Source organism: Raphanus sativus, chromosome 6 (assembly GCF_000801105.2).
Source record: "Raphanus sativus cultivar WK10039 chromosome 6, ASM80110v3, whole genome shotgun sequence".
In the NCBI taxonomy this organism is placed as follows: Eukaryota; Viridiplantae; Streptophyta; class Magnoliopsida; order Brassicales; family Brassicaceae; genus Raphanus; species Raphanus sativus.
In genome coordinates this window covers 25,339,565-25,400,512 of record NC_079516.1, presented here as the reverse complement: position 1 = coordinate 25,400,512, position 60,948 = coordinate 25,339,565, and the positions used below count along the sequence as shown (strand labels likewise).

General features: G+C 33.6%; 6 protein-coding genes and 1 long non-coding RNA gene across 13 annotated transcripts; 4 read left to right on the top strand and 3 right to left on the bottom strand.

Moving 5' to 3' along the window:
• The first annotated feature begins 3,657 nt into the window (after positions 1 to 3,657).
• On the top strand, positions 3,658 to 4,560 carry LOC108810340 (WEB family protein At2g17940). Its single transcript, XM_018582459.2, has 2 exons — positions 3,658 to 3,876; positions 3,950 to 4,560. Exons 1-2 carry the CDS (start codon positions 3,694 to 3,696, stop codon positions 4,433 to 4,435), a joined length of 669 nt encoding a protein of 222 aa, XP_018437961.2. The 5' UTR covers positions 3,658 to 3,693; the 3' UTR covers positions 4,436 to 4,560.
• Positions 4,561 to 13,034: 8,474 nt separating this feature from the next.
• Positions 13,035 to 15,268, top strand: LOC108826545 (uncharacterized). 2 transcript variants are annotated; one of them, XR_008935756.1, is made up of 6 exons: positions 13,035 to 13,467; positions 13,564 to 13,641; positions 13,728 to 13,857; positions 13,946 to 14,020; positions 14,107 to 14,202; positions 14,780 to 15,268. It is a non-coding gene; the product is annotated as an uncharacterized LOC108826545 (long non-coding RNA). The 2 variants fall into 2 exon arrangements; XR_008935755.1 differs by having other exon boundaries at positions 13,564 to 13,857.
• An 8,301-nt stretch (positions 15,269 to 23,569) lies between these two features.
• On the bottom strand, positions 23,570 to 25,602 carry LOC108810506 (protein WUSCHEL-like). The gene is made up of 3 exons (XM_018582615.2): positions 25,005 to 25,602; positions 24,273 to 24,340; positions 23,570 to 24,162 (listed from the first exon to the last, which is right to left on the bottom strand). The coding sequence occupies exons 1-3, from the start codon at positions 25,504 to 25,506 to the stop codon at positions 23,821 to 23,823; spliced, it is 912 nt and encodes a 303-aa protein (XP_018438117.1). The 5' UTR covers positions 25,507 to 25,602; the 3' UTR covers positions 23,570 to 23,820.
• Positions 25,603 to 44,511: 18,909 nt separating this feature from the next.
• On the bottom strand, positions 44,512 to 46,668 carry LOC108805716 (RNA demethylase ALKBH9B). Of its 2 annotated transcripts, XM_018577650.2 has the most exons (6): positions 46,437 to 46,667; positions 45,805 to 46,278; positions 45,647 to 45,732; positions 45,268 to 45,578; positions 45,122 to 45,193; positions 44,512 to 45,049 (listed from the first exon to the last, which is right to left on the bottom strand). In XM_018577650.2, the coding sequence occupies exons 1-6, from the start codon at positions 46,585 to 46,587 to the stop codon at positions 44,734 to 44,736; spliced, it is 1,410 nt and encodes a 469-aa protein (XP_018433152.1). In that variant the 5' UTR covers positions 46,588 to 46,667; the 3' UTR covers positions 44,512 to 44,733. The 2 variants fall into 2 exon arrangements, with proteins under 2 accessions (XP_018433152.1, XP_018433151.1); XM_018577649.2 differs by having other exon boundaries at positions 44,512 to 45,193; positions 46,437 to 46,668.
• Positions 46,669 to 48,121: 1,453 nt separating this feature from the next.
• On the top strand, positions 48,122 to 49,321 carry LOC108808194 (protein REVEILLE 5-like; the record flags this gene model as incomplete). The annotated part of the gene is made up of 6 exons (XM_056987116.1): positions 48,122 to 48,266; positions 48,361 to 48,531; positions 48,602 to 48,748; positions 48,846 to 48,955; positions 49,062 to 49,208; positions 49,313 to 49,321. Coding segments are annotated over 6 exons (729 nt in total), but the record flags the coding sequence as incomplete, so codon positions are not given.
• Positions 49,322 to 49,590: 269 nt separating this feature from the next.
• LOC108808193 (uncharacterized) lies at positions 49,591 to 50,013 on the bottom strand. Its single transcript, XM_018580376.1, has one exon. It carries the CDS (start codon positions 50,011 to 50,013, stop codon positions 49,591 to 49,593), a length of 423 nt encoding a protein of 140 aa, XP_018435878.1.
• Positions 50,014 to 54,111: 4,098 nt separating this feature from the next.
• LOC108806735 (uncharacterized) lies at positions 54,112 to 56,049 on the top strand. 5 transcript variants are annotated; one of them, XR_008936136.1, is made up of 8 exons: positions 54,115 to 54,395; positions 54,487 to 54,589; positions 54,676 to 54,840; positions 54,961 to 55,025; positions 55,176 to 55,242; positions 55,332 to 55,503; positions 55,582 to 55,708; positions 55,817 to 56,049. XR_008936136.1 is itself a non-coding variant. In XM_018578922.2 (6 exons), the coding sequence occupies exons 2-6, from the start codon at positions 54,572 to 54,574 to the stop codon at positions 55,363 to 55,365; spliced, it is 333 nt and encodes a 110-aa protein (XP_018434424.1). In that variant the 5' UTR covers positions 54,112 to 54,395; positions 54,487 to 54,571; the 3' UTR covers positions 55,366 to 55,624. The 5 variants fall into 5 exon arrangements, 1 of the variants encoding a protein (XP_018434424.1); XR_001942586.2 differs by having other exon boundaries at positions 55,792 to 56,049; XR_001942585.2 differs by having other exon boundaries at positions 54,116 to 54,395; positions 55,811 to 56,049.
• Positions 56,050 to 60,948: the final 4,899 nt, after the last annotated feature.

Here is a 60,948-nt window from a genome sequence, read left to right as displayed (position 1 = left end):
TGATATAGCTTAACTAGAAAATATAACATATTTATATTTAATATGATTGATTTCTTTATCAGTGGACGGTGAAACACCACTTAAACTAATTCAAAAACATTAATAATAAATACTCCCTCTGTTTCATTATGTAGTATTTTTAGTCGAAAGGCCGGTCACCACCGACCTTTTGTTTTCTTTTGTTTTTTGATGTAAAAAATATTCGATCCTTGGATCGATCTCACCTTTCGCTAAGCGATTCTCTGTTTTGCATAGATGCTTTTGAAGTGCGTTCAACTCCATAACAGAGCTTTTCTCCAGACTCGTCTTTTATCTCTAGTTAGGAGTTGATTCAATCAAGTCCAATCTTGTTTTGATTGGAATCTCTGTTTTTTTTTCCATCCTATGCTGGGGCTTATAATTTCGTCTTGTTTAAAGAAAAAGTTTGGAATCTTTGGGGTTTTGGATCTTCACTTTATGCTTAATCTTTGTTTATAAGGGAGTATGTCTTCACTTTTCAGATTAAATTTTGGTTTCCTAAAGGCCAAAGATCAAGGTGTTTATTTGAATGGTGGTGCATAGAAGCAACAAAAGCATACTTGAGGTCTGAGAAGGCGTCTCGACACATTCCTTGCTCTCTATATCTGTCTACGAACCATGCTTAATATACCGGTGATTAGTTCAAGATCTCAAAGTTTATTCCGACGACAATTTACAAAAGGAATCAGTTATGATATTGACGATTCACAATCCTGTACGAGCAAAGTGATGATTTGCTTTACTCCAGAGAGGCTGAGTATTGGATAAGAGGAGTCATAGAAGCGACGATGGTGATTCAGCGGTGGGTGGCCGAGATTTCCATACTTCACATGAAAGACATGTGGCTTTAGATGATGAAACTCTACAGCAGTGAAGGACGCGTAGCAATAACGCATTTACTGAAGCTCGTAAACCAAAACATGAAGTTGAACCTTCTGGACTACTTTTAATTGGGCGAATATTAAAACTATTTGGGCCTCCATTTGTAATCGTTTGATATCATATGTATCAATGCCCATTGGGATAAAATGAATGAAATTTGTGCTGACAAAAAGGGTAGTTTAAAATTTGTTTCACAAGTTCAGATAATCCAAAGCAACTTTTGTATTAATTAGATACTAGATTTTGATCCGCGTTTTGCAAGAACAAATTTCTTATGATGAAAAAATTCATTAATAACTTGACAATTATTTGTTATTTGTAAGAATTTTGTATATGTAAATTTTTTTTCATTTAAATTAGTGATTTAAATCCTACCCGAACTCACGGTCAAACTGGTTAATCCGATGATTCAGTTTAGGTTCTTAAAAAAATCCATATTTTAAAAAATAACAAAACCCCGAGACTACTTGATTGAACCGATGGATGACCAATATGCAATCCAATTTTATTTAAATTTTGGTTTCATAATTTGTCACCGTTTAATCCAAATTTTAAATTTTATTGTTTTGCAATTTTGTGAAATTATGACGTTTTTACAAACTTTTGATAGAGAAAATGATAGATATAAAATAATTAAGAAATATATATGTCTTGACCATATTACTCCTTTGTATATAGCTTAATTAATTTTATTATAACTATTTTGTGTAATTTATATTTTTAATAATTTGTTTAAATTATAATCGGTTTAAATTTGTTGTTAACAGTTAGTGTTAAGCATTTTTCTTTGGATAACATATATTTCGAACATTTTGCATAATTATTTTTGTTATTATATTTATTGTACAATGTATAAATTATATATATATATATATTATGTAATAGCTATTATTAAATTATTATTTTACTTAATTAAATAAATGATATAACCATTATTTAGGAAACATAAATAAATTAATCTGTTAATTTAATTGATTTATTATTGATTGAAATGCTTTTGTAGTATTTCAATCTGTAAAAATAAGTTCTATTTATTTATTTACTTATAAATTATTTCAATTTTTCAATTGTTTAGTTTTCTAAATAATTTGAAAGAAATTTTTTAGAATTTTATTAAAAATGATGAGATCTAATATTATATATTGTTTGGACACAAAATTAATTATAGTGTTGTTTGAAAACATGGATAATAGTATAAAGAGGAGTATATTGTTTGGAAATATGAATAGTAGTATAAAGAAAAGAATATTAGTGATTTAAAGTAGATTTAACAATAAAGTAAAAATGTGTATTTAATTTAAAAACTTACAAAATAAAAGTTAGATCTAACACAATGTTTTTGTTTTAGTAAGATAGATTGTTTGACCAATGCAATAACACATATTTTATTATTAGTTGAATTTATATATTAAATGCTATTTTCAAAAATAATAAACTTTCTTGATACTAACACTTTTAACTCAAACTACTCATATATAAAAATGGAGGGAGTATAATTTAAGTATGGACATTGGAATCCTCAGATCGAGTTTTTGTTGGTTCATATTGAGTCCGGATACTTTTTGTCTAACAAATTTGGATCTAATAGGTACTTTAGTTTTTCCGGTTCGGATCAGAATCAGTTCTTTGGGTCCGGATGGTCCAGGTGCTGATTTTGAAAACCTATTAAAAACCTATAATTTTCGAATACTTTCAGGTTCGATCAATTCGGGTATTTAAAATCGGAACTGGATCTAAAGTACCCGAATTAGAGCAAAAAAAATCAAAAATACTCAAAAACTCAAAATAACAGAAAACCAAAAATATTCAAAAATATTTAAATACCAAAATAGGCGAAAATTTACCTAAAATCTGACCAAATACTAAAAATACTCAAGACTTTACACAAACACCCATATTTTATTTCCGAAAATCTAAAATAGTACTAGAAACCCAAAACTATAATCGAATACCTGAAACATAAAACTTTTAAAAAAATCTACTATACCAAGAATAAGTCAAAATACCCATATACATAATATATACAATTATTTTTGAAATTTCGAGTACCAATCGGCTTTCGAGTAGGACCCGTACCTGCAGGGCTGGCTTAGATAGTAGTGCGGAGAGTGCAACCGCCTTGGGCTCAAGGGTCCAGTTTTTTTTTCTTTTTTTACAATTTATTTGATTTTTTTTGTTAAAAATAGATATAAATATATTTTGACTAAAATTTAGTTTTATATTTTTTTCTATATTTGAAAACCATGTTTTTAAATTTTCATACAAAATAATAAAAGCTTAAGTCATTATTTTAAATTTGAATTTTAATTATTGTTTTTTAAATTGCCTAATTTTTCTTTTGAGTCAGCAATCGGGCGGGGGTTCGAGTAGTACCCGTAAACGGGCGGGGTTCGTTTAGGACCGGACCCGATCCTGTTACAAACCAAGGACGATGGTGATGATGATTCTCAGTTCAGTTTGACTCCTTTGAACAATATGAGTACGAGAACTCCGACACATTTCATTCGATCGCCTACGTGTTTGTTCCGACCAACATAGTATCAATCATTTTTATTTAGGGGGCTTAAAACTAAACCCAGTGTATTTCTGAAGACCCAAATACATTTAAAATTATTGGTTAGGAGCGAGAGGAGAAGTGTTGTTATCAAGACTGTCACATTTAGCTAACGACTATTAGACCTAACCAAAGAAAAATCACATCATTTCAATTCCGATTAACCTAAATTCAAGTGTAGTGAACGCCAAGAATCTAACACCCTCTAAATTACTATATAAACCCAAAAATTAAAAGAAATGTTTTCACTAATTGTGTGTTATTCTCGTGAAATAATGGAGAGGGAAAATGGTTGTAGAAGCGTCTTAGGTGGTCGTGCAGAGATAGACACGAGACCACCGTTTGGATCGGTGAAAGAAGCGGTGGCTTTATTCGGAGAGAAGGTTTTAGCTGGAGAGGTCTATGCAACTAGGTTTAGAGAGGTAACTAATATATGTCCAAATAATCATTTATTTTGATTTTCTGGTTAGTAAAACATGTATTTATTGATTACAGATTCGGACAAAGGAAATAAATTCAACGCTGTGTCCTCAACCCAGATTTCGATCCCTAACACTCGAGCTGGAGCAGACAAAACATACTCTTACAAGAATCCTACAACAAAACAACATCCTCTCCAACCGGATTCAAACCCTAACACAAGAACTCGAACATGAGAGGAAAGAGATTCAACGACTCAACATGATAAGGTCAAGTCTCCTAGAGAATCCAGAGATCGAGGAACTCAAGTTCGTGGAACATCACCAAACAACGTCCAAATATGTTGAAGAAGAGACTGTAACGATGGAGGAGTTCGAGAAGAGGAGACTCGTTACGTTCGCGAGCTCTCCTCTGCTTACACGTGTGATGTCAAGCGTTGAGGAGGAGAGGAAGGAGAAAGAGAAGGTTTTGGAAAGGGTTTCTTCGGTAAAGAAGATGAAACCAAAGAGGGGGTTCGCTATGTTCAGGGGATGGTTTAGAGCAACCCATGGAGGAGACTGATCAGTCTCCAATTCTGCATACTGTTTTATGATATAGTTATATTTGATGATGAACTGATGTGTATCAATCTCGCTTTAAGATTTTGAGGAATAAAACTTCTATGGTATAAGCATTACTTCATCTTGTGCCGATCCATCATTGATTATTTACTACTTGTTTTATTAGATTGAACGTTGTTTCTTTTACGACGATTAGATTGAACGTTTATACACATTTTCTCGTCAACATTAGAATGTGTATTGTATATTATATAGACTAGGTAGATGGCCCATGTCATATATAAATATGATCCTTTCGTGGTTATTTTTTTTAATTAGTTTAGTCTAAACACTTTAGTTCAAAATGGCAAGAAACAATATTTGATTAGAGTGGATCATATTCTGAGTTGAGATCTGTAATTCAAAATTATTGGTTTTAGTGTACGAATTAAGTTTTTTTTTTTTTCAATGTGGAAGTTATCTGCATTGCCAACATTAAATCAGTTGATCGCCTGTTTTTCCTAATTGACTTCACCATCCGGAATAGAATAGCAAGTTCTTGGTGAAAAAGTTAAGTTCGAGCTTCTCAAACATCACAGTTTTGGATATCATCTCAAATTGCTCCACTCTTCTCAAATTGGTGTTTATTTGCCTCTTCTTTTGATTTGTCGGTTAACTTTCTTGGGCATATTCTTTGGATTTTCTTCAACTTTGAGTTTAATAGATGCTTGTTGTGTCTTCTTAAGAGCATCATCAACGCTCATCGCTTAAAGAGCTCGCTTAAATGAAGGTGCTTAGGAAACTTTTTTATTTTTTTTTCTCTGTTTAAGAAAAAAAAATTAAAAAAATGAGTCAATGGACCACTATGTGTCAGTGGGACCCGCGAATAGTTGAAACAACATCAGTTGGTCGATGTTTAACTAGGCGCTGTTTCATCTTCCTCTTCTTCCTTTTCTCTTTTTTTTTTTTGATTAAAAAAAATCAACAAACACCCCTCTTAACCACATGGATTAATGGTGCTCTAAGATGCTTCATGTTATTCCTCTCCCTTCAAATCATGTAGATTGTTTTTTTTTGGTATATTTGATCTAGATTATTTTTATTAATTAATGAATAATAACTTTTTGATAAAAAATCACAACAAATAAAAAACAAAATGTTTTTTTTTTAATGGCAGATTCTGCTCCCTTTGAATCCAATCCTCATAAAAAACAAAATATTAACCACATTTAATTGTAAATATGCAAAACTCTTAGCAGTAAAGAAATTATTTATGAAATTTATGTATTGTCGACCCAAATTTTTTTCTTTAATCACACATGGATGGTCTATGGCAGGCAAACTTTGGGAAGTTAAATTATATAAGTTCGAATCAACTCCATAACACTAAAAATGTGTGGTCACGCTGACATTAAACCATATTTTGGACGTCATTTAAATATCCGAAAATAGGGTTCATCTCTGAGTTTCACATCTCCTTATAAGTTTGGTCTGGGTCTTTCATAAGCTCAGATACTTATAAGTTAATAAAACATTTAAAATATTTTCTTAATCATTTAACAGAACTCGATTCCATCTAACAGACATAATCATATGAAATATGAAATATTTATGCTTGTGGAGTATATGCTATATGAAATATTTAATTTTTTATATTTATATTACCTACCACTTTTATGTTTCCGAAATTGCTTTCTTGGAAACGTCAGATGGGAATTTCACAAATTCTATTTCGAACACATAACAAGCAGTACATAACAACCTTTGCTTTATTTAACATGTTCACCAAAAAAAAAAAAAACAACCTTTGCTTTTTTTTGGTCAAAGCAGGACGAGTCTGAAGATTTGAGTGTTATAGATAATTTAATAAGAATTTTAACAAATTATTGGCCTTTAACTATTTAGGGGACTATAGTTACGTATATTAAAAATTCGGGGCTTTAGACAACGTTTCAGTTGCGTATGTTTAGAACAAGTTCTGGGTCAAAGACAACGTTTCTAAAAGCAAAATGGCAAACGAGAAATCTGTGAAGTAGTTTTATATTGATTGATCTTTCATATTGTATAGAATTCAACGATATTCACATAACGGATATAAAAGTTTATATTTTGGAGCATAATAAAATTTCAGCTAACAGAAAAGGGAAATGGACCTAACTGATCCATACAAGTCTTTTATGGAGAATTTCACAAAAAGGGAATCACAGTCCATGATGTTACACAAGCCTCACATTTTTGCTTCTTATAGAAATAACGTACTTTGAATCCCTAAAAAGCATTTAAAGATCTTCTCGGATCCGCAGAAAAAAATCCATTTGTATATAGACAAGCAATATATACATCACAGATAAGCAACTCTTCAGACACACATAACTGCATAAGTCAGTGCCTATGCCATATGAATGGAACATGTATGTTCAAATAATATGTAAAAAAAATATCAAAAAATATATTTGGTACTGTCAACTTGGTTCATTCTTCTTTTCTCTCTCTCTCCGGATTCAAAGAGAAAATGGTCAGTTTGGTCAAGATGATAGATGTGTGCAATTGATATTATATTTGAAGAATTTAAAAGCCTATTGGATTTGATATCTCAGTGATGTAGACTTCGTTTTTCCTTCTTACGGGTTCGGTTTTATGGTATGTATAAAGAGGGATTGCTCACGTAAGCTTATACAAAGCAAAAGTTCAATTAAATGTTTGATATCACCATGATACACTATGAATTTGTTAGACACCGATTCTCGTCCAGTTGGATCTCCAAACTCAGTATTTGCAAAACGAAAAAAGCGGAATAAATCATGAGCTTAGGCGTAAGTAAATTCAGGGACGGCTCTGATATTTATAGAATTTAAAACAATTATAGATTTGAAGTTGGATCATTTATAGTAATGATTTTTAATTAATTTACTGGTATTTTAATCACTGGTAGTATTTCCTTTGAGACAAAACACCTCTCACTGAAAATAGAAAACGGCTATTTTCTCTCTCTTGCTCGACGAAAAAGGAGATCTACTGCTACAGTGACGCTTCACTCCGCCGCCCACCGCCGGCTCATCAGGCGACGGAATCTCAGCATATGCTCCGACTCTCCGCCTGCCACGATGAAGAAGAAGAAACCGAAAAAATCCCCCAGGAAATCTCCGACGAAATCGCCGGCGAAGATGGCCCAACAAACCTCTTCTAAGGCGCAATCGACTGCTACTGTTCCGGATCTGCCAGGTGATAACTCTGAGGATGCTTTTGAAGCCCAAATCGACTCTCCAGCCGACAAGGATGCTCAGCAAACTCGATCTACTCCTGTTCCAATCTTGGACCTTCAAGCTGACCCTATGGTTGTGATCGACGCGTCGTCGTCGGATCCTCCATCAACAAAAGTTATTGCCTCGACTGATGCATGGAAGCAGAGCACTGGTGGCCCACCACAGAGCTCCTCGATGTTAGCCAAGGACAACGAAATCAACATGGAGACCGTTGTCTCCCTGTCGCCAGCAAATGTTGACGCCAAGGCTGCGGCTTTGAGCTCACAATCTGCTCTGGAGATTCCTGTCAGCCAGATTACAGGAGCTCAAACTGGTACTGCGCCGACTAATGCTCAGCAGGCCAATGGCACCACTCAAGAACAAGTCTCAGAGAAATCTCCGGTAGCGCCCGTCGCGCCGGCCCAAACTCCAGCGGTTGACAATGCTTCAGTGGATGGGAAGCAGTCTACCGTTCAAACCACTTCTCCAGTGAACGACTGGTGTAATCACGCAAAGGGACTAGGTAAGAGGTTGTCTAAGAAGGGAGAAGCTTTCACCCTTCCGTCAGGCGAAGCTTGTATCAAAATCCCGAATGCAGTTATCGAGAAGAACAGGAAGTCCTGGGAACCTTTCGTCCTTGGTCAGTTCTACTCAGATCCCCCCTCCCAAGGGACCCTGCATAACATCGTGAATGGGATATGGAGCAAAAGCTATCGCGACATTTCTGTTTCAAAGATGGAGGGCTTCGCGTTTCTATTCAGAATACCCAACGCAGCTACTAGAGCGAGAGTTATCAACCAGAGGTTATGGCAGATTGAAGGGCAAACTATGTTTGTGGATAGGTGGGAGCCCGGGGTTGTACCGGTGAAGCCAGAACTTACATCTGCGCCTATCTGGCTGGAACTCAGGAAGGTCCCCTTCCAATTCTTCAATGAAGATGGCTTGGAGCGTATAGCAGGCCTCGTTGGTGACCCACGATACCTCCATCCCATGACGAAAAATAAAACTAACTTGGAAGTGGCTAAGGTGTGGACTATCATTGACCCTCGGGTTCCTCTTCCGGAGGCGGTGAACGTTCAATTTGAATCAGGAGAGATATGCAGAGTCTTAGTATCAAGCCCCTGGATGCCTCCTATCTGTGAGACGTGCAAAGAGGTTGGCCACACTGCAAAGCGTTGTCCATCTACACAGAAAGCATCTATGTTCTGCTCTCTTTGCAAGTCTAAAAACCACTTGCTGCACTCCTGCCCTCAGAATAGCAAAAATGAACCTAAGGGGAAGAAGACTAGACGGAGCAAGTCTAAGGATAAGCAGCAATGGCGAGTGGTAGAACAGAAGATGGTCCCGGAAATTCAGAGCTCTGCGCCTGTTGCTTCCGATCGGCCTCAGGATCAGTCTCATACTGAGATCATTCAGCACTCGAAGCTAGGCACAGAGAAAGATCAAGCTACCGGCGAAACTAGCGGTACTCCCTCTTACCTTCAGTTTTCACGTCCTCGTAGTGGCTCTGGGGGCTCAAAGACATCAAACTCTGACATTCAGCCTGACTCTTCCGACGTTGAAACTTCTGACTCGGAGCTAGAGGAGGGTGAATTCAGTAAGTTCGAGCCGGATTTCGAGCTGGTCAAGAACAAAAAGGGATTCTCAGGTCGTAAGGGTAACAGGGGCAGGAGCCCCAAACGAGATTTTTAATTAATTTAAAAGCTAAAAATATGTACGTATTAATCTTAAATTCTTATCATAGTGAATATGTAGTTCCGATAGACCAACAGCCGGTCCTGCATGCGCTACGTACGGAAAGAAGATTCATTACTATGATTTCTAGACTCTAGTCAAAATACTACAAAGCTTAAGCTTGGTATTGGTTATAATAGAAGAAGAACGAATTATTCTGTCTAAGTAATTAGAAGTCTAAAATCAAAAGAAAGAAACCGTGTATGTTTTCATTTCGTCGAACTATAGTTAACTTATAGTCTACTCCTGTGATCATTGCAAATTACTAGTACTATGACTTTTTAGTTAACTCGCGAATATAAGAGAAGGAACTTATAACAAGACATCCGAACAAAAGAAAAACACGCAATGAATATAAATAATTTTTCCTATGTAATAGTAATAATTTGTAAGCATAATTTGTGTAGCTTAAGATGTCGAAAGTTTTTTTTTTTTTTTTTGATTAACCAGGATGGGTTCGAGCCTTCGGCCTTAATCCCCTAGACCCGGAACCAGCCTTTGTCTGTACCTGTTAGGATCCTGTACATTTCTCCCCGCCCGAGACTCGAACTCGTGACTTCTCAGACAATGCCTGAAATGTTACCAGTTGAGTTAGCTCGTCCTGGTAAGAAAACAAAATGATGTCGAAGGGTTCAAACTACAAAAACATACTCATCATTTCCTTCACATAGGTTGTAATATATATATTTTTTTTTTGAAAAAAAAAAATCTGGTTGTAATATATTTAGACATTTTAGTTCGTTCACAGGTTGTATTTTTTAGTTTTCAATCTGGTTCTGGTTCGATTATAGGCTTTGGTTTTTGGTTTAGAAAATATGGAAACCATCATGTTATTTATGATATTGGATTTGGTTCGAAATTAATTATTTTAGTTTTTGATTGAGTTTAAATAACAATGCAAGGGACCTGATAACATGTCTTAATTGATATCACTATGATTTGAATTTTCTTGTATTTATGCAATACGAAAGTGTCATTTCGTTAAATTATGTTATTATGATCTATTATATTTTTTTAACACATGAAACTACTTTTTAAACAAACTGATTTAACTTACAAACTTATCAGCCTCTACAACTGAATAAAGTCAAGATGGTGCAACATAATATAACTTAGGACAGTAGACATATACGTAGAAGTCTCCTTTGTTATCCTGTCTGCAACCTTGTTTCTTTCGCGAAGGTAAAAAGTAACTACGAAGTCTGGATTCTGTGTACAAGAGAAAGGGTAATGCATTATAGGATTAGCTGAAGTCTCGGCCATTTTTCCTCCTCCTCATTAATCATTTTAACTAATATAGAGGAATCAGATTCAAATATTACATTCTTATAGCCAAAATTTGTTGTCTCTACCACCCACCACAACGCCTATAACTGAGGCCAATCTCTGTATCTGTTTAACTCCTGCCCACACCAAATTCCCCAACACTATCTCTGCTAATCCAAACCATTTCTACACTTGGCTTCCTTCGTTTTCCATGAACCATCAGTGTTATACTTCAGCCAGTGTTCCGGAGGGGCCTTCCAGTGATGATTCTTGTTGGTTTTGATGTGTTTTCTAACCTCTGTTCTTTCTACCTCCACTTTCTCAGCCTCTTTTTTGTCCCCCATTTTCTCGCATCCTTCCTTGCTTTATTAATATTGTACTGCAGCATCATAATCTTTGGCATTATAGATAAAATCATTTATGTTCTTCCACAGTATGCACAATATCCAAGGAACTAAATCAGCTTGTACATCTTCATTAGGATACTCGTTCTCAGATTAAAGACATGATAAATGTTGGAGTAAAGGGAGTTTCCACTGATACCTTCGGGGTATTGGTGATAGGGCCCAGACTAACCTTGCGTATGGACAATTGAAATATAATGTAATTTACTGATTCTGAATGTTGAGAGGATCTGTCGCAGCCAGCTTCCCTAGAGATATGACGATGAGCCATATTTGCTGCTACCGGTAGGGTGTTACTCAAGCAGCGCCATAAAAAGTGGTGGATTAAAAAGTGGTGGATTTTGGGGCTTGTCTCCGCTTTCCAAATGAATTTTTATAGACTGTCTAGACTAGGTTGTGAGTGCTCCAATCTGCTTGGGTCTGTGTTAACAACGTTCATCTATACCCAGTAATCGGATTTAACAATATAGCGACCCGTTTTTGTGTAGTCCCAGATGTAAGTGTCTTCACTTCTCAGTCCCCATGGAGAGATCTTCTTAATCTTCCTCTGAATCTCATATGGAAATGTCCTTGCTAAAGTTGTGCTGTTCTAATGTTGTCCTCAGTCCGTTAGTAGCTCAGAGACTCATATCTGATCTCATTTGATGATCACTGTCATCTCTGCTCCATCTCATAGCCAGAGCCTTGCTTGAAGGTTTCTGTCCAATCCACTGATCCTGCCAGACCTTAGCCTTGTCACCATTTCCAATGATCATCCTAGCTCCTTGTTTTACCAGCTTCTGAGCTGCATGAATGTTTCTCCACGCAAATAAGGCCATGAGCCAAGTCCAGCAGTTAAAGGATCCGACTTCAAGAAATATCTGCTTTTGAAAATTCTTGCAAGGAGTGAGTCTGGAAATCACAACATTCTCCATAGTTGTTTCTCTAGGAGGTCCAGGTTGAATTCTTCAATGTCTTGAAAACCAAGTCCTCTGATAGCTTTAGCTTTGCTTAGCTGAGTCTAACTTCTCGAGTGATTGCCTTTTGAATCTTTCTTGTTCCTCCACCAAAAATCAGACATTATGGATATTATCTTTCGACATACTATTTTGGGCAGAAGAAAGCATGACATAGTGTATGTCGGTAGAACCATTGCCACTGCTTTTAACAACACTTCCTTTCCTGTTGGAGATAGAAATTTAGTCTGCCATCTTTGAACTCTTTCACTCATTCTCTCTTTCAGAAAACTGAGTAGTGAAACCTTGGATCCTCCAAAAGATTCCGGTAAACACAGATAGATTCCTTCTCTTCTTTGCTTATTTATACCTAGACTAGTTTTGATTTCTTCTCTTCGTTTTGTTGGGATGTTCTTGCCAAAGTAGATGCTTGATTTCTGATAATCTATTCTTTGGCCTGAGGTAAGGCTGTACAATTCTAGAACATGTTTCAGGTGTTTTAATTCAGCATCGTTACCTTTGCAACAAAACATACTGTCGTCGTAAGCATATAAGAGATGAGATACTGGTGGAGCATTCATTGCAACTTTTAACCCTGTAATTATGATCTATTGTAAACAGATTTCGTTTAGTTTGATTAAATTAATTTTGGTTTAGTTTTAGGAATTTGCCGACCATATAACATAAATATGACGTGATGATAAGTAGATCTAAAAATTAATGAGAATAGTAGATAAAAATATATTTCTTCATTAATAGATTAGATATACATAGTTTTAGTTTTAAAATTAATTAAAATACCATCATAAATAATTCTTAATTCTAACTTCCCTTCCATAATTATTCTAAATTCTATATAGAGAGTATATTATTTTATTTCTTTTATTTATAAGTATATTCTTTATACATCAACCTTGTATAATAAATATATAGTAATGCATATATCTTATTAGTATTACATATATGTAGAGAGAAAATTAGCATAAGAAACTTATTTGTGAATCTTTTAAACTGTATTGTGTACCACGTATAGGAATGTCAAACGAAGGCTTGGACCGCGGGATAGGCCCGTTAAAACCTGTGGCGGGGCGGTATTGGGCCTAGGATTTGAGATCCCGCAATGTTGCGGGCCTAGCGGGAAGGGACTGTGCGGGAGTGGGTTCTCAGGCGGGACGGCCCAAACGAAACCGCGGTTGACCCTAATGTCCCGCACCTTCTTCTCTTGTCCTCCACCTGAAAACAAAGGAGAGAGAGAGTGAGAGGAAGACGAGTCGCCGCCACAAGAAATGGAGCTCCGGCGACGGCGATAAGCTCCGGTACTTCTATCTCGGCGTTAAGCTTCGGTACTTCTCGGCGATATGTATTATCGTTGAATACAAGGTGGTTTCCATGACAAACGGTACTTTTCCGGCAAGGACAAACGGTTTTGTTTTCGTTAGAATACAAGGTTGTTTCCATGAGATTAGAAACTCGGTAAGAACATGAAGATTCTTATCATCTTGATTCTTGACATTTCAATCAATTGTGACACTTCTCATGGCTTTTTTACTTTTTGGTCATGTTCTGTAGATTCCTGACGTTGTAGCTGTTTCACGGCTTCTTAATGCTACTCTAGTTATCCCTGAGATCCAGGAGCAAAGGGATTAGGTTCGGACTTAAATTATTTGATGATGGTGATTTGGTTCTTTTCTCTAGTTTCATTGACACGTTGTTGTTTCACGAGCAACTCACAGTTTAAGAGCTTTGCATGTCTGTACTACTTGTTGAGCTTTATGAGCTTTTGGATTTTTCGATGTTAAAGTACAGAGGGCTGCTGCAGGGGCCTTGCGTACTTTTCCATTTAGAAATGATAACAAGAACCAAGTATGTTTTGCTTTGATGATGATGGTTTGTTTTTGTTTTAGCTTAATATTAGAGAGGCATGTTTCTTACGTAGAAAGCATATTTGTAGATTGTTGAGTTGAATGCTTTGCCCACGCTTGTATTGATGCTTCAGTCAGAAGATCCATCTGTGCATGGCGAAGCGGTTGGTTCTTTATCTTGCTTTTGTTTTTTTTTTTTGGAATTGGTTTGCTTTGTATATTTCCTTCTAATATACTATTGAAATATCAGATTGAGGCAATTGAAAATCTTGTCCACTCGTCTCCTTGACATCAAGAAAGAGGTTATCCGCGCTGGTGCCTTACAACCAGTCATCAGTCTACTTAGGTATTCTTATTTATTCTGCTTTTCTACTTTTTGTTGAAGTAGATGTTTACTACACATCTTTTGTAACTCTTTCCTATAGTATTAGCAGCTTTGATTTGGTGTTTGGTTTTATTTGATATCCTCTGACTTGCTGTTTGATATTCTATGATGGTTTTGTGTTTCAATTCAAGTACTCGTTTATTATAACAAGTTGCTGGTTCTTATTCTACATGTTACTTGTTTTATTATGGTTCTTATTTTACAGTTTGGTATTGCTCTCGTGAAATGAGTTTGTTATTATGGTTCTTATTTTACAGTTTGTTATTTTAAAAAGACTTGTGTGAGACTGAGAGTTTAAGAAACTTGCTTTGACGCTATTTTGTATATGTGTCTTTCTCTCATTTTTCTTTATCAAGTAACTAAAACATGGATAATTAATCAATTGATAGTCTTAGTCTAACGTTATACAATTCATATTTTGTTCACCAAAACATTGCAACTTAAGAATGTCGTAGTGGAAACTCTATAAAGATGGCTCCACATTGCTCCAAATTTTTTTTTAAGTCTACTCATATTTTGTTCACCATAATGCACTTAGGTATGTTACTGGAGCAGGCTGGAGTGGCCTGCAGTGTCAAGAAGCGTACTGAGCGGCCTACAGCATCGAGAAGCGTCCTGCAGCACTACATTAATGTTTGTCCCGCGGGCTGGCCCATAAAGGATTGTGCATTTGGCGGGACGGGATTGGGACAGAGCTTTCAGGGACCGCAGCCCGCGCGGGCCGGGCCCGCTTTGAACCGCTCGACGACGATCCCGCTGCAGGACGGGACGGAATGGGACGGGACGACCTGTTTGACATTCCTAACCACGTAGCGTTTTAAACACGGTTTATAACAAAAACAAAACAAAAAGTGACTAAGCCAATTCATTGCCCTTGCTATGATATCTTTTAGGAGTATTGAATTCACATTCACACGCATTCAGAATGTGTGAGTCACCTTCCATGAAGTGGAACACTAATCATGTATATAAGCTTGATGAACTGAACTAAACGAAACAAATGGTGAATAAATGATTAATCACTGATTCAATATTTATAATCATTAACTTGCCATTTTACGATGGAGACAAAAAAATAAAGAAAAAATTTAAGTGCGAGAATAAACCTGAACATTTTACTCGATCTCTGAGACCAAATCCGAATCTCATCCAAAAAAACTGAACTTGAACCCGATCTAATATATAAAAATATCCGAACGAGTATTAAACTAAAAAGACTGGAACTGAAAAAAATTTCACTAAACATAATTATTTCTTTTCAAAATTTATAATTTACCACTATCACCTAAACTATTTTCTATAATAATAAAGTAGAAGAGAAATGCTCCACAATGCGCCACCTCACCCCTCATATCTCCATTTTGCGACACGTGTCGATTAAAGAGATGACTTCTTTTCATTTTGCTTTTAACTTGCAGCTTCTTTTTTTCTTTTTGTTTCTAACTTGCGGAATGCTGGATTTTTTGTATATTAATAACACACAATAATATTTGTTTTCATTATTTATACGATTATGTTTATACTATTATAAACAATACTATTATAAACAATAATATTTCGGCCGATCTAAAAAAACAAAACTGGACTACATGATTCTTTAAAATATATTTGACACTTATCCTTAGTCCCCAGTATATGACTATAACAACTAAAATCTAGAAGTTGTATTATTCCGGCTGGAGACAGCCGTCTAAAAATCCACCTTAAAATCCCATTTCTCTTCTATATAATAATAAAGTAGAAGAGAAATGCTCCACAATGCGCCACCTCACCCCTCATATCTCCATTTTGCGACACGTGTCGATTAAAGAGATGACTTCTTTTCATTTTGCTTTTAACTTGCAGCTTCTTCTTCTCTTTTTGTTTCTAACTTGCGGAATGCTGGATTTTTTGTATATTTATAACACACAATAATATTTGTTTTCATTATTTATACGATTATGTTTATACTATTATAAACAATAATATTTTGGCCCATTTAAAAAAAAAAAACTGGACTACATGATTCTTTAAAATATATTCGACACTTATCCTTAGTCCCCAGTATATGACTATAACAACTAAAATCTAGAAGTTGTATTATTCCGGCTGGAGACAGCCGTCTATACACAGAGATGGCGGCGAGAATTACCAAAAATCTTTTAAGTGTCTAGTCGTGAGAGTTTTTGTCTTCGCGTGGGATCGAAGTTATCTTATTTTGTTCAATAAAATAATGGAAAGTTAATTCAAAACCAGTCACTCCTGTACTGTAACCGATCTCGGTCAAATCCCATTTTAATTCACGAGATTAAGCTTATAAGGAATGTTTCAAAGTCAAGCCACTTTAAAATCCATCTAAATTGTCACTACAATAAGAATTTAGGAATGTTTTAATATTAAAAACTCATTATAAGAATCATGCAAAAGAATACTTAATAAATCAAAGTTAAAGTTATATTATTATTAAGCTTCAATGCAATATATAGACCTTACATTACGAACATCTCATTAAATACACACTGCATATAATAGATCCCACAGAAAGACTAAATATAATAATACATAGTCTTCATGAGAAGTAACAGCTCAACCTAAACAAAAAAAGTAAATTCATAACAAACTATTAACTCTAAATATTTAATACCCCTGAATAAATGGTCCTTAGAACCGAACATAACATGCAGTCAATTCGATTAAATAACCCCAAATACTCACCATCTATAAAACATATCTATAACATCTTATGCTCCCACAAAGAACACAAACGTGAATAACGAACCTGTTTTTCTCATCACTTCTCACACCAAAACAAAAACCAGGAGAAAATCAACGGCAAACATTCCAAATCTACATCCACAGGCCCAACACACAACAATCCGTCATAGATTTCCAGCTACCATATATTATTGACAATCAAGGTAATTTTAAACGTATACATTTCAAACGTAAAATAATTAAATGTCTAAATTTAAATTTCAAATGCTGAGGCTATAATATACAATTCACCGTTTTAGTCCAATAAATCTTCACTACTACACCTAATAGACATTATAGCATTGATAATAAAATATGCTTAGCGATTCCACGTATAACTAAAACTTTTTACCGACCATCCATCACACAAAAATGTCAACATCAACTAAACACACACTACAACAATACAAAAATATAGTCCATTCCACACTGAAAATCAAGACACATATCTATCTTCATTTTACTCACTAATCATTCCGTTCGACCCTGAATCTCGTATACATTAAAATTAAAACAATATACATACAACATAATTATAAAATAAAAATCGCACAATTAAAACAATATATTTAGAATGAACTCATCATCAGCATGGATAGCAAAATGTTGGCTTCAGATTTCATGAAGAATTAAGCATAAATACTAATTTCCATAGTAAAAATGTACAAAAAAACAAATATATATAAACAAAATAAACAACCGCTCCGCGCGTAGCGCGGACAAACCACTAGTAAGAAGTACAATGAAAATGTAAAAATATCTTTTTAGAAAAACATGGATCTTTTTAAAATAAATATAATATTATATTTTAGTTGTATATACATTATTTTAAGTGATTAAATATTTTCACATATTTAAGCAAATAATATTTTATTAAATTTAACACATTTTAAAAATTTACAGTATACCATTATTACCTAAAAATACATAGAAAACATGAAAACGTATAATTTCATAATAATTTTTAGAACATTTTTTAGAAAATAAAATGAATTCAATAAATTTAATTAATTTCGCGACTATCATAAATATATTATAATTTTTGAACTATTATATAGTCTATTGTCTATTAATATATTCGGAGACACACTACTTTGATCAAATTAAAATACTTTTATTATTTTATATCTATAATCAACATTTGTTTGGATTATTTATTTTTTACTTGGTTAAAATATTTATGATTGTTATTAAAATTGTTCTAAAAATATAGTGTAATCAAAACTAGATTAACTTGATAAAAAACATTCAAATTTGAACATCTAACTAGACTATATAATTTTATGTTTATATATAGCATGTTTTGGGTAGCTATTCATATCAACTGACAGTTCCATGTGTTAATAATTTATGTTTGTTTATAATTTTTAACTAGAACCAGAGCTTGATCTGCGCATCCATGCATATATTAATTTTTACGCTTTATACATTTTAGATATGTTGTTATATAAATAATTATATTCAAAAGAACCAGAGTGAATTAGATAATATGGTTATTTTGGTACAAAATATCCAAACATGTTTAGATACATTGATTATTTGGATAATTTTAGGTTACATCAGAACCGAACTCATCGAGATCCGGGAAAATCGACTCGAAAAACAACCTATAAATTTATAATATCCGAGTAGGCCTAATTTCAAAACCCAAAAATATGATTCCGAAAGAAAAGATCCATAACTAAATGGATACTCAAAATGTCATGCCTAATGATCTTGTAAATAAATAAATAAACTCTTTGTTAACTGTTCTGAATTTTTCTCGTGAACAAATTCATTTCAACATGTCGAATTATTATAGTTAACATGTAAAATATATGTTGTCGAATTATTATGGTCAAGATAATTAATGAATAATTTAGAAAGACTGAAAAGGGAACATAAAAAGTGTAACTAAACACTTTAGAGTAAATCATTTATGTTTTTACTTCTATAATAAATGATGTGTAATAAATGATGTTGAGTTATTTGAAAAATACAATAAATAAAGTGATTAGGTTAAGTTATAAAAGAAAAAAAAAGATTATACAAACATTTAACTTTACGAAATTATTATTTTGTACTTCGTTTTAATAGAATAAATATATGCAAAATCTGTATGTTCTTATACATAATAGATCATGTGATGATTCACTTTACAAACATGTAAATTTAAAATGAAATAAGAATATTATGATGATAAATAATTTATATATGGAATAAGAAATTGAAAATGAGAACATAATCGGTTATGATGCTCAATAGAATTATAATAGATTTTCGACTACTTAGTATTTTAGAGTTTTTATATATTTGTCAGAGGTTTTTTGGTATTCACACAGCAGCATAGTATAAGTGTATATAGCATGCTGACAAAAAAGTGTATATTATAACATTTCATGCGTTACAAAAAAAGTATATAACATTTCATGTAAACTCTAACTTTAAAAATGAAGTTCAAATATAAGAGATATACAATTAAATACAAAACTTGACACAAATGTACACCATTTCATTTTGAAAAGGATTATAAATCTATCAATTTATTTATCAATTTTTCTTTTGTTTTATGGTAATAGTACATTTGTTACAATATATAGCGTAAGTTTTAATGATTAAGAAAAATAACTAATGTAATCAAGTCAATATATGTAATTTTTCTATCAAACTATTGTTAGAAAACTTCCACTGGTAGATAATATATCTCATCATTATTAAAATTAAAATAGAAAATAAAAAGAGAGAAGTTTTCAAACAATTTTTTAAGCTAAAGGAGAAAAAGAGATCAGTATCTCATCAATTTGAGACAGAATAACAAAAAACGCGCTACATGCGAAAACCTGACTTAACAAAGCATCCCATATATATTAAAGAGAGATTTACATGGCAAATCACTTTATGAGTTCTAATATCATTTTAAGTCACTTTATACTCCTAACACACTTTCTTTAACTTTTTCCATTACTTTCTAACCAAAACAAAACTAAATCAAAATTAATAGACCCACTTTTATTTTTTTAATTCTAGTTGTTTCTCTCTCTTTTTTGGATAAGTATTTTTATAAATCTGAGTTTTATTCCTAATATTTCTAATTCTTTTCTTCTCTTTCTTTATCTTTCTCTGTTTTCTTTTGCAACCACCACCTTCAATACAACCTTTTGTTTCTGAAAATTATGTTCCTTTTGTCTTACTTCCTTGTTCTCTTCCATGACTGGTGGAAACTTCAACCAAACTCAGTTGCCAAGCCATCGTAGTTTGTCTCCTTCTTCGTCGCGAAATCAACATGACAGCTTCCTCCTCCACGTCATGCTCTGCAACTCATCTTCCTCACGTTGTGACAGTAGCTTGGGGTGGTAGTGATGCTCGGATTCCACTGTGGTGGCCGCCAATTCAGTTTGCCCTTATCGTGAGCGGCTCGTCTCCCGGCATCATGACCTGCAGTGTACCTTAGATCGAAGCTGTTGTCGTTCCGAGTTCTAGATCGCCATTTTTGAACCTTGAGATCAAGTTTCTTTAATTTGCACCTTTGGTCCTTTTATTTTCAATTGTTTTCACTTTTGTCTTAAAACTTCTAAAGTTGCATATAAGTCCTCTTGAGCTAACCCCTAAACTTTTTAATTTTACAGAACTGAATCCTATAATAGCACAAACGATTCTTGAACTTCTGGTTGTTTTCAGTTCAGCCCTTAACTTTATAATTTGACAGTGTTTGAAGAGTTGTATGAGAAATCCAGAAGGAGAAAAATGTGATAATTGAGAAGAGTTATAGCGGACAAAATATCACATGTGTACACTAACAAGTTCAAATTTAGGATTTTGGTGTTTTAGAAAGTTTTGGTGTGTACACTAACATGTGTGATGTGTACACAAAACTAGTTGAATGTTTTGACACGTACATGTTGTGTTTGTTGATGTAAATTTGACGTGTACATGTTGTGTGTTCGATTTTGACCAGTATTGATAGCAAATTCGGTATCCACATGTACATATATATTTTTAAATGACTTTGACGATATCCACATGTACACCTCTACATATGTACACTTTCTATTTAAAGGAAAAAAACATAGTTAGATAAGTTACATCTCATTGTACTATGTTTATTTGTATCCTGTTGAGTGACATATGTATAGTTGTACATGAGATATGTATACTTGTTTTTATTTGTGTACTACAAGGAAAAGGTGACATATGTATAGTCGTACATGAGATCGGATGTACACATGGATGTGTATGATTTTGTTGTACACATGGATGTGTTCGATTTTGTTATACACATGATCTGGTGTACATATGTACTTGGTGCTATATTACACAATATCTCAATTCCCACATAGCAAAACATCATGCTTCTTGATTCAAGATCGAAACTTTACAAGATAATTGATGTTTTGGATAATTTTGAGTATTTTGTTTTAGTTAATTTGGATAGTACATCTTGATATCGTATGATTTTAATTTACTTTTATCATCTTTATTTATTTAATTTGTATACACTATATTCATTATATTTAATATCTTATGATCTTATGATATGGATCTTGATTTTTTATGATATTAATTTATTTTACCATTTTAATTTAGTTAATTTAGCCTTCCTCATTGTACTATGCTCACTGTTTTACCAAACCTTAAGTTTTATGTGTGTATTGATTCCTTGCTATTTTAGTATTTTTTACCATTTGTTTTAAATTCATATGAAACACTTTAGAATGTATTTAGAGGTTTTGAATGCATCTATGTTCATTTGCATTTAGCAGGGTATAGAGTGTAAAAGTGAAAATATAGGATCAAAATAAAGGTTTTTTCTGTACAATTGAAAGTTAATGCTCTAAAGTGAGGACAATTTTAATTCAGAGGACCAGTTGTGCAAAAGGACCAGAATTGGCCATTGGTGTCCCCAAGTTCTCGATCTGAAAAAGTAATTGTCGATTTCGGCGGCGGACGAACTCTGGACGATGGTAAATATTTCCACCGGACATGAGACACCATGGAAGAGAAGATATGTAGAAAAAAAAGAATCCATCGGTGGATAGAGCTCGATGTGGCTGAAGATTCCGGTGGAGAGCTCGTCGAGTTGGAACAGTTCCGACGTAAATGGTACGTGATGGTGAATCATGATCGTTAGCTGACCTCGCCTTTGGAATAGTCCCGACATTTTCAGTTCATTTTTAAAAATATGATGAAGAAGAAGACAAGTCTGATAAAAAAAGAAGAAGAAGAGAAATAGATAAGAGATGGGGACCATCATGTTTTAGTTCGAAACATAACTAAAACTGAGCAAATAGTTAGAAGAAGTGTCTGAGTATAAGAAAGTGACCTATAGTGTTATTATAAAGTGTAAATGTGACCCACAATGTAATTTTTTCTATATTAAAAGAGAAGCATAGTAAATGTGTTCACATTACGTTTGCTACGTGGTAATCTCACAACAATTTGAAACGAATACGCTGACATGTCACATGCAGAGAATTTCTCAGTCAAATTCTACATAAATTTGTTCACACTATATACTATATTAAGTTTTTTCAATATAAAACTCATATGCACGTTTCTACGGGTTAACATTAAGATCTTTTTACAAAAGAAAATTTATTATTGTCTAGGTTTATTTTATTTTTACTTAATTTATTTTAATAAAATATTATCTTTCATGTGTTATTTTGAACAAAAAGATCTTTTAATGTTAATTATGGTATCGTTATATATTTATTAATCATCTGTGTATATATTTTTTACATACACATACATGTAAGAGTGGACACGAATCGGATATCCGATATTTTGGAGGTATTTTTGATCCAATCCGTTTCGTCCGAATAACAAATTATCCGATTCGATTTGATTTGTAGCCATCCGGATATACGGTTTCCCGGATATCCGGAAAAATTATTTTTAACCGGTTTTGATCCGTAAAAATAAACAAACTAATTAAAAATAAAGAAAATCTAATTATTACAAAAATAAAAAAAAACTTATTTTTTTAATACTAATACCTTTTTGAGCAACGTTTTAATACTAATACCTAATTTAATAAATTTAGTAAAAATAAAATTATTGTAAAACTTATATAGGATTTATTATTTATATAACTTATATATATAATTCATAAACATATGAATATGTATAAGCATATAAAGGATCATACCAAATATCCGATTTTAAAAATATTAATTGTATGATTTGATTCATTTTTTACGGATATTGCATATTATTATTTTCTTTTCTTCGTAGAGTTACGGATATCCGGACTTTTTTCGAATCGGAAAAGATAACGAATCAAATCAAAATTTACAGATATTTTGTCCAGCCTTTCATACATGTGCACATTGACGTGAGAACCTATATAACTAAATATTCACTACAGTTGAAGATTCTAATTCTCTTGAAAGCTGAAATATTCTCCGCTATGAAGGCGCTGGTGGATTATTACCTTGTAAGATTGTAATTTTTTTTTTTGTAAGATTGTATTTTGTTTACAATAATAAAGTCATATATATGATGCATGATCTCCATGAGCTACATCTCTGCCATTCGTTTTATGCCTCCGGATCTTTTTGATTTTAATTTTTTTTTTGATAAAAATCTTTTTGAATTTCCTTGTGTATATCGTACTGAAATAGACTCAAATTTCATAGTGATATAAATTCAACGTTATACATTATAAAAGAAAGTAGAAAACCACGGTCAATTAAAGTTCAACCTAGACGATAGTAATAACTACAATTGTTTAAACTACGTACGTACGGTAGATACTACTATTATAACTGCATAATACGATCCAAACATACGATTAAGAGATAGCTAAAGAAAGCTTCAATACAGTGCGACGCCGGCTTAGGAGTTGAGACGTAGCTCAAGAAAGCATTAGTCCTGTGTGACGCTGGTGTAGGAGTTCAGACATAGCTTAAGAGAAGCACAATGTCCTCTACCATAATGGTCACGACCGTCCGCTTGTCCGTGCTTCCAAACGGCACCACCAACAGCGTTAATGTGATCCTCGCCGTGCATAGGGAAGAGAGGAAGTGTACGTCTGTGTTCCAGATAAGCATCGCCACCATATTCTCCTTCTTCTTGATGACCTTCTACTTCAAATATAGGCTTTGGTCTATGGAAGAAGTTGTATGCTGGAGCAGCGTAGTGATGATTATGATCCATGTTTGTCCACTCTCCACCTACGTTGTTGTAGCTCATTGAAAAATCTTGTTCCTTCACCCAAAAATCCAGTTTCATTAAATGTCAATGGAATTTTGTTCAAACGCACGATATTGTTTAATATAAAGGGATCTCTAATATAAATGACGTAGTTTCAAACGTACCATAGATCCATAGAGATGGCTATTCATGTAGCCATAAGATGACGCGTTAAGAGCGCCACATTCAGTGCCTGCAAAATTTAAATTCCCTTCAAACAGATATATTAAGTTTTTTTTTTTAACTGAACACAGATATATAAGTTCTACGGTTTTGTTAGCATATATATGCATATGTTTTCACACCATCAAATAATATTTAGAGAACGAAAAAGAAGCATAAAATAACATATTTTCAACTAACCAAAATCCCTAATATTGTTATAAATCCCAACATGTGAGGCCAGTTTGCATTACACAACAAAGAAACCGTTCTTCTGATGCAAATTTGGTTTGCCCCAATGAAGATCCATGGCTTCACATATACTTCATTACATATAACTATCAAAATCATTTTTTATATCAATATCATATATATACATGAAAATCTTCTTGTTTTCTTTTTTTTGTTTTTTGCAACATATAGTTAGTGGTGTAAATTGTTCCTAGTAACAGAAAACTAACTTTAAAAATCATCTGAGTAAATTCATTGAAAACAATATTTAAGAAAATATTTTGAATGTTTGATAAGCTATTACATATACTATATTTATCACTCATATATACATATGTAGATGTGAAACTTCTTTGATTTTTTTTTTTTTGCTTTATGTAATAGTTAGTGGTGTAAATGGTTCCTAACGTCCTATAGTAATGCAAAACAAAACATTTTAACAATATAAGAAATAAGTTAGTAACCGTTATTGAAGCTAGGATATGATATGTTCTGATGAAGCAAGTGATTTTCTTGGTCAAGCTTAGCGTTTACTGAAGCAGGTCTCTGCATGGTAACACCATTATGAGGATGGTGAAGAAGAGGATGATGATTCTGATGATTGTTATAATAATGATCACTAGCCATCATAACCGAGTTGGGAGATGAAGACGTAGGCGTGGTCATTACTGTGCCGTTGAATCTCTTCTTCTGTCGCTCACGAGCCTTATGGTTCTGGAACCAGTAAAAGACGTTTTTACCCTCGATTTTTCCATACTGTCTCAGCCTTGCAGAGATCTTCTGGATCTGGTCGGCCGTTGGTGATCGGACTCCGTTGTTGTAGTAAAGATCTTTGAGGATTCTGATTTGCTCAGTTGTTGGTGTCCATCTTGTGCTCGTTTGACGACACGTGTACCCACCAGAGCCGGACTTGTTGTTGTTGCCGTTTTCTTGGTCGGCTTGATGATGATGTTGCGGTGGCTCCATCTTCAAAATCAAGATGACGATGAAGACAATGTTCTCGAGAGAGAAAGAAAATTTACTTTACCAAGAAAAAAAGTTTAAGCAAAAGAGATTGTAGGTTTTGTGTGTGGGAGATATAGAGAGAGAGTGTAAGGTGTGACTTATATATACATAAATGGGGACCCAAAAAAGTTTACGATATCCTGAAAATTCAGTTATTCAATTTGAGTCTTTAATGCATGTAGATTTGATCTCACACACACAAATTAAAATCTATTATATATTTTTATATATAAGGAAATGAATTATAGAATGTTTACTACGTGTTACTATATGACAATGAAAAGGTCGTGGCAATATTTAAGAAAATTAATCACTATATATGACCTAGAAAAATGAGATATACAAGATGACATTAAAATTTCTTTTGGATCAATATTCGAGTAAAATGGAAGTAAATTCTTCTGTAAAAATTGTTTTTCTTTGTTTAAAACACAAAATACTGAAATGGAGAAACAAGATTCTTTTTAAAAAAAATTCAAAAAAAGATTCTTATTTTTTTTGACTGAAATTTATTTAGATAAACATTAACTAGTATAAGTTATATTATCTAAGCCTTCTAAACTTAATGTGTGTTTATAGTGTATGTTCTTTTTGTTATGAATTACTTTTTATATAAGAAACTGGAACTACTCTTGGTGAATTTTATTGATTTTGTGTAAATAATATTTCTTTCTCTGAAATATTGTGGGGGATCAAATCAGAGGATATCTGTTGGAGAAGGATTGAAAGGGACAGAGAAGTTAGAAATAAACATGAAAAAGGAAAGGGACAAATGAGGGGATAAGAAAGGCGAGGAGGGTATCATCGATATTTACTTAGAAGAAAAACAAACTCCATTTTTTCCTTCAAATTCTCTGCCTCTTCTAATTATTACTTCCCCAACTTTTAACTGGTATGTATCTTTCTACGTATGAAGATATTCACCCATACACACCACCATTAAAAAGAGACAAAAGAATCGATTTGGAGTGAATTTTTTATATATAATGTGATATTAAAAACGATAATTCGTTAAGGCAGTTCCTTTTCCACTGTTTAAAATTGATCGTCTCTCAACAAATTATAATTATTCCACTTCATATAAGTATATTATTTGACCATATATAGTATACATAGTCATAATACACTACGTAAAATAAACTTAAGATATCAATAGGCAATAGTTGCCTATAATATAGTTGTGCATATGTGATTCTGACCTTTTTAATACTAGATTACTAGGTGATTTTTTCGTGCTTATGCATGGGTATAAATACTTATAAAGTAAATATATTATAATAATTTATTTACATTATTATAATTAATTAATTTTAAAATTTTTAACTATTTTGTTATTTATATTATAATCAATATGCAGGGTTTATTTTATGTAACTTTATGTTATTTTAATTAGATGTATAATTTTGGATATATATAATCTCGATTGTTTGGTTATTATTTGGATATATCATATAACATTTACAGTAATTCAACTAAGATATTTTTGTAATACAAATTAAAATTTGATTAATTTTTTTTTTAATTTTCATGTAGTTTGATTCTTATCTTAGATATATATATATGTATAATTTAATGTATATGTTGTTTTGATAATTAAATAGTAAAAATAAACTGAAAGTGTCGATCAATTCAAAGTTACATAAATAAATATAACAATGATACTTAATTGCAATAGTTGGTCAATATATTTATAAAATTATTTGAGAATTTCATATTTATTTAGTAATATGTTGAGTCGTTCTATAATTTATATATATAAAAATATCACTATAAGTGAAAATATATTATTTTTTGTTTACTGTTTGACTTTTTGTAAAAAAATTGGATTGGTTTAATTACTCATTTATTGGTATTTCAAGTTACATATGAATCAAATTCAAGTATAATTATTTCTAATCTATTTCAACCAAATCATATTAATTGTATTCATTGCATTTGTTTGGTTTTCATCTTAGATGTGTATATATATTTATAATTTTCTAGTTGTAAATAGCTCTAAGAAAATGTTAATTTTATAGGACTTCGTAATTTAATATATGTTAATTTTCAAAAATAAAATTAACAAAATAAAGTAATTATATGTACAAAATTTCATAAAAACATAAATGATATATTCTAAAATGAATTACACTATATATTTTTTGTTTTTATAATTTAAATTTTTTTTTTATATAAGTTATTTGAAAAAAAAGTAAAAGGAAACCCTAAATAAAAAAGGAAAAATAAGATAAAATAAATATTTAATAATAATTAGATATATTTGATTCATTAAGGGTATCATTGTAATCAACCACCGTGAGAGTTAACGTGAGCGCGACACATAAGAAACTGACTTCTCAAATAATATTATAGAGATTATCTATATCAAGTACTGATTTTTCTAATTCCTCACATCAAGCATTCCAAAACATTCTGTTCAACCATTTGTTTCTAGTTTACAAAAAATAATAATAATAAACCATTTGTTTCTTTTCTAGATACAAAAGTTTAAAGTACTTTGTTTTTGTATAGGTTGTTGGTTAATGAACATGACTTTCAGTTGAAAAGGAACAATACCAACTTTCATACGATATTATTGTTCTAATAGCCACTTGTAAAATTACATAGAGGTTTGTAATCATAAGAACTTGAAGAACTTTTCGATATTCATTGGAGCTAAAAGTTTTATGGGAAACGGGTCCAAGTCTATAAATATGTCAATTATAATTTGTTCGGATAAAATTGAAATTTTGAAATCGATCACAAAGTTGCTAGGTAATCACATTGTATAGTTGTTTATTCAGACAGTCTCCCATGAGTTCTCGGATTCCTGAGCAATAATAATACATAACGTGCAAATAATATCATTATCAATCAAATATTACAAACCAGTTATTATAACTATTATTTGAAATCAAAATCAGATATTATTTTAAAGTCTTGTAATATTTTAGGGATTTGCTCTAACAGACTAAAGGGGGTGTATTCAACTGAGAGTTTCAGGTGATTTATATTAAAATGACAAATCCACTGTTATTCAAACATGAATTTTAAAAACTCATTTAAAATCCACTGTTATTGAACTTGACATTTCGTCAAGTACTCTGAAATCCACTGTTATTGAAAATATTTTAAGTTGTGAGATTTTAAAGTTTTGAGGTGATTTAAGGGTGTTTGGGTGGAGTTTCTTAGTTAAAAAAAATAAAACTCAAATCCCATTGTTTTAGGTGATATTCTAGAGTAGTTTAACAAAAATCAACTAAATCTCTGCAACTTATTAAAATCATCTAAAACTCCATTAAAAATCAAATCACATCAAATGCTAAATTGAATACATCCCCCTAATAGATCATACATAAACCTGGTTTTCTCCAAAATTCGTCTCTCTTTTCTTTGTTTATGTAATTATATTTATTATTTGAACTAATACATCATATTTGCTAGTTAAATACAATCAAAAACTATCAGATTTGCTAATACCTAAAACTGGTATATATCTCTATAATATTATTTTAAAATCAGTTTCTTATGTCTCGCTCACGTTAATTCTTATCTTGGTTAATTACATAGGAACTATTAATAAAATTTAAATATTATAGGAAGGAACTATTTTCCTTTTTAGTATAATTTATGTTTTATATTTTTTAAATAACATATATTACAAAAAGGAAATATTTATAAATTTTGGAAACGAATTTATAAAAAAAAAGGGAAATATATTTATATATGATGTGGTTTCACAAAAAGTAATGTTAACATAAATAATACTGATATAAAGAAAAAACAATATGCCATTTAAACATAAAATTAACTCTTAAAGAACATAAAATATATTTTCAAAATAATAAACTGAGATACCTTTGGTTGACTAAAAATGTTTTACAATTAGTATTATTGAGATGATTTATTCATTTTTGCTTACTCTTTAATTGATAAAAAATTATCTATAAATATATTTTACTGATATAAATCTTTATTGCACTAAATAGTTAATTTCCTTTTTTAATTTATTATTTTCTTTATATTATTATAATCTAATAACATAATAAAAGTACCTAAGAAAATCTGAATTATTTTGTTTAAGATGATTTAAATTTTTCAGTTTACCTTTTATAAATCTAAGGAATATAATTTAAAATATTTTAACTATGGTAAATATTCATATTTGTTCACAAACTTTGAAAAATTTGCTGGTTATTTTTCTTTATGCAATTTTCTATTGATCGTCATTTTCTAATATTTTGTAGGAATCAACATATTTCAAATGATTAAAAGTATTACAAAAAGATACTTACACATGTAAGATGAAAAACTGGACAAAGACGATAAATAAACCAAATCTGTTTTGGCTTAATAAGAATCAAACATAGCTATATTTTAATTTGAGGGAGTATATGTAACTTTAATATACCCACAAAATGATTAAGTATAATAATTCAATTTATTATATCTAGAATTAAATGGTTAATTAAAATATAAAATATTATTTATTATAGTAATAGTTTATTATTTTTCTACATTTAAATTATGGGATGTCTCAAAGCATATTAATAAATAAAAATAAAACATTGACTAATTGTCATTGTTTAGTTCTTTTGTAAAGTATATATGCATATTATTTCAAAATATTATGTTTATATTCATTTAGAAATTTTTTATTTTTGGTCCTCCTGGTAGCTCAGGCATCCGAGCTCCGAATATTGGCGTCGGAAAACGTTTTTCCCTCTTCTCTTCTTACTTTTCTCCCTACCTCACCTTTCCTTTCACTATGAATATGTCTGACTTTCTGGTTGGGAGCTTGCCGACATAGCCCTAGATCTGCTCCTGAACGTATAGGTCCGACAGTTGAAATCCTTTTCTGAATCTTCAAAGAGGTGGCGGGGGTTGTTAGGAGATAGGAGTTGGATTTTTAGGGTGGGGTGGTGTCGCATGGGATTCCAGCACCGGCTCGCTCTTCCGATCGTATTCTTGTTGTATTACTGCAAAGGTTTTTCTTCAGTGTGGTGTGGAGCGCTTAGCTCTCTTGTAGTTGAGGCTTCAAATCTTGTCTCGATTAAGCGTCTAGATAGTCCTCAGGGGAGGCAGTGATTGTGGCTGTCAGAGCGTGCCTTGGGGATCTGGTGGTCATGTGGCTGCTGAATCTTGGTGTGTTAGTGATGTTTACGTGTTTTATCACACACCAATTAACCTGATGTGCACAATACCATAATTGAATGGTATGTCGATGTAGCACTTTAGGATCAAATCCACAAAGACCAGTGGTTACACAACGAGTATATGAGACAAGAGTAGGGTTAAGACTAAAAAGGGAAATGGTTTTGGTTCTAAAACTAAGCAGAAATGAGACAATGCCAAATGATGGAAATATGCAGAAATACAATGTAAGAAAAACATTAGGCAAAAGGGAAATCACAGGGACTCGAGCAAGCAGACACTGATAAAATCAAACTACTTTCATAGAGCTAATCATTTATGCTTGTAAGGGAAATTATTAAGAAAAATATTTAACTCAAACACAAAATAAAATTAAGTTACTGCCATAGCGCTAATTCTCTAAGTTATAAAATCTTCCATACTAACTGTCGTTGAGTTTCAGATTCTAAACTAACAATAAGGTCAGATTTGATATGTTCACAAAGTACAATAACATCAACTGTCGTTGGCTAATGACACTTTGCTCATCTAAAGTTCTTTCAAGCATATTTCATCGAACACTTGTCAGGCGTAAATTCAGAAACTATGTAGATAATCAAGTTTCAGAATTAAGAACACCGATAGATGAAGAACCATAAGATAAACCCTAGATCTAACAATCCTAAGTCAACAAACCATGAGATTCCTTTGAAACCCTAAAACCCAACTGCGCAGCTACTTAGGCATTGAAGAAAATAAAGAGAAATAACACATGAATATATATAAAACAAGAACAAAGTTCAAGAGATTTTTCTCAAAGAAAAACTCTCTCTCTAAAGTCTCCTAAGATGAAGAATAAATATAACATATTTTTAGAGTTTTCCCTTTACGCATGCATATAGTCTTAGGAAAATATATCAAAAGTCAAAAGCTAAATGCCAAACGCAAACACTATTTTATGTGATTAAAGGTTACAACTGCGTTTAGAAACGCAGCAATCTGCACAAAATCTTGTTTGCTTCATCTTTCCATTTTCTCTCCTCTGCGCCCGGAGCACATGTTGACCGTTAACCGCTGCAACTGCACTATGCATCGCTCTCGCCGTCGAGCCATCTAGCCACTGTAGCTCCGTCAAAGTCGTCATTCGTGCCGAGAAGGTGGGATCCAGGGCACCAGTCCGCGGTTTGGATCGAGAGCGCCACATCGAGCAGATCGGTTCGTATCAAGCGCTCGATTCACGCTGGTTGGGTTGAAGAGTAGGCTGAGCCGAGATCACCGACCGAGTGTTGGTTGTTAAGGAAGGGTCTAGAGAGTTCTTGGACCGACATACGATATATATTATACGGAATATGCTGTATAGATAGAGTTAGATATATTCTGTTGAGATTCGGTGATATCACCTCACTTGTATTACGTTGTGCATATAAGTCACCATTGTGACGTGAATAAGATTAAGATCTCTTTAACCTATCTCTCGACTTACATGGTATCAGAGCCACTGTGAGGCAAGATCTGTGAAACGTGTTTAGTTCGAGAGAGATTACCAAAAACATGAGTGGAGAGAAAACAGAAATTGTGAGCTTGGGGAAGACTTCAGTTGAAGCTTCCATGTCTCCTTATTACCTTGCTCCGGCAGATAATCCCGGAACGTGTATATCATTGGTGGTGTTGAGTGGAGAGAATTACGCGGAGTGGGCTTCAGAGCTTGAGAATGCTCTCAGGGCCAAGCGTAAGATCAGCTTTATCAATGGGACTTTGACGCTTCCGGACGAGAAAGAGAAGCCGATAGAGGCTGAGATGTGGAGGACGGTGAATTCGATGATTGTTGGTTGGATAAGGGCATCGATCTCACCAGCCCTGCGATCGACTATACCGTTCTCTCCTGATGCTTGCAAGATGTGGAAAGAGCTCAAGAAACGCTTCTCGGTGGGAAGTGCGGTGAGGGTTCATCAACTTAAAGCCGAGTTGGCTTCGTGTAAACAAGATGGTGCTAGTGTTATGGAGTATTTTGGGAAGTTGTCGCAGAAGTGGGAAGAGTTGTTACACTGCAAACCGCTTCCATTATGCACCTGCAATGCATCTGAAGTGTACTCCAAGGAATATGAAGAGGAGAAAGTGCATCAGTTTCTCATGGGACTGGATGAGGTGAGATATGGCAATGTTTGCACGAACATAATTGGGATGGAGCCTCTTCCAGACCTCAACTCTGTATATCAAAGAGTTGTACGTGAAGAGAAGAGAATAGGCGCAGGAAGAACAGAATCCAAAGATGCTCCGGTTGGGTTTAACGCGAGAGTGGAGAATCGTGGAGGTGATGAGTCGTTGATCGGAGGTGCTGTTGCAGCTGTTGCTCGGGGTCGAAGCTCTATTGTGTGTAGCCATTGTGGGAGGAATGGTCATGAGAAGAAGGAGTGTTGGCAACTCATTGGCTTCCCCGAGTGGTTCACTGATCGCAGCCAAACAGGAGGCAGAGGTGGCAGAGGTAGAGGACGTGGTTCCAGGCCACTCAACAACGGTTCCAGAGTGAATGCACAGGCAGCTACAGCCACCACGACGGCGAACCAGAATGTGACCATCCCTCCGTTGAGTGCAGAGCAATGGGCATCGTTGACATCCTTCTTGGAGAGACAGAAACCTGCGCCAATACCAGACAAGTTGAACGGTACGGTACAGACCGGTGAGGTTATTATTGACACTGGTGCCTCGCACCATATGACAGGGGATAGAATGTTACTTACAGATGTGAAAAGTATCATCCCGTGTCGAGTTAGTTTCGCAGATGGCAGTTATGTCATGGCGACGAAGAGTGGTAGCTTGCAGTTGTCTAAGAAGTTGACGTTGCTGGATGTTCTTTATGTTCAGAATTTGAATTGTACCTTGTTATCAGTCGCAAAGTTGCTCAAGCAGACTGGTTGTCTTGCGATGTTTACTGATACACTTTGTGTTTTGCAGGACCGTTTTACGAGGACTCTGATTGGAGCCGGTGAAGTTAGAGATGGTTTTTATGTTTATCGGGATGTGACAGTGGCGAGAGGACATCGAGTTAAGGGTTCAGAGGATCAGACTTTGTGGCATCGTCGACTGGGGCATCCTGCTTTTGGTGTTTTGAGTTATTTGCCTTTTGTTTCTGGTGTTAAAAATGTCTCAACCAAGTTTGGTGGATGTGATATTTGTTTTCAGTCTAAGCAAACTAAAGAAATGTTTTCGGAAAGTTCTAATAAAAGTTTGAGTTCATTTGACTTGATACATACTGACTTATGGGGTCCATATCGTGTACCATCCTCTTGTGGTGCTGTCTACTTTCTCACCATAGTAGATGACTATTCAAGGGCGGTTTGGATACATCTACTGCTCGAGAAAAGTGAAGTAAGAACTATCCTTCCGAACTTCATTGCTTTGGCTGATCGTCAATTTGGAAAGAAAGTCAAGACTGTGAGAAGTGATAATGGCACAGAATTTATGTGCTTAGCGAAGTACTTTGGCGAGAGAGGAATCTTACACCAGACCTCATGTGTGGGTACGCCGCAACAAAATGGCAGAGTAGAGAGGAAGCATCGCCATATACTTAATGTTGCACGGTCGCTACTGTTTCAAGCGAGTCTTCCGGTGAGTTTTTGGGGAGAAAGTGTACTGGCGGCTGCTCATCTTATTAACATGACTCCTACGAAGCTTCTCCAAGGAAAATCACCGTATGAATGTCTCTATGGAAGCAAACCTTTGTATGATAACATCTGAACTTTTGGCTGCTTGGCTTTTGCGCATCAAGCAAGGAGAGATAAAGATAAGTTCGGAGTGAGAAGCAAGAAATGTGTGTTTGTTGGTTATCCATACGGGAAGAAGGGTTGGAAGCTGTATGATTTAGAGAAAAAAGAGTTCTTTGTCTCTAGAGATGTAGTATTTGATGAGATGGATTTTCCATTTGCACAAGAGGAGGTGAGAAAAGCTTCTCCTGTACCTGTCGTAATGGAGACTGGTTCGAATGTAGAGTTCCCTCAGTTTGAGATTGTAGTGGAAAGGGGGAGTGATGAATATGTGGGTAACTCAAGTACAGATGATCATGTCGTGGTAGATGCCGGAAACGAAGAAGTTGTGCCTGCTGTGGAGGTTTCTCGTGAGACTATACCGACGGAAGAGCCACTAGGGCGTGGTCACAGGCATCCAACTCAGTCAGTTAAGCTACGTGACTATGTTCTGTATAATGTGCAGAGTTCCCCTGATAAACATAACATCGTCTCGAATACTGGTCTCCGAAACGAGTCGTCATCTAATGGTTCAGGTAAGACACTTTACCCAATTTCTGAATATGTGAGTGATGCTCTGTTTTCTGATGCTCATCAGGCTTTCCTTGCTGCGGTGAGTGCTGGTTTAATACCTAAAAATTACAAGGAAGCATTTAAAGACAAGAGATGGCGAAAGGCAGTGAAGGTTGAAGTTGATGCACTTGAGCTGAGCAGAACTTGGGATGTTGTAGACTTACCTGCTGGGAAGAAGGCTATTGGTAGCAAATGGGTGTTCACAATCAAGTATAATGGGTCAATAGAAAGATATAAAGCTCGTCTGGTTTGTTGTGGGAATCATCAAGTAGAAGGAGAAGATTATGAAGAGACATTTGCGCCGGTAGCCAAGATGGACACAGTGCGGACATTGTTGGAGGTTGCTGCAGCAAAGAAGTGGGAAGTGCACCAGATGGATGTGCATAATGCATTTTTACATGGAGATCTTGAGGAAGAAGTATACATGAGACTTCCTCCAGGTTTTCAATCTGATAATCCCAACAAAGTTTGTAGACTGCGGAAGTCTTTGTATGGATTGAAACAGGCTCCTAGGTGCTGGTTTGAGAAGTTGACAAAGGCTCTCACAGGATTTGGTTTTGTGCAATCATATGAGGACTACTCATTTTTCATCTACGTTAAGGGGGACAAGTGTGTGCGAGTTCTAGTGTATGTTGATGATTTGATTATTGCGGGAAATGATATTGAGATGATGGTGAAGTTCAAGAAGTATTTGAGTGATTGTTTTCATATGAAAGATCTTGGGAAAGCTAAGTATTTTCTGGGTATCGAGATCGCAAGGGGACCTCAGGGAATGTTTCTCTCCCAGCGTAAGTATGCGCTTGACATAGTAAGTGAGGCTGGACTACTTGGTTGTAAACCGGTGGCTACACCAATGGAGTTGAATCATCAGCTGCTAGGCGATAAGAGTCCTCCGTGTGTTGATCCAGTGCGGTTCAGGAGAGTTGTAGGTCGTCTTGTTTACCTCACTATAACATGCCCAGACCTGTCATATGCAGTTCACGTGTTATCTCAGGTGATGCACGAGCCAAGGGAAGCTCACTGGGATGCTGTCATGAGAGTTTTACGGTACATAAAGGGGAGTCCAGGACAGGGAGTTATGTTGAGATCAGACAGTGACTTGAAGATAAGGGCCTATTGCGACTCTGATTACAACTCGTGTCCATTGACGAGGAGATCGTTATCAGCGTATATGGTGCTACTTGGTAATTCTCCTGTTGCCTGGAAGACTAAGAAACCAGATACAGTATCTCACTCATCTGCAGAAGCCGAGTACAGGGCGATGTCAGACGCATTAAAAGAGTTGAAGTGGATGAAGAGACTCTTGGCTGATCTTGGAGTTGAGCATGAGATGCCTATGGAGTTGTTTTGTGACAGCAAGGCTGCTATCTATATTGCAGCAAACCCAGTTTTCCACGAGCGGACTAAGCATATTGAGAAAGACTGTCACAGTGTGAGAGATGCAGTCAAAGCAAAGCTCATTAGTACGATACATGTTCGAACAAATGAGCAACTCGCCGATATCCTGACGAAAGCATTGGGAGCTTCAGCATTTCGGTATTTGTTATCCAAGTATGGAGTCTGTGATTTGCACGCTCCAACTTGAGGGGGAGTGTTAAGGAAGGGTCTAGAGAGTTCTTGGACCGATATACGATATATATTATACGGAATATGCTGTATAGATAGAGTTAGATATATTCTGTTGAGATTCGGTGATATCACCTCACTTGTATTACGTTGTGTATATAAGTCACCATTGTGACGTGAATAAGATTAAGATCTCTTTAACCTATCTCTCGACTTACATTGGTCTTCTTGAAGTGGACGATTCAACTGGTTCGGGTCGGGAGGTTGAAGCTCAGGCCGAAAACGCTGGATCGAGCAAGCCAGAGTTCAGAGACCGACCATTTCGTCTTCTTTCGTTGCTCAAAATTCAGTTATTACGATTTTCACATTTATTCTCTGTCTTCTCTAAAACTTTGTCTTTGACCCCTCAAAGACTGATGATTATTTAGTGTTCGATTTTTTTTTTTGCAAGTTCTTTGCGTTATTGGTTATTCTATTCCAATGTGATTATTTAGACATTTCAAGTTTGAATATTATAATGACTTTTAGCAAAAAAAAATAAACAAGCATATGCAGTATATATATATTTATATATATATATACACACACGTAAGCAACTACACAAATGAGGTATACTCTCTCTGTAGGCCCTTTGATTTCTAATCTCCTATGAGTGCGTACCGTAATGAACATGCATTGAGAAACAGAGGATCCTAAATTACGCATCACGATGTCTGTCATTGTCGTTAAGTTCTGTTGAAGAGGCTAAAGACTCGGAGATCTTTTGTAACTAATGTCTACGTGCCCCCTAAGAACCACTTGCAGGGATTTTTTTTTTTTTTTTTTTGACAAAATCACTTGCAGGGATTTCATTTTCATCAAGGCATCATTAGTTTTTGTGTGTACTTTAGCCCTAATTTCATGAAAAGTTTATAATATTTTTTGTTACAAAAATTATTTTTTATCCCGGAAATTATTGGGAAGAAAGATAGGGTTTGGAACATGCATGGTCCCCTCTTACGATCCGACCTTTATATTCAGTACGTCGTATGTTATTCGCTATTTACACCTTACACTGTATATATAGTGCATCTATTGAATTTTTAATTAATTCGAAGTACCACAGTTAGAAATATTTTACTGTTACCTGTACCATTATGTATTGATTTTCTTTTTTTTGAGAAAACCATTATGTATTGATTTTCAATATTTTATTACTTGCTTAGAACCCATTTTAAATGTACAGCATGAGATAAGAAAATAATCTTGTTTAGAACCCATTTTAAATTTACAGCATGAGATAAGAAAATAATAATAATAGATATTTTAACTAATAATAATAATAATAGATGTAAACTATTACCAGTTTGTATGATTTTATATAATATTTTATATAAATAAAATAATTAAAATGACATACTATATGAACTTCTTTGTGAACATAATTTCCGTGAAAATAGATGATATTTCCATTAGATACTAACTAAGTGGACTTTATTACCTTATATTTTATAAATAGTTTAAAATATACTCATTATGTTCCTAAAAGATGGATGTTCTAGGATTTTCACAGATTTTAAGAATTACTTTATATTTAATATATGTTTAAACATGAATTAGTTTAATATATGTTATGTTTTATGTGTACAATAAACATGATCCGTTATAGAATTTGTGATTGGGCATATATAAGATCATTTCAATTGTATTCTTCAATTTTATATTTTATAACATAAGAATTTTAAAATATATGTGCTATTTTTTGAATTTTTTCTTTGATTCACTTCCTATGATGAATTTATAGGTTTATCACTAAATTGATAACCACTGAAAAACTGTCAAATCATATTCTATTTATAAAAACAAATAAAAATAATCAGAAAACAATATTAATTTCCAAACAAACAAAAAACTTTGATATTGGAAAATTCTAAATCCTAACCTTTAAATTCAAAATGCTAAATTCTAAACCTCAAAACTCTACACCTTAGGATTTAGGATTTTGAGGTTTATGGTTTAGTGTTTAAGTTTTAAACTCAAGGATTTAGGATTTAGAGTTCTACTAGTGTAATAAATAATTAGAAAATAGTATTAATCAGAAAATAGTATTAATTGTTGGAAAATATTTTTTGACCTTGTTAACGTAACAAAATCCTAAACATCATTAGCAAAACTCCAGGCCTTAAATTATAGAGTTTATACTTTAAACACTAAACCATAATCCTAAAATCCTAAACTCTAGGGTTTTAGAGTTTTGGGGTTAAGGTTTTAATGTCTTGAATTTAAGGTTTGGTATCTATGGTTTAGAATTTTATAACGTCATTTTTTTTTCTATTTGGCAATTTATACTGTTTTTATTATATTGTATATTTCTATAAATAGAATATTATAACTTGATAATTTTTTATTGGTGAATATATAGGGAATGAACCTAAGAAAAAATCATATTTTCATTGCTTCAAAAACTAAATGAATGTTGTTTATTATTTTTAATATAATATATGTTATTTAGTCTTCTAAATATACATAAAATAACAATTCCTATTTTAGATAAGAAATAAAGGTTGGTTAGAAAATATATATGTAGGCACTCTTTAATAGTATTTAAAGTTAAACATATATAGATGTTAATAAGCCCTTTCTCAAAAGACAAAAAAAAGGATGTTTGATAAAAGATGCATTCTTAAGACTATCTCTAATGTATTCTCCTATTTTTACTTCTAAAATAGAGGAACTATATAACAGAGATGTGTTTTGTTCTAATGTATTTATTTAAATAGAGATCTCCAAATATAGAACAAAATATAGAAGATTCTTCTATTTCTTCCTCTATAAATAGAGGAGAAAATAGTAATCTCTATTTTAGAGATAGAAATAGAGATGAATTGGAGTGATTTTATCTCTAAATGCTATTATAGAAAAAAAAATAGGCAAAAATTAGAGATGCTCTAAGAACCAGAACAACTACATATATTAGACAGAATGAATGTTTAAAATTAATATAAATATGAAAAGAGTGAGTGAGAGATGCGTAAAGGAATTTCACTGTCGAAGAAAGAGCACGCTCTTCAGTAACATAAATGATATGTAATAAATGAAGTGAATTCATGAGAATTAGTTCATCATCAACACCCACCTCTTCATCATCATCTATCTTTATTCAAGCCCACACACCGTACTCCATATGGATGAATCAATGATGATATGCTTTTACATGCATTAAAAGTTTTACATATGGTTTAAGAGATGGAATATTACCTCATCCAGACAAGGTATGTCTCTTATAATCTAATTAATATTGGATTCACCCTCAACTGCACCATTTACATTGGTGGTTGAAACTATTTATTATAGCTCTCTCACTGTCTCTCTTACCGCTTTACTGGCTATGTGGATGAGAAATTGCAGATAATATTTGATGCACATGACGCTGAGACATTCGCTACCTCGTGATGCATTATGTAATTTGCAAAATATAGTAGAATTATGAGGTTCCTTATCAAGTTTACACAATTGTTTAACAGAAAACCCTTTTTGTTAAAGTTATATATATATATATCCAACAATAACAATGTAACACTAGTAATTTGTATGAATCTAATCCACACAAAACTAAATGGTTTAACACTGGCCAATAAAAAAAATTAATACTAAAAAAATCATAAGAAATATTAAAATTTGGAAAATCAATAACAATTGACAGTCGGATTTTATTTTACAAATTGTGGAAAAGAGTTATAACTTATAATGACTATATATGATTTATAATCTAGTAGTGCATGCACATTTTTCTAAGAGGGAATATAAGGAAAAAGCAAAGTGTTAGTTTCCTAGAAAGTTAGATAAAAGTGATCATTGTTTTAGACTCTGAGGTAAAGATGTAAAATGTGAGGAGAGAGACTTATTTTCATTTCATTAATGATTAGTTTTATTGGTATGGGTTTTCTAATCAGGAAGAATCAATAAAATAGTCCAAAAAAGCCATACGTTTGCGCTTCTTCGTCATGCAGACCATTTTTCCCTCGTAAACCTTATTTCTTTTTTTTTGTAACTGCGTAAACCTTATTTCTTGTATTCTTGTATCTATACACCCTCTCTTGTTTTTTTTTTTTGGTGTAATCCACCCTCTTTTGTTAGAGAAAAGTTGCACATAACTGAATGATAAATGATACACACTTATAAAAAACGGGGGTCATTATTTGGAATGGTAAATGGTCAAGATCAATTCAACAGAAGACGGATCAACTTTGTGATGGGATACTATTGAAAGGTGTTTTGTACGTATATTCCATGCACATACACACAATGACACAAATACACATCCCTTTTATCCAAATCAACAACAACACATCAAAAGCTGCTTCTTTTACTTTCCATTTCTTACGGGTAATCATTTTCTCATTCTCTCTCTCCCCTATCAAACCCAACATATATAAGAATAATAATAAATTTCGTTCTAACTTTTTGATATTAATAAAAAACGAGGTCAAGTTTTTTTTCTAAAAAGGGAGACAAGGAAATTATGCACGTAAGGGTATGTATTAAGTTCAAAAGCAGGCTGATTTTGTCTAAGTTGCCATGTCATAAGATGAGTTATGATACTGATTCTGAGAGTTCTAATAGTAAGAGTGTTAACTACTTTTATATATACATATAATCGATTTATAAGTATAGCTGATATTATCTTTAAAAAAAAGTATATATTAAGAGAAGAATTTGTTAGAAGATAGGAAACTGTTCTGATGACGATGCATGGTGTTTTAAAAGAAGGAATATTGATTTGATATTAGAGAAGATCATTCCACATCTCATATTTAATACATCGGCCGCTTTTCATTGATACAAACTGTCATACTCGACAGAGTCCAAAGCTTTTTTCTTCTTTCTTTCTATTGATTTTAAGAAAAAGATTCTTAGATCCCTAAACACACGTGTTATTTCATTATATCTCTATGTTTTCATCATTCTAATTGTTCAACTTATTAGTAGCTTAAGGACATCTCGAACCCTATTTTATTTTCTATTCCAAACATTATTTTGGAGTAAAATCCTCTCCGACTCTACTCCATTTTCAATTCCAAAATGGAATAATGGCTAGAGTTATTCCATTTATGGAATAATCTTACACATTATTCCATTTGGGAGTTCAATTTTTTTTATTTATGAAATAGTCTTTTAAATCTTTAATGTTCTTATTTTTTTCTTAAATGATATTTTAAATAATAACATGAAAAACAAGATATTTCATTATTTAATAATTTGACATTGGCGCTTTGCTATTGTGAAAAGACATGTTCGTTTTTGGAAAAAAAAATATGTTACATGACATCATGACTACATGTATAATTTTACACAACATGATTATTGAGGATGAGCGTGACCAATTGAAGTTGCAAGAGAAGCTCCACCTCTAGAGATCGAAACTGCAGAAGATGAAAATCTCTGATTTCAAAATTTTCTTATTCGATTTAGGAATATCAAAGATAAAGAAGCTCATTTTTCATTACGAAATGATTAGTTGATCATTTGTGAAAAAAATATTCTAATGCTCATTATTGAACTAACTTATATATTATGTTTTATTCTATTTTTATGATTTTTGTACTTTTTAATAATACATGTTTAATTTAAATAAATTATATTTTAAGACACTTTTGCAAATATAAAATAGTTGGGGTCAATTGGTAAATTTTTATAAGTATCAGGGCCGGCTCATAAACATTTTAGGCCCCTGGGCAAAAATAAATTATATAGCTTTTTGGCAATTTTTCTTTTGAAAATTAGTTAATATCTAAAATTTAATGTAATTATTTAAGCAATTATATTATTTTGTATAAAAATTTTCAAGATAAATTTAGTTTTTAAAATATACATAACTAAATTTAGTTAAAATATATTTATATTTACATTTTTATTTATTAAAAATTTCAAAAACAATTGTAAAAAAAAAACTGGACCCTTGGGCCTTGGGGCGGTCGCACTCCCCGCCCACCCATCTAAGCCGCCCCTGATAAGTATAGGATATTATTAATAATTATTAACTATTTTTGGAATAAAAAATAAAGTAATACATTGGAGTAAAACATTTTTCTATTTTGGAGTTCTACTATTTTGGAGTAAAATTTGGAGTAATATATCGGAGATACTCTAAGTTACAAGAATTATTCAACTTATAAGTCTTTTGCTGTTATAGTGCGAAACTTTTTTCTTGGATAAGCTCGTGTCCAAAGGACCAATGATCAACTGACTAATTCATGAGAATCTGTCCACAAACGCTAGAAAAATTTGGTTGCTCGCAATAAAAATTAAATATATATGCTGTCTGACCGCATAAATGAGTAAAACTAAGTTTCCTAGTTTTCCAATCTGGATTACTTATGCAGAGCCGTGCCTGAAGATTGATGGGCCCCAAGCCAAAAATATTAGAGGCCAAAAATTGATACGTTAAGAAACATTGAAAAGATGGCTAGGAGGAAAGTTCGAAACTATGGCACTGATATGGTAAGAGCATATAAAGACCACTAGACTGTAGTGCAGTATTTAAGAAATCTTAATTAATTATATAGTGTGCAAGTTCTCAGTTGTATAGGTGATTCGTTGCATGAACATGGACGTTTTAAAACAATTAAAAGTTTGAACATGCGGTTGTCATCAGGATATTTGATCTTTTGTGCTTATATAATCTTATGACTGATATATTACAGAATATTACGATTAGGAAAGTTTTAGTAGCTTTGTATTAATTTACTTTGTATAGGCTGTGTTACTTTTTGTAAGCTTTGGTCTTTTGACAAACTTTTGAAGTTGTGGGATTAATATCTTTATTAAAAAAATAAAAAGAAAAGTAACTGCTTTTATGAATCTGTTAATTTTAAGGGGATCCCAATTTTAAGTGAAACAATATTCACAAAAACATATACCTCGATGAATGATCAAATCAATTATCGATTACCATACATCAGAATGAAATTCTTTAGTCACATCAAGGAAGGTAAAGTTTATAGCGATACAAACCACAAACCAATTCTTTTTTTTTTTCCATCTAAATTTTATTAAAGGAAACGGGCCAAGCCCAACAACATACAAAGTTTGAAACCCACAACATAAACCGGGCCAAACAAACCCAAACACGCCCAAAGGCCCACGGATCCACGGCCCAAACACAGGAAACCCTAAAGTCTAAAAGATGCTGCCGCCGCATGCATCTCACCACCGGGATCCTGACCGCACCGCCATACCTCACCGGAGACCGGCCACTCCACCACTTCCTCACCGCAAACGCCTTGACTCCAGTGTGTTCTCCAAAGGAAAGACTCCATCGCTTCAGCGAGGTCTCCTTCTTCACTACCTTTTGCTAACACCGAGAACACCGAGAAAAGGAAATCGAGTGAGAAACAACTTCAAATCACCGTCGGAGATCTTCATAACTCTCCCGACTACCAAACCGACTCTCACACTAAAAACCCTTGCTCTCTGCGCCTCTCACCCCGACGGAACCAAACCGTTCACGGCTAAAACGCAGAACAAGCTAACGAAATAAAACCTAAAAAGGAAAATAAACAAGATCCGCCGTCAACCGAAAGGAATGGTGACGCGGTAGCTCTAAGCCGACCGTCCTCCTTTGTAGAAACAGAAGCGACGGCGGAGACAAAAGCCGACCGGCCACCGAGAAGGCGGTGCACCGACGGAAACAGGAAAAAAAACCAGAAAAAGCTCTCAACAAAACTCGAAAACTCCCGGCCGACGACATGACTGAGAAAGCCCATCGTCATCGGCCAGAACACACCACCGATCTACTTTCTCTCTCCTCTCCAACTTCTCTCTTATCAGAAGTCTCTTTTGATTAGATTAACATTGAACCACAAACCAATTCACACTTTTTTTTTGCCGTCTAACTTTTTATTAACTAAAGGATTTTTTTGATTACAAACATAAAGCCCAAAACACAAGAGCAAAACAAAAGGCATAAAAGCCCAACACAAAAAGACCCAAACAATGGTCCACAAACCAATTCACACTTAAACCACAAAATAAATTTGTAATATATATTACAATTTCATAAGCTAACTAACACGATCAAAAATATTGAAAAAAAAACAATTATAAATGCGGAAAAATGTTTGAATGGGACTTAAAATTAGGACATATGTTGTACATATTCGTTGGTAATGTAGAATAAATTTCATCTTCGGAAATGGAAGTATATAATAATATAACCTTAGGAGGTTCTACTAGGTCGTGGCCTACCTCTTCTCTGGCCTGATGACCATTCTCTAGAGTCATACTGTTCACTGCTTCTCTCAGCATTATAGTAACCTCTCGTCTCGTAATTGTTTCCTCCTCCACCTCCTCTACGTCCATACCCTCCTCTTCTGTTACTACCGTTGTGGCTGTTGCTTGATCCTGAGGACCTTGCAGCAGAATCAGACCGGTTCAGGTCCAACGGCAGTGGCTCGATCCCTTGCAAATCAGGTTCTGGAGTGAACCAAACCGGGCGTTTCGACTCATCCATTTTCCTAAACGTGATTGATATCCTGTAGACCAAAAAAAAAAAACTCAAATGAGAAGCTCTAGTGGTTACTATGTGTAATATAAATGGATGCAACCTTTTTGTGGGAACTGCAGGTACACAGTGTTTAGCTACATCAGCTCCATTTCCATTTAAGACCAGAACTGATCTGAAAAAAATGTCAAAAATTATATTATTTGACAAGTTTTGATATTGGTCAATTCTCAAAAGAGCTTTACTTACCCTACAGGAAGCGGTATTGAGAATGAACCGGAGAATTCACCAGGACCTTCTATTTTAAGGTTCGAACCAAAGAGGATGTTGCATTCACTGAGGAAAGAGATGGTGCAGAAGGGACGTAGAAAGTCGTGGTTGTCGATGTGTGGAGGTATACAGTCACCTTCATCGTAGATGTTGACAATGCAGCTATCAGGCACACAAGTTGGAGGCAGGACATGCCATCTAATCAACCTTCTGATGATCACTTTGAAAAGAGAAGGTAACGGATCCACTTCTTCACGTTGAAGGATACCCGGTGGGTTTCCAGCTCTATCCTATAAGGCAACAAACTCTTCGTTAGAATGGAATTACATAGAAAAATGGCAGAGAGTGAGTTACTTACTGTAGCGTAGTTGTAACAACAGCCGAATTGAATAGTCACACGTCCTTTGCCTCGCATCCACTTCTGTGGAGCAGTAAACGTACGCTCTACAAAGAGACACAAGAATCAGACTCAAATTGAGTAAAGACAAGTATTTCAGATTTGAAACAAGAAGCTACCTCTAAGTTCTCCTCTGCGTCCTTTCTCTTCGAGTTCATACACTTTATCAACAATCCTTTTCTGCTCAACAGCGCTGAAAACACCAGTGTGCAACTCAAGCCCATCGACTACGTTAACGAGCTTTCCTTTGAACCTCTCCAAGCAAATGAAATCTTTCTTTCTCTTCACATTCTTCAGCCTGAGATCCTCTCTCTGCTCTCTTGATAACTTTGGCTTCTCTGGAGTCTTCTTCATCGGACTTGCATCAATAGCTTCGTCCTCCTCCTCGTCAAACTCATCTTCTTGATCTTGACTCATATCAGCCCAAGACATTCTAGGGCTTGCAGTTTCAGCAGCTTGTCGAGATGGCAGTACACTACCAAGAACTTCAGACAAGGTTCCAAATGAAATTTCAATCTCTTTCTTACTACTTCCTTCTGATTCCAAACCAGCTTTGCTATTATTACCTTCTCCATCAACTTCACTACAATGTTCTACACAAAGGTAACACTATTTCTCTTTAAACAAATCGTTAGATAAACCTTAAAAAGCCAATAACTCTTTCAGTTAGATCTACGCTACTCTGTAACCTCCTATTGGTTCCAATTATCAAAACCCTAATGTTGAATTAGAGAGTTTTAGGGGTTTTAACCTGGGTCAAGAGAGCGGATTCGATGGGAGAGAACGTTGACGCAGTCTTTGCAGAGATCTCTAGACAAGAAAGGAAGGCAATTCGTCAAGAACTCCGACGCGATCTTGAGTTCCGATGGCTGGAACTTCCGGAGGAAAGGGTCGTCTTCCATTGCCTTTCTCGCTCGATTTGCGAATCGAATCGTCTTCTTCCTTTCTCAGTGTAGTTGTGTCTAGGCACACTTTGTAATTCAAGAGACTAGCGAAGGGTAGTTTCGGTAATTTAAAGCCGCCGAATAAAGCTTATGAGCCGTTTTGATAACTATGGGCTGTTTAATTTCTTTAAAAGCCCACTAGATTTTAACCCGCGCGGGTATATGTTTTGTTTTATGGTTTTTTAAATGATTTAATTTAATTTTTGTGTGTTTTATAATTATATTAGTGTTTAATATTAATTTAATTTATTATATTTTTAGTGACTATATTCAATATGTCAAGTTGCATAGTTATACATTTGTACCATATGCATTTCAGAAACCATTTTAAAACTTTATTCTTAAAGTTTGTAACATATTATATTTACTTAGTAGTTACCTAACATAATTTACTCAAAAATATTTATATCCCAATCGCCCAAAAAAAATAATCTCATACTCTATTAGAAATGATCTATATACTCGAATAGTTCTTAAATTATTATATTCGAAAACTAATATTAAACTCAACCCGCAACTAAAACCGAATATTTTTTTGAAAATGTTTAAAGAAATATTGTTTAACATATTCTGTTATATATATATATATATATGTATATATGTATATATATATATATATATATGTAGTTGGGTTAAAATGGTCTTCACTAACTTTAAGTAGAATCACATTTAATAAATATTTTTTATTTGAATAACCTATTTAAAACCCATTAAACTAAATGGGTTTATATGAATATTTATTTCTATTAAAAATTCACTTAAACCGGTTAAACTCCGTCAATCATAAAATTAAATTTTAATAGTAACCCGCTTCCACCATTAGTTAATATTAATATTAGTTAACTTTTAAAGTTTCATAAGAAATATAATATCCTATGTATATCAGGTCGTTTATTTTCTAAAAATTGTATCATGGAAATGGTACTTCATTTATTTTCCAAATCACAGACCTGTCTGATAGATTCAAAACTTAATTTGAAAGAAAAAGGTAACTGTTTTTGGTAGGAAGAGTTATAACGTGGATTATAATAACTTTTAGAAGGTGGTTATCTAAAGTGGTTATACGATATTTAGATAATCATCTAAATACAGTTATAAAATATGTTGGACCCAATTATATCAATTGATCAGAAAATTAATAGAATAGATTAGTCCGAGGAAACGATTGAAGATCAAAGGGTTCTGACCAAGAAATCTGAAACTCTCCGGAACCAAAAACACAAATCCGTTTCCCGTTTGAACTGTAATCAATAGTATCAAACAAGTAATAAAAGAAAGATATAAGCCTCAGGTAGGCTGTCCACGTCGTGATCTTTGGCTTCGTGATCTTTCTTGAATCTAAGTTTGCTTCTAAATTTTACCTAGGAGTTATGATCCTTCTGGGTTTGTCTCATTATGTATGTTTGTAATAACTTTGAGATGCAACTCTTCTAAAGGTTTATTGTTACGTTCAAGAACCTTTAGAAGAGTAATATAGATATGTTTCGCGTGATGGGGGTTTTGGTTTTGGCAGATACGTAGTCACGCACAGAAGTATTTTCTCAAAGTTCAGAAGAGCGGTGCTAACGAACACCTTCCTCCTCCACGACCTAAGAGGAAAGCTAGGCACCCTTATCCTCAAAACGCTCCTAAAAGTAGTTAACTTCTTCTCATCTCCTTGCGTCCACCACTCTTTGATTTGTTTTTTTTTCTTGTCCTTCTCTCTGATGATGAGTTTTTATTATGCTGCAGTTGCTCTTCCCTCCCACGCCATTGGATCCCTTCCTGCTTCAAACGCACCCTTGCTTCAACCTTCTTATTTGTACAGCTCTTCTGATTCACACCCACTTGTGGGAAACCCTCCTGCGTCTAGCTCTTCTTCTTCTTCTCAGAATCATGCATCAACAAAACCCGTGATCCAAGGTATCATGGTTTCGATTTAGTTAGTGTATCTCTGAATGGTGTAATGAATTGGTGACATATATTATAATAGAAGAACCGGGAGTTTCGGCCGCGGCTCTCCCAAAGAATCGCTGTTACGGAACCACAAGTTATAAGGAAGTTACGCCGAGATTACCAGCGGTGACAGAGTCGAATGATGAAGAACAAAGTTGTGAGTCTTGTGACAAGCCACCTAGAGGTAAAAGGCTTGTTATCATCTTACTTCTTTTAGCTATATCCATCTTTTGACATTTATTCTGAGAGCGAGTTGTTTTGGCGTCGGTTTTTCAATGCAGTGATGCCCAACTTTGCTCAAGTCTACAGATTTATTGGAAGTGTGTTTGATCCCAACACATCAGGTCACCTCCAGAAATTGAAGCAGATGGACCCAATAAATGTGGAGACCGTATGTGACATGTTCTTAGAACCTTTTTTCGTCTAAAAATTGTGATCCTGATCATAAACAGATGAGCTAATTTGTTTTTTGTTTTTATTTATTTTGAGTATATCAGGTTCTTTTACTGATGAGGAACCTGTCTGTAAATCTGACAAGTCCAGAGTTTGCTGAACAAGTAAGTAGTGCCATACTTATATATTCAATTGCCACTCTTTCTCAAAATTCAGAAATATTAAAAAAAAAAAATTTCTTGGAAGGGTGGGTATTCGAGTGGTTTTATCTTTTTTTTTTGAATGAATGTTAAATTTTTATTCATCAAAAAAGCTTTTGTACAAACTAATGCTTACTGATTGCTTGTGCAACAAGCGAATTTGAAACAAACAACTCAAATTAAGAAAAAACCCTATTATCTTGCTCTTCTCCAACCTTTCAAATCCCCCTCAAATTTGACCATAAAACACAAGTCAAAATTTGGAAGTGTTAAGAGATTCTCTTCATTAAAACTCACATTAGAGAAAACTCAAATGAGTTTGAGACAAAACTCTAATGGGGAAAAAGAGTAAGAATCCCTTAACAAGGGGATAAGTCATCAACTCCTCATCCTACTTAAAACCCAACTCTACTACTGATTCCAAACAAGAAACTCAGCCACGAGTGCTGAACCACACCTGAATGGTATCCTGCATCTCCTTCACACCCTTATGTCTCAACAAGCTCAATTTATTACTAACCTCTTTATTAACCAGCTTCTTTAACACTATCACCGGAGTCAATCTTTCTCCATGTTTGACTCTATTTCTTTCACGCCACAGAGAGTACATGGCAGCATGAAAAGCGTAACGAAAACAGAATCTCTTTCTTCTCTCCATTACTCCATCAGTAGCCATACTTACTATATCTAACCAAGAGTTTGTGAGCGAGCTACCCATAATCCCCTTAGCAAGACTCTTCCATAATTGCAGAGAATATGAACACTCAAAAAACAGATGTTCTCTGTTTTCCGGAACATTCTTGCACAGAACGCAAGTAGTGTCAACTCCTCTACTCCAACGAGCTATCCTATCCATTGTGGACAACCTGTTCAAACAAGCTAACCACATCATGAACCACACGATTCTTTTGTTGTTCACATATCTCGATGATGAAATATGATGTACTTACTTTTCATTAAGATGACATTTATATTTCAGTTAAAATATGATTTTTCGAACTACACTGTATATGTATTTCGCTTTACACGTAGAACAAAGCCACAAAATAATTGAAGGCAAAATATCAAAAAAATCACTGTGTATGTGACATACATTGTTACTTTTTTGTTAGCCATTACATTTGATATTAAATGTTCCTAACGTTGTTAGATGTAACTTTATATGATGGTATTGACCAACATTGTATGTGGATTTTGCAGTTTAGAAAATACTTAATGGTTTAATGATATCGAGTGCTAATGGTGTACAAAGTTTTGTTCATTATTGTATGGTGTTAAATCTATCTATATATATAAAAGAGAGTTGGTTCTCTCCTGCTGACACATAAGCGTCCACGTCAGAAATTCGAGTGTTCTCAGTGTGACACCTGTCCAGTTTACAAAAACTCACCGTTTCATTTAAACAGGAATACATATGAACTACGTTGTGTCTTAAATTAAATGGGCTATATAGTTGATCTTAGACACATTGTAATTGGGCCAAACAATACATCAAGCATAAATCCAAGTAGTATTTTGAAAAGTCGAATCTTTTCCATCTTCATCTCTCTCGGGGACTTCGCCACTGTGATGTCGATCTATAATCCATGTAATTGCTATGAAGACGCGACGGTAACCGTAGGCTGCATTCAATTAACGTCATTTAGGTTACTTTTAACACCACCGACCCACTTGATCGCATTCAATACACATGTTAAACTTATAAATAAGAGAATTTCGATTCCCACAAATTCATAGATTTTTCCTTCTTAATTATTAAAATCCGTAGAAAACCAAATCTTTCGATTGCAGCTTCCTCAGACGCTGGTGAAAGACCAGTGATGTAACTCATCAACAAACGTCTCCGTGATTGCCGCAAGAAACTCAACTGAATCACTCAAATGGAAGAATCAATCTTGGAGGAAGAAAAACTAACGGAGCAACAAAAACCTCCGCTCCAAACCCTCCGTCCTCATCTTCATTGAAGAGCTCCAAAGCTCCGCACTCCTCTCTCCACCGCTGTGAAGAAATCGAGGGCGAGGTTAAATCGAGGGCGAGGTTGAACAGTGGCCCTCGATTACTCAGCACCACCACCAAGCTTTCCTCCGATCAAGACGAAGCCATGAACAACGTAGTTGGCGTTCCCAAAAAAAGATGAACTTATCAAAAAAAGGAGAGGAAGATGATAACAATGGCGGCGTTGATTTCTATAGAAGAAGAAGCTATAAATAATTAGGTTTGTAGGCACACATACACACATGACACACGGTTAAAGAAAATATTTTGGTTCACAAGTTAATTACCAATTGGTTAAGCAAACCAGCTCGCTACAGCTTTTAAAAAAAAAACAGAGAATGCTTTGGTTCGAAAGTTAATTAATTCATTAACAAAACCAATTGGTTAAGCAAACCAGGTTATGTAAAATTTGATGTTATATATCGAAAACAAATTCAAAAAATTAATACCTCAACAATCTAAATATATATAGAATGAACTAAACTATATATATATAACATATTATCAAAAAATTAATACCTCAACAATCTAAATATATATAGAATGAACTAAACTATATATATATATAGAAAATTCTATCATTTATTATTTATAATTAAATATACTTATTAAATATCTCTAATGAATATAATTTAATTAAAATATATAGTTTTGCCTGACGTTCGCAAAAATCTTTTATAGGTAGACCCTAAAAACTCATTTGATCAACTAATGAATTTAGAAAAAATGTTATGACAAAAACGATAGAAAATCAAAAGAAAATTGTTCAAAAAATCGACAGGTGATAATTAGACATTAGAGTTTATATGTCGTCTAGATGACGCCTAAAACAATTTTTCGACAAGTCGCTTTGTTTATGGCGCTATTATTAGAACATTGAAATACTATTACATTGTATTAATGATTAAAATCTGTAGTTCAAAGGTTACCCACAGCCTATTAAGCTATTATATCTTATGTTGGTAAGAAATCAACACATGCTTGACTACTATAACAACTAGCTGGCTGTAGTAATTGAGGTATAAGTATACTACAAGTTAATGATATGATTAAAGACTAATAATGTTAGTATACAGAAGTTAAAAATTGCATACTCAATCCATCTTCTGAAGTTTTCTCCAGCACGAGTCTGAGAGATTCGTTTTCCAAGCTGAGACCCTCATAACTCACAAGATTTCTACCACATTTTTCATCTTTTGTTAATTTTTGTTGCATTAATTTGGAAATAAAGAGCAAATCAACAAGAGTCATAACTCACCAAGATTCCTCTAATTATCAATCAAAAGAAAAAGCATATAATTATGAAAATAACAATCCCATGGTATTTACAAAAATAGAATTAATAATAGTAATAATCCCATTGTACTACAATTAACATATCATAGCTAATTTTTTGCCACATCTTGATACCAAAGGGTCAATCCAAAAATAGATAAAGGGATGTGTAAATAAAGAAACATTTAACCATCAACGTCATACTCTAAATAAATTTTCGATATATATAAACAGAAAATTAGTTCTCACTTTTGTACAAAAAAATATACTTTAATAAAACATGCATTACAAAACACTATATAAAACATGAAAGCAGAGAAATAGATATTCAGTAACTAATAAAATTAACATGTGTTATATTCAGACCAACATATGCTTATTCTAAATTAAAATTTTATGTTAGAACCAAGAAAGAAAACATCTCATGTATCCTACATACGAATGAAATAATATTTCTCAATTGAAATGAAGGTTTATTATGTTTTTAAATTCAGATAAATGTTAATATCAGTTTCTCAATTTAAAATAATACATTTGTTACCCTTTTTCTAACATTTGGATTTGTTATTTGTTACCTTTTTGCCTTATTATTAACATATTAGTACAATTAGTTCAGAATATATAAGCAGTTATAACCAAAAACATCAAACAAAAGAAACAAAGAAAGACAAAGAAATTTATTACTCTTTAGCCAACAATTCAATGCGATTAGTTATGTTACAATTCATTCGGTTGTAAGTGAAGCTACTGAAGTGACCCACACGAAACCCATCTTAGCCCAAGACATAAAAAGAAATTCTGGTATTTGGAAACTCAAAAATCTCATTTTCTTAACATAATCACACTTATTACAACCGAATATAGAAGAAAATTTACACAAAATTATATATTTTATTAAAATCAATGCATTGATTGGCACTGCTATAAACAAATGATGAAATTCTTGGAGTTGTTTTTTATGGTGACTAACAAGTGCATACACTCATCGACCGCTATTCAGTTATAACACTTTCCATTTTCAGTGTTTTTTATTTTAATTAAATACACTTTACTTTTATCGCATTAAATATAACATTCATTCTTTAATAAGAAATGCATCTTCAAATAATCACTACTTCCGTTCTAATAACAATTCAAAAAGACTATGATTTCAACATAAAAGTTAATCACAATCCAATCTTTCCGAACCCAAAATATTACAAGATACCTGAATATGAGATCAAATTTTTGTTAAAGGAAACAATATGAAAACCATTCGAAGCCTTCACAACACATGAACGCCACAACTCTTTAATTAAAAACAAATATTTAGTTTTAAATATATCTTATCATACTAATATTTCTATACTTAAAATTTTATGGAATACAAAAATCATTATCATACATTTCTCTTACAAATGCAAATCTAAAACACAAACCCAAAATCATTAAAAAAAAATAATAACATATATCACAAATAAAGAATATTCCGCCCGTAGGGCGGGCCGACCCTAGTCTTTATATATAAAGTAGGCTTTTTTTTCTCCTTTGGGAGAATAATGACACCTGTCCCTTTATTAAAACGCAGCATTTAACTTTATTTGTTACGATTGGGCTTCATTTGTATTGGCCCAGGTTTATTATTACGAATAGGTTTCAAATTTTTTTAATAACAGACCCAGTTTAAACCTACATTTTTTTGTCGCTTCCTCTTTGCACCTTGCCGACAATGTATTTGTGTTTGTCGATTGTATTTCCTTTTTCTCCGTCTAACTGATTTTACTTCTCTGTTCAATCCCCTCATCGAATTCCAAAGAAACCATCTAAAGCTCCAACTAGAAATATCTACTCTTTCAGCCATGGTCAGCAAAGCTTCGACTAAATCTAAGAAAATTCTCTGTTAACTTGAGTCAACTCAGAGAGCATGGAAGGATCTCTATCTCTGGTGCTTGCTTTGATGCTGGACAAGGCATCATCCCCGTTCTACAAGTAAGTATAGTTCTCTTTGCTTTGTGTTATTAGATTCACTACATACCAATCTTTGTGTGATGTTAATTTACTTTTTTTCCGCATCTTAAAGGAACCAACATACTACAAGACCCTTCATGGAACTTGCATAACTAAAGCTCTTACAAAGCCTAAGGCTTGCAAAGTTGGAATCTTCGATGTTGGTACCGAGAAAGGTACGCAAATAGATTCTTGGCAACTACTAATGAAAAAGGGGGCAAACTAATTTTAGAGAAAGTTTTGTGTTTTGTTGTGTGAGCAGGTAGGTCGGTGGTGGAGATCGTTTAAATCGTCTTGCAAGAACCATGATCGGGAGTTTCACTGGAGCAAGATTTCCTTATGCTTTCAATTTCTCGATATTACCAGAAAATCATCATTACATCCAGCAGCCCCACTTCAAAAACCCATGTGGTATGGTCCACCAAAGGTTGTTCTTTTTATATGATTGCAACTTGGCTTTAACTATATAGATATCCTTGCTTCTACGAGTATATCCCACTTTAATCATATGATTTCAACTTTTTTTTTTGGCTTACCTCCTTTGCAGGGCCTTAAATAGAAGTCAAACGTATATCTTCCTGGTCGATGGTGGACTTACGCGAAGATCACCAGGTCTCCTCCATTACTTCTCTTTTTATCACATCCTTTATTTTCGTAAAGACACATGCAGTCCAAGAACTTCATAACCTGAGTAACAGAAAACTTATTTCGTTTTTAGTTTGATATCTAAGACCTTAACCAGCTGAGTATTGTTGGATGCAGGTTATGTGCAGCTACTACACTTTCAGACGATGGGTCAAGAGCATATGCTAGGTCCTGGAAGTTTCAGGTATCCGATCTATATGTTTAACCCTATACTTTATGTCTTATTAAGACAAGCACCTTAGGAAGATTATGTGTGTCTTGATGGGAATGAAGGGATCAATGGATGGGACAACATGGACGGACTTAAGAACTCTACGGTTACTTGGAACTCTAGGGTTACTTCCGTTGAAAACTACACTGCAGTGAAATGACATATTGACTCTCTCCACTACACACGTGTGCCTTTCAATTACCATATCTAGACACAGTGATCGAGGGTTTCCAAGTATGGCACATCTCTTGTGCCCAATGAACTGTCTTTGTAATTTTTTACTTGAACATGACATCGTGTGTTTCCAAGCAGGAGACAAAACATTAATAGAGCAGGTGGTAGCAGATGAAAGCGATATGGAAGGTGTTACACCAGCTTGCTGTAGGATACTGAACTGGCATCTTCACTTGGATGTCCTAGATGTCCCTTATCCACAAGGGTGAGTGGTCCAAAAGAATACCGAATCTGTCATAACTGTGAAATAAATCCAAGATACAACTTTTGACTGGTAAATAATTATAGGGTTCATTAACTTTTGAAGTCTCAGGTGTTCAGGAACTTATGAGGAACTTATAAGCAAAAAGTGAAGTTCAAGACCGTGAAAAGTTGGTGTATTTAGTATGAGATGGAATTATATTTTTTTTTCCTTTGGACATATACACGGCCAGAGTCTAGACCACAATGAACAAAATAATGAGTCATTCACAATCATTGCATAATTGTCCATATTCTGTGTCTAAAACGGTTACAAGTATTTTCAAAGTGAATGGTCTCTCGAGATTTGATTCTAGGTTGGTTTAGTATGCAATCAAGCAAGGTGATAAGCCTTTAAAATATGTTTATTTTTGTGTGTTTGAGTTTTTTTAGTGAAATAGTTAGGTTATTGACTTATTGATTGATTTGTTGAAATCATCTTTTGTGAGTTTTTCTTTTACTTTTGTGATTTTTTTTACTTCTGTGATATTGTTCGAGAGTTTCTCGAAAATTTTGTTTCTAAAGCACGTTGTTGATTAAGAGCAGCCAGACCATTGATACTTTTGTGATAAACACAACTAGATATTGACCCGTGCGATTAATTTTCAGTTTTAGTTTTTATTTATTTATACTAAATGATGTATTTGTAATATTTGATCGTTTTACATTGACTAAGTTAGGAGTGGGTATTTGAGTACCCACTCGAATTGTTAAAATCTATTCGAGTTTAAGATTTTCGAATTTAAAGATTCTCTATTCAGGTATTTATAAATTTTGGTTTCAGTTCGATTCAGATTTTTGCGGTTTTGGATAACATGTTTAAATTATTTTTCAATTTTGAAAATTTATGATAAAATTAGTAGAAACTTGTTGTAGGTTTTAACTTTCAAAAATAAAGATACAACATGATCGATAAAATTTAGTGTTTTAAAAATAAATAAAACTAAATTAGATAGATACAACTCAACCAATCACCTCTAATATCGCCATCTTAAAATATGGAAAATATGAAAGTGAGTGAATCAAGGTGAATATCTTTAACAAAACGTGAGAGTTCAGTTTAAATTTGATTTTCCATTTATTGGTAATAATTTCGTGCAATTTCTTAATAAAAACACTTTAGTTATTTGCAAAGGATATAAAATTCATATTTTAATTTGTATAACCAAAGTTATTCGAACAAAATATGAAACTGAAATCATATATAATACACTACATAATGTATTGTCAAAAGTATATAAACGATGAACCAAGAGAGCATCACAATTTAATTTGATAGTTTATCAATGATATACAAAGGTATACTTTTTTAGTAATGGTTAGTAATAAGTCAAAACGTAATTGTTTAATTATTAATAAGCCAAAATGTAGTGTGTGTGGAATGAAATTTAGGAAAGTAGTTGTATTTGGTTAAGTAATGGTTTAATAATTTAAAAGTATAATAACACGTGATTTTTGGTTTACTAAAGAAACAAAACGTTGAGTTTTATGGTCAGTGGCATTCCTTAGTAAATATTAAGCAAAAGTTAGGGTTAAGTTTTAATTGTACTTCAGTTTTAATAGATTAGATGGAATCCTAGGTGAGAGTTAAATGGTAATTTGTATTTATTAGCTGATTTTGATAGCTTTTTTTAAATAACCTTTCAACTAAATGAAAATTTAGAATATAACTTTCTTCTTCGATATAAATGATTTATAACACTATACGAACTTCCAGCTATGTATCACTTCAACTCAATGTTTTTTTTTTGTTTTTTTTTGGTTTTTTTTCCTGGCTTGCTAGCTGAGAATCATATTGGACCAAAGCTTTACTCTAAAAAAATATAGAAGTTTCACTTATTAGATTTTTTTAGGCAAATTCAGACAGCTTTGAAAGACAAACTCAGCTTCGAAGCAGAGTAAACACAAGCAGCTCCAATAAAAGTTGAATTTAAAACTTTTCCTTCTTAGTTAACAAACAAGAAAGGGCTTGATTTTGGGTAACCAAAATGGAACCACGGAACTCCTATAAAAACGTTTATCAACATATTGGTTGAGTTGATTGGAAGTCAGCCTTACTACTTAACTTAAAGAAGAGACACAAATATTACTGTAACTTACTGACATATGATAGATTTCATTACATAAATGTGAAATATGGTTAACTACTAATCTAAACTATTACACCAAAATTTACTAAACACAACAACGAAAGAAAAATTACATGGAACTCAAGGTCTCTGAACATAGTAAACCAGCAAAATAACATCCAGCTTCAAATGGATGATAAGGCAAACTTTGCCCAAATAAATAATTTTTTTCCTGCCCTATCACTCATTCATCAGTCATCCCAAATCGCCTACAATCTAAGCTCCAGATCCACATGTAATTCGCTCCTACATTAAGGAAAATTAAAACAATTACCACTAACCATTAATACAATATAACTGGAGCAAACAAAAGAAAATTTTAATAATATAAATGCTTACCCTTCTTCGCCACATGTTATTCTTCTTCTTCGCTACACACTCAAATAGCACGAGAAACTATCATTTTTTCCTCGGCATATCCAACCACGTAAACCATACGACTGTAAAACTATAGGAGTACACATATATTGACCTAAAATAATCCTGTAATTATCCCACTATTGTAAATTTACAATTCAAAAGTCAGCAACAAAACAAATGAAGACCACAGTTGGAAATTTAGAAACAAAAACCTCCCCTTTCTACTAAGATACTTTTGAAGATATAATACACTAATTGCATAATGCGATATTTCCTAGAACAAATTACTAATTTACTATTTAGTAGAAACAACTCTATATCATAATGAACAATCAAAAGAAAGAATATCCAACAACTACAAAACATAATAACATAATATATGTTTGCTAGAAACCGTATGGACCATCAAAATGTAACATCTCTCAAAACATCATACAAAGCAGGTAAAAGAACATACACCAACGATATAAGAGCTTATCCATAAATACTGGTGATTCCAGGATTACGAACAATTTGAATTCATTAGAGAATAAAAGATAAGAACCCGGCGCGTAGCGCCGGAATATCACTAGTTCTATAATAATTGTTAGAGATTATAGAAGTTGTTAGATGTTAATTGTGTCGCTATATGATAGCAATTAATGAGAGCTAAGTATGGTGCTAGGTGTTACAATCATTGTTAGTTGTGATATACATTGTTAAATGTTATTTTATACAACTATACCATTGTAATTTAAATATTTTTGTACAATTTATTCATATTATTCTTAGGAGTTACGTATATTTTAGGTGTTAGAACCGTTGTTATATGTGAAATACATTGTTTGATTTATATTATATAATTCAACATTACGGATTTGATATGCTTTGAAGTAACTTCGTTTATATCATCTACTAATTAGCTTAGCAATTATTTTTATTTGGCTGAGATTAATTGTTGTTTGATATTACTGGAGAAACCTTTGAACTTCTTTGGTTCAATATATTTACACATAATAAAATAGTATATTCTAGTTGGTCAAACATTATATTGGTAGAAAAACACATTCAATTATTTCTGAAAATTTTTCTTTATTATTGCTTCTTTTTTGTTCATCTTTCAGGTTAGATCAGTAAATCTCAACCCTAATGAACATAGCATTCTATAAAAAAAACTCGTTCTTGATCTCATCATGTGACAAACATTGACTTCAACATGTGTACAAGAGCATTAAGATATAACCATGGTGTTAATGTAAGATAATCAAGCTATGCTATGTAGAACACACAGTAGTACAGGGTTATTCAAATCCAAGAAATACGATTATATTTATTCTTTTAAAAGCTCTTACAACTTCTTATTAAAAGCAATAAATCAAACAAGCTCAAGACAAACCTCGACTTGTTTGCTAGTCAACTCGTTCAGAGATCTAAGACAGACTCTGAACCACCTAAGCTCTTAACCCCTAGATGCTTTGCTTCTCCTTCTTAGGACGTACAAAACTCTCTATTGCTAAAAGCTCTCCCTGTGTGTTAAACCTTAACACAGTGCCACGGCTTCCTTATATATCTTTGAGGAAGCTCTAGATCTAATCTAACTACCCAATGGAAACTTTCCATTTCTTTTACTTCAGCGAATAAGCCAATCTTTCTTTTTCTCTTTAGATCGATTGCTTCTTCTTCAAGTCTTCCTTTAATGTCCCTCTTCATTAAATCTTCTTTTAATGCATCGGTCTTGATACGTGCTTCTCACGAACCGCCTCTCTGATGTAGTAGTTCATGTCACACTTCATAAACTACTTCAGCTCTGCTACAGCATCGTCTTCCCATACACCTTCAATCTCCCCCTTTTTAATTCGTCGTCTCACAAGTACCTGAGATAGAAGACAAGAACAAACCACACACAACAACACAAGTATATATGCCTAAATGTTAATTCAACCAACTCAAGACAATTAAGAACATACTTATATTATCCTAAAAACGGGTTCAAGCAAATTAATACATAATATCAAAAGATAGCATATGCAAATGCTCCCCCATAATCTTAGCCAGTCTGAAAACATGGATAACAAGGAATTGCAACAAGTGATGCAATTGAAATAACATAGACATAAAGAAAACAAATAACACAGCTCCCCCACAATCTTGGTCTTCTTAGTCTTCTTCTTCTCCCCCTGCTTGTGAGCACACGGATTAAAAACACCAAGTAAAATAAATCACATATTCATAGAGAGAAAAACTAACCTGCTACAGCGCTCTGAAGATCCTGAACTATCTCAGCTAGCGCCTGAAGAGCTCGTGTTGTGTCCTGTAAGGCCACTTGCAAATCAACACGGTTAAGTGGTCCTTGAGGAATGGCAACTGATCCAAGCTCATAGACAGATACGCGTCGTGGTGCAGTCCTGGAGCTTGGTGTAGCAGTTCGTGGAGCAGGGCTCGGAGCAGGAGATGACTGACGTGTTGTCCTGGTAGAGCTTCTCTTTGGTTCACTTCTAGATGGTGCCTTTCCTTTAGCTAGTCTTTGCTCATAGATCTCACCCACGCGTTTATCCTTTTTGTAAGGAACCGGACGTTGAAGCTTGTCACTGGGATAAGATGGAACTGCATGCTGGCTTTGGAGAAGTGCCATGATCAAGCGAGGGAAGATCAACCAACGTGCATCATTGACCTGAGTCACTCCAAGATTGAGAATCTGTCTGAACATCATCTTACCCAAGTCAGCACGGACTCCATG

Excerpts from the sequence above, each read along its gene's own strand:
- LOC108810340 (XM_018582459.2), top strand. The coding sequence starts at position 3,694 with ATGTTTTCACTAATTGTGTGTTATTCTCGTGAAATAATGGAGAGGGAA. Across the intron at positions 3,877-3,949 it reads ATGCAACTAGGTTTAGAGAG|ATTCGGACAAAGGAAATAAA; the intron begins GTAACTAATATA and ends TATTGATTACAG.
- LOC108810506 (XM_018582615.2), bottom strand. The coding sequence starts at position 25,506 with ATGGAGCCACCGCAACATCATCATCAAGCCGACCAAGAAAACGGCAAC. Across the intron at positions 24,341-25,004 it reads ATATCCTAGCTTCAATAACG|GCACTGAATGTGGCGCTCTT; the intron begins GTTACTAACTTA and ends TAAATTTTGCAG. Across the intron at positions 24,163-24,272 it reads GCCATCTCTATGGATCTATG|GAACAAGATTTTTCAATGAG; the intron begins GTACGTTTGAAA and ends TTTTGGGTGAAG.
- LOC108805716 (XM_018577649.2), bottom strand. The coding sequence starts at position 46,587 with ATGGAAGACGACCCTTTCCTCCGGAAGTTCCAGCCATCGGAACTCAAG. Across the intron at positions 45,579-45,646 it reads GTTGTTACAACTACGCTACA|GATAGAGCTGGAAACCCACC; the intron begins GTAAGTAACTCA and ends GTTGCCTTATAG. Across the intron at positions 45,194-45,267 it reads TCAATACCGCTTCCTGTAGG|ATCAGTTCTGGTCTTAAATG; the intron begins GTAAGTAAAGCT and ends CATTTTTTTCAG.
- LOC108808193 (XM_018580376.1), bottom strand. The coding sequence starts at position 50,013 with ATGGATAGGATAGCTCGTTGGAGTAGAGGAGTTGACACTACTTGCGTT.
- LOC108806735 (XM_018578922.2), top strand. Across the intron at positions 54,825-54,960 it reads CCACTTCAAAAACCCATGTG|GGCCTTAAATAGAAGTCAAA; the intron begins GTATGGTCCACC and ends CCTCCTTTGCAG. Across the intron at positions 55,243-55,331 it reads CTAGGTCCTGGAAGTTTCAG|GGATCAATGGATGGGACAAC; the intron begins GTATCCGATCTA and ends ATGGGAATGAAG.